Consider the following 67281-nt stretch of genomic DNA (forward strand, 5'->3'; position numbering starts at 1 on the left):
CAAGTTAAGGGGGGGGGGGGGGGGGGGGGGGAGACATGAGACATCGTTCGAAGCTCAGTTCCTTGAAAATATATTTTACACTTATGGCTTCATAGAAATATTCCTAGAATCTCTTTAACAGTATTCTTCTTCTGAGTGTAACCCTTGCAATAAGGACACATTTAAATGTCATGCGAGTCGAATGGCATCCGAATTGCTAATTCAATGGATTCATGGATTCTGATTTGGATTCGTACTCAACTGTTTCGGATGTTGTGGAGTACCACAGTGCTGCACGACGAATTCCGAAATCAGAAACTGATCAATGTCACATTGAGTTGCAGTGGCGCTGCGGTCATCATGTTTTGGATGTGTCCGCTGATACGTTTTTACTGCTTAATTGTTCTATCCGCTGCGTTAATATTATAAGTAACGGCGAAAAAGGACTCGCCGATCTTTCTTTCAGTTCCAGTTCACTTTGAAGATAGCTGCTATTGCACATTTGGACTCCGACACTCGAGAAAAAAATATTAGCCTAGGAGATCCAACAAGACCAGGGTATCAAGGCAATGTGATGCAGCTACATAAGCAAGAAAACTGAAATGTCTATTTCATGTAATATGCATCAATTTCATGACTGGAAGTGTATGTTCAAATTTTGTTATTTTGCATTCCAAATATGGGCCTAGAGATGCGGCGCTCAAGAGCACAAGCGTTCTCGTTCTAGAGTCATTACGCGAATAATATTTTAAGCGCATGTCGTTTAAAAACCTTATGTAGCTCCAAGGGACCGACTGCCGAGTTAAATTACACTCGCTTCGACGGCATTTAAAACAACCGTATCGGATGGACGTAACCTGATTTCAGTTGTCGGTTGTATTTAACTTTCAATTCCTGAGTAAGAGACCAATGGAAATTTATTCTTCTAGGTATTGTTGATGCTGTCTATCTGCTAGGCACTTGTTATATTACTAACAGCTACTAAAGCATGCCGCTCCTTATTCTAATCAAAGCTGCTCGTAAATACAACACACGATTATCGTACCTAGACATTTTATGTCTTGAAGAAAATGACAGTGGTGTAGTCGGTCGAATAGGGCATGCCCAATTTTGTTGACGGTTGACTGTTTTCATAAGATAGTACCTGCCGCGTTCTGGATATTAGGTAGTCTGATTTCCTGAAAGTTTCACCATGCTCACATGCTGGAAGCACACGTAGCGAACCGATCACAGAACGAGCCTGAGATTATGCTCATCTTGAATTCTTGTCAGCTAATGGTATAAGTGATCTTGCCGGGCCCAAACCGCATGAGTGGATTCAAGCGCTAATTTTCATTTATGCCACCTGTCTACAGGCAGTGAAATAAGCACTTATGCCTATTTTTATTTTGCAGTTACCTGAGCAGGTGCGACCAAAATAATACGGAACATGCTTCTGATGTTAAACATTTTCTCACTGGTTCCATAGAGAAGGATTGACAGTTATCTGTGTCCATATGCGAGCACTCCAGTGGCACGTGTTGGCATATGTGTAGCGTACTCCGTAATATTCGTTAGATAACGCGTGACAAAAGGATCCTCGGCATCATGTGCGCAGTGGGCACTGTTTTCGGTATGAGTGGTCGTATTTTGTAAGGTTTATTTAAATCCATTCTTATGTCCATTTCACATCGGCCTCGCCTTTGGTACAGAAATCGAGGATTGATAATAATAGTTGCTGGTTACCAGCCTAATCGCCGCAAATTATGTGACTGTTGAGAAAATGCGACGCATTAAATTAGGAAAACAAACGATAACGAAACCCAAAAGATCATTCGAACATTTCGTTCTTTTCTTCGTTTTTGCTGTTGCTTGCGAGACATTTCCAGTGGGGTTCCGTAAAAGGCGCCACAAGTGGTATGAAGCGCAGGTCTTTTACACAGTAACCAGTAGAAAGAAAATAAGGACACACTCCTGTGCGGACTACGCACACGTACTACGTCACGTTCGGCATGCTACGTTTGTTGCACTACCCGATTCGGCCGCAGCTCACTGACGCACAGCGCACAATCATCGACGTTCACTTTCCAGCTCGTTGTCTTGTAATGAAACTTGGTACTCCAGTCAGTGGTACCAGCAAGCTCGTGAGCAACATTTCTGCGCCACCTCATTAATAGAGATTCACTGAATGCCCTTCCATGGTCTCCACTTCCGTAACGAAGTGTTCATTTAGGGAAGGCGCTTCGTGCTGTTGCGCCTCAGAGCAGTCGGGGAACTCGGCCTTCCACGCTTGTTGGGGACCAGGCCGCACCGATCGAAGTGCGCTGGCGTAAGAGCAAGGCTGCTCCGCATGAACCACAGAGCGTGCTCTCCAACCCAATCTTTCGATTTGCAGCGCAGCTCTGCAGGCGACCGTGAGCCTCATGATGACCGGTTTTGGTGCTGTGAGGTGTTTGTCTGGTCGAAGGTAAAAATAACGGGGATGCAACCGGAAATCCCTGAAGCGATCGGAATTTCAGCGCGCCTACTTCACCGTGCGTACACAAGTGTACTTGAGCGACGGACATGGGCAGCGGCCCGCGCGCTAAATCTCGCCACAAGGTCGTTCGCGCACTGCCGCGGCCGCAAGGCGCACCGCAATCTTAAGAGCCGTTGTGTGTGTCGCAATTGCGGCGCAGTTTCATAACGCGCTTATTTGCGGAAGGCCTTATAGAAAAGGAAGGCAACACAAGGTTGCGCGGTGCATGCCACTTGCTAGTTGGATCGCATGCTTTTCTTGTTACGAAAGCGCAAGATTGTGGTAGGTAAGTAGACCGTCCAGGGGCCCTATTCTCGACACACATGGCCGCCGTTCGGCGCAATTTTTTTTCTCTGGTTCTCAGAACAGTCACGTGCTTCAAATTTGTGGCGCGAAATTTCGGTGTGTTGAAACGGCTTTTTGCGGTGACGTTATAATAACGTGTGCGTGAAAATGGATTTTTAGCAGCGGTATTCATGATGCATGGAGGATATATATAAGTAACTGTGGAGGAAAAACAGAGGTATATATGATAGAAAGGGGAGAATTTACGCTTGTATTACGAGTGGGCTGAAATGAACCGCCCACTGTCAAGAGCCGACTCCTGAAATCTGATTGGCTGACGTTGCGTGGCGGAAAAGACGTCATACATATACATTTAATGATGACGTCAAAATGACGTTTCATTACGCAAAAGATGTTCTGCCTTTGTTCTAAATGACCAAAGTTGGGCGCCGCATTTCGAACCACTTCAAGTGGCCGCGAAGAAAGACAACATAGCGAATTCGACGTGCAGTGCAGGCGGCTGCTAGCTCACGGCAGTTTGGTAGAAAGTTTGGTGGGTGGTGAAGTAAGCTAGCACATCTTGTTGTAATTGCAGAAAGCACTAAAACGACGTCATAAAAGAACTTTTCACTTGCGTCATCTTTTAGAGGATTAATAATGAAGACACAGATTTACAGCCGCACGAGGGTCGTAGCTACCCTCCCGTTTCAAATGCTTTGCTGTCATAGAGAAACCATCGATCCGCGCCGTCATTGCTAAGCGCAGCAATGCAGCCCACTAACTCAAGCGGTTGATCTGCGCTAGACGAGGCATTTGAGGGAGCAACAGAAAGAGAAGCTGGGCGAGTTTCGTGGGCGCTCTTTAACGCAGAGACAAAGAAGAAAAATAAAGGCGCCAATCCCGTGTTTTCTTCTCTTTGTGTGTTAAACAGCGCCTACCAAACCATCATGAATTTCAGAGAGCACCGCGATGCTTTCTAATTATCTGTCTGATCGGTCCGTGAATACAACCTCAGGGGTAATATGATTCGATGGCTGTGCAGAAACTAAGCACGACAGGCAGCGAGGGATCGCCAAACACTTTCCTAAACGTTGGCCCTAAACACTGCCTTTTTTGTCTTGCGCTATGCACTCACTGCAATTTTAATGGATTGAACAGCCTTTCCACGATGGGCAAAGCAAGCAAAAATACTCACAGCTTCTATTTTAATAAAGGTATGTATGTTCCATATACATGGCACATGTTTGCTTGCCACATGTGATGTGTTTCATATATAAAGTTTTAATTTAATATGCATGCAGGCTCACCATTTGCTCATTGTTTAGAAAAAATTATGTACTCCGAAGCACGTTATGACGGTACGCTCTAATCATATGATGTAGTTGAGTGACATTTTGTGTTGATTGCTTTTTTAATACAACCTGGAAATAATCTCCCTTTTTGCATTTTACTGTTTCAACAGTAAGGAATACTCGCGCGACGCCGCCCTAGATTCATACCATGATTTCCTCAAGCGTCTTTCGCTTTCTTTTCATATTGTCCGTTTATCCCCCTCTGCACGTGTACGGTAGCCTGAGAATCGGCTAATTACTTTTCCTTCTATTCTGTTCTTCTGTTTTGTTTCTTTCTCGGACATCTTTTGCATTTCGCAAGAGCTTTTCACACATCAGCGCACGAAACTTTAACCGACTAGGTCTAAGGCGCAGCGTACGCTTTCCACTTCGCGTGTGTGTGTCTGTGTGTGTGTGAATGTGGAAGACTCTCTCTCTCTCTCTCCCTCCAACTCTCTCTCTTTCTGCGCTGCTTTCCGCACTCTACACAACTCAAGCCGGCACAATACGCTAGAAACTTAAGCAGACTTGGTCAACTGACGGTAGCTGGTCATAACGCGGCTTTTCGAAAAAGGTGGATAGCACAGCCGTACCTAACAGTAATTGATACTTCGAGACTGCTATAGCGTTGTTCTCAGAGATGGACATTACCGGCTGCGCCAGCACCTAATCGTCAGTGCTAGAGCTACTTTGGAAATCTGTAGATTCTTCTGCTTACGACCAAGTCCTTAAACGTTTTAGTTCGTGCATTTAAAAGCCACTGAGAAGTGACCGTGAGAGGTCATCGGCGCTTGTGAACAGCAATACTACTTTCCGCTCCCATTTTGCACCACCCCACTGCGAGTATTCCATTGCTGTTCTTGCTCTTCAGCTGAAACTCGCGCAGCCTTTCCGTGTGTAGCAGATGCCGAATGTTCGACCGCAAGTATGTCATTACACACTAATACCACAACGCCACAACATACTTCACTCGCCTCACTGCAACCCGAGGCTTCCGAATCGCGGAATGCACCGCAGAGTATCGGTTCCTGCAGGAGCACCGTCGTGTTTCATACTTGGCGCCAATATATAGTAGCAGACGACATCGCGCTTTTTTCTGTCACTTTATTTCTCTTTTTCTTCAGAATGCGTAACCCGATTGTGTGCTTACGTAACCTGGCACCGTCCTACTGCACACGTCACGCGTACGTCAAAATTTGAAAAAAAAATGGCGAATTGTTGAGAACAGGGCCCCCGCAGACAGATGGTCAGGGTATCTATAATTCGGCGGCAAATAACGATGAACTTCAGCTGTGTCACTCATACTTGGTGGCGCTTTGTGATGCATATTAGCCTCGTGTGCTGGTCTTTCAGGTGTACACCTACGCCTACTGCCGTGAATAGCCACGTACTCTCGCCTTGTTGTCAGCGAGTGTTGTCCTCCATTGGCCACGGCGATGCAGCTTTTCCGCACAAGAGCCTCAACAACACTGCCTAAAACTTCCAAAGGTAGAATCCTACCGATTTCGCGGAAGTTCTAAGGCAGTGAGCAGAGGAACGCTGGATCACAGCCCTGGGGCATCTAAGGTTGTTTATAATAGGGGAGTAATTACTTACTGACATCCACCAAAGTGCAGCCATATACGGCTACAAAGGAAAGCGTTACAGCTTTCTGAGAAATTTCCTAGTTAAATAAGAATTCGTTCCGGTACGGGGATTGAACCCGGGACCACCGCCCTACCGGGGCAGTCGCTCTACCAACAGAGCTAACAAGAAACTCAACAGATGGGTTAGTAGGGTGAGATTTTGAGAAAGCTGTACAGCTTTCCTGTGTAGGTATACTATGGCTGTGCTTGAGTGGATGTCAAAGAGTAATTACTCCCCTATTACCAATCTGCTCCACCTTGGGGGATTCCACTAAATATTTGATCAACACCGTTCCCACATCGAGTTATTGATTAAATCGCTCTCGCTCTACCACCTGGTCGGCTGACCGTCTTGGTTGGCCCAGTTGGTAGAGCGACTTCCCGGAAAGGCGGTGGTGCCGGGCTCGATCCCCTGAACAGGACGACATTTTCTGTAACTACGAAACTTCCGAGACAGCTGTGAAACTTTCCTTTGTATCCTTATGGTTCCGCTTGGGTGGATGTCAATGAGTAATTAATCCCTTATTACAAATCTATTCCACCTTGGGAGACCCCCCTAAATATTCGATCAAGGTTGTCTGTTGAAATTAAATCGTTGTAGCGTAGCCATGGTACCGCATAAAGTTCAGTGATCAGACGGAAATAAAGGGCGAAGATACGAAGTGCATGATGCTTCTATGTTCATTGCGTCTTTTTCACCGTCGGTGATATGCGTATCTTATAGACAAGCTGTTGCGGCGAAACACCTGCCGCCGTCAACCGCTTCCTCGCTTTGCAAACTTTCCGTTTCTTCCCGCGTGTACTTTCTGCTGGTATATAATTTGGCAAAGTGCGCAAGGATACGGTTAAAAAAAAAAAAAAGAAAAGAAAACTAGCAATGGCAAGCCAAGGTAGTTGTTCTTCTTGGCTCCACATTTCTAATATCTGAGAGCCCCGCGGCGGTATCAATTCCTTCTCAAGCGTGGCGTACAAATCAAGGTCGATTGACATAGGTCGCGAAGGCAGGGTTGGATAGTAGTCTTGAACCAAGTACCAGCGACATTAACCAGGCAGCTAGTCTGAAGCGCTGCAATTGTCGGCGAGCAAAATGTAAAGCAGAGAAAATTTATTTGTCATAGTTTTCGGTTTTGTTTATTTAAAACACCACTGTAGTTACGCGTGCTAAAAGTGTCTTATTATATAGCTACGCACATTTTTTTGACAAATACATCGCCCAGCGGCTCTGATGCCACTCACCATGACAAACATTCATTGGTTTTGCAACAAATTACACATCAGATATTACTATGCTATGTTACCGCCATCCTGTACTGGCCGGTGTACGCGATCGTCATCTCGTGATTTCGTTTCATGCAGCTGCTCCCCTTTTATCGGCATCAGCTTCAAGTGCTTGCTTACTTATCGAAAGCGTGCTATGATCATCGCGAATACGTGTGCGTGCTCTTTTTTTTTCACGCTGATGCTTTATTTGCAGCCGTAGATTTTGGATCTACTGATCTTTGAAAACAGTGCTGTTTGTGACGAAGAGCGCGCAATATGAGAACTAATTCTTTATTTTAAAGTGTGAAACAACGAACAGGTGCTAGGGCATCAGACTGGGACGGTAAGCATTATAGTCACTAAATATGTAGTTGTCACTGGCTACCTATGGCAGCCAGAAAGGGAGTCCGTAGCTCCTGTGTGGGAGGTGTCATATGTGATTTTCGGAAGACCACTGTGTTCATAGTAAACCAACGCCATAATTAACATGCATTTTGCGATGCTTTATTGTCTGAAGTGTGTAATGCACAGGAACTGCATGGCGTGCATTAAGGTGAATTAATCTATACATATCGCTATACTTCTATAAATGGTAAGGAACGGTTTAGAAAAATTTATACCCCGACCTCTGGCAAAATGGATGCTTGAAGCTTCAGCTACTTACTTTTTACTGTACGCTGTGAACTACGATTGAACATGTTTCTGTCTGCAGTAAAGTCTGTATAAAGAGATCCTGTTGTGATCCTGCCCTTTTATATTCCCCTATTTTGGCTGATCAGAGGAACGCGAGTTGTAAGCTACGTGTCATGGTCTGCTCTCTTAAGGCGGAAGCCTTTAATGACTCATGACTCGCCAGCCTGTGCGTGCGTGCGTTAGCAGCGAGCGTACGCAAGAAGTGTCCCACGTCTTCACCCCATTTTTTTTTTAAGTGAAAGAGAAAGTTTATTAGATTGAACATATTTACAAACTGCATAAAAATACAGACGAGGGTCCCATAGTCATAAGACTGCACCGGGACCCTCGATAAATCACTACAACAAAATAAATAATAACAGCAAAGTTAGCGAAAGGTTATGGCAAATCGATATTTTTACACAAAAACAAAGGCACTAACACAGGAATTAGACGAATCAATAGTTTTACACAAAAACAAAGGCACTAACACAGGTATCAGTCATAAAAATATAAAACATCAGCAATTAAACAAATATTCCTTCAAGTTATTCTTAAATGTGGGCAAGGACATATAAGTTTTCAGCGTTAAAGGCAATGAATTCCAAATTGAAATGGCTGCAAAAGATGTCGTCGTTTTTCTATAATTAGTACGAACTTTCGGGAGTAGTAAATTGTTATTCGCTGCAAATCTTCTAGAGTTAGAGTTCGAAAGTAGTAACGGATTAACGAACTGGAAATGCAAGCTGCCATTCAATAGCTTAAAGAACGCGATTACAAGGTGATACTGAAAGAGCTGGTGCACTGATAAGATATGATGTTCATATAATAATGGACGAGCGCTAATGGAAAAAGTGCTGCAGGTGATAATGCGGATGGCCTGATTTTGTATATGCTGTGCAGACGATAAATGACAGTTGTAAGTATTTCCCCAAACGACAATCCCGTAAGTGAGGCGACTGTGAATGAAAGCGTAGTACAGAGATAAGAGAATGTAACAAGGAAATTATGGGCGTGCTTTAATGAGAGCTCGGATGCCAAACATAGATTTTTTTTTTTTTTCAGATGAGTGATGGGGTGGGCTGAGAATTTAAGTGCAGAATCAAGAATAACGCCCAGAAAGCTAGTGTTATCGGAAGCTGGGATAGTGTAAGAAGAGAGGGTTAACGTAGAAGTTCAAGGAAGGATTTTCTGGCTACTTTTGAAGATTAAAAACTTTGTTTTAGTGGGGTTAATAACCAGGTGGTTATTAAGACACCATTTTGTTATGTTACTCAAAACGGTATTCAAACCAACAGTAAGATCATCAAAGAACCTGTTAGATAATGACACGGTAGTATCGTCCGCGTATAAACAGAGTGAGTTGGACTAATAGAAGTAGGAAGGTCGTTAATATATAATATGAACAGTAAAGGTCCTTAGATATGCGGATGATACCACTTTAATGGCAGAAAGTGAAGTGGAACTCAAGAGACTTCTGATGCGCGTACAAGACGAGAGTGAGAAGTTTGGGCTTAAACTGAACATTACAAAGACAAATATCATGGCGTCTTGCCCTATCAAGTCCTGGAGCATCAATGGACAAGAAGTGGAAGCTTTGACAGATTTTCTGTTCTTGGGCTCCAAGATTACCTCGGAAGGAGACTGCAGCCATGAAATTAGGATACGCCTGCTTCTGGGAAAGAGAGCAATGGTTAGCCTTGACCGCCTAGTAAAGAGCAGAGACATTAGTCTGCCAACCAAGATCCGTATAACTCGTGCTATGGTCTTTCCAGTTGTGATGTATGGATGCGAGAGTTGGACTGTGAAAAAGGCCGACCGCCGAAGAATTGACGCGTTTGAATTGTGGTGCTGGCGAAGACTCTTGAGAGTTCCTTGGTCTGCCAGAAGATCAAATCAGTCGATATTGTCGACCATAAACCCTGACTGCTCATTGAAGGGTCAAATTCTAAAGTTAAAGCTCAGCTACTTTGGTCATCTGATGAGAAGAAAGGAGTCGCTGGAGAAAGATTTGATGTTGGGAAAAGTTTAGGGTCGCCGGAGAAGGGGTAGGCAGCGAACGCGATGGTTAGATGGCATCCTCGAGGCACTGCAGATGAAGTTATGTGATGTTAGGAAGATAGTGAGAGACCGGAAAGCGTGGCGTGACATGGTCCATAGGGTCACGAAGAGTCGGACACGACTGAACGACTGAACTGAACTGAAAGGTCCTACAATAAATCCCTGAGGAACACCATGGTAATAGTTTTATCTAGAGAGGTAGTTCCATCAATATTAATGATTTGTTTACGATCTTGTAAGTAGATTTTCAGAAGGAGAGATACAGGGCCTACTATGCCAATACATTCTAGTTTCTGTAACAAAATTAAATGATTAATTGTATCAAAAGCTTTTGTGAAATCTAAAAACACAGAACCAACAAATTCGCCATTGTCAATGCCATGCTTAATAAATTCAATCGAAGAGATAAGAGCCAAGTTAGTTGAACTGCCGGACCTAAAACCAAACTGACAGTGGGTAATAATATTAAATTTATTTAGATAATTGTCTAAGCGGCTGACTATTAATTTTTCAATTACCTCACTAAGAGATGATAATATAGATATTGGGTGATAGTCAGATATTTTTTGTCTGTCATCTTTTTTGAAGACCGGAATGACTGTCGCTAGCTTAAGGCAAGCAGGAAAAACACCGTTCTTTAAGGTGAGATTAATAATATAACAAAGCGGTATAGAAACTAGATTAGCAACAAGTTTCAGGTGCCATGAGGATATGTTATCAAGTCCAGGACTAGCGTCCTTGAGGCTATTAATAATCAACTTGATTTCACAAGGGGAGAAAGGAAAAAGAAAGAAAGATTGATTAGTGCGTTTCAAATCTAGCTCCGGCGGAAGTGGAAGTCGGTTATGTGACTCAGAAAAGAAGTCACTGAAAGCACTCGCAATGTGAAATGACTCAGTGTAGACAGCACCATTCACATTAATTTCAGTAGGGGCATTGTTAGCGCACGGCAAATTGAGGAATTCGCTCAGGAGTCTCCATTGCTTTTTAGTGTCGTTAGCGTTTTTATACAGTTCGTGTTTATAGTAAGATCTTTTCGCGTGTTTCAGTAAGTTGTTCAGAACAATGGGGTATTTTTGTTGCGGGCTTTCAAGGAAGCTTTAAAAGGCTGCTTCTTCGTTTTTCTGTACAGATTTTCTTTTCGACGCAAGCTATTTAATAAACTATTTGTAAGCCATGGATTATGGGGAAATTTGTAATTCTTTTTACATTTAAGTATTGTTGTACTCTCAGATATGCAGTTGGAAAAAAGGTGACAAAAACACTCCATTGCTCCCTCCGGATTGCTGGACAACAGGCACGGAGACCAGTCTGTGTTACTGATAGCGTTAAGGAAATCTTCGTTGTTGAATCTGGAAGTGTAGAAAATTGACCGGGATACCCCGGGATTCCACTTGTCAATCATCCTGATGATGTCTTAAAAAAAAATAAAACTGATAAATCCTCCCCAGCAGAGTGCTTTAACAACTGCGCCACGCCCGATATCGTGAAACGCACATAATTATCCTTATCTAGCGTGAGGATGATAGTAGAGCTATTCTGCGAGTGACAGATACTGCGTCTTTCCTTTCCTGTAAACCAATTATAGAACGCCCGTAAGCTTTGATGGGTTCAGCTAAACGCTGGCTGTGTTGAACGAGGGCCGCCCGATGTACAGTGTGCAGCAGCAACGCTCAGGCTTTTGCCTTTCTCCACTGCAGATTATGCAGTGTTTTCTAAAACTTTTGCAGATGCTGGATGCTTAGATGTCATCTCTTTCGCGCGTTGGACAGAGCGCCATTTAATGAGGCCAGCTCTTTCCTTAAAATCCTTGGGTACACTCACTTGGAGCATATACTTGCTTCAATATTCCCTATGACTAGGAGCTCATTATTCGTATTTGCTTTTTCACTCGTACCTTCTCTTCTCTCACTTGCTGATACTGTTTGTACTTCTTTATATTTTTGGCTGGTCTGCGCAGCTATTGATTGTGTTAAAGAAAGTGTATTACAAAAAAAAGCACCCCCTAAATTGACACGGAATATACCGAACTGTTAACAGCACCCTTAAAATGCGCAGCAGGCAACTAAGTTGATCACTAGGTAAGTTTTTCACCTTCAGCGTACGCTAGTTCAGCAAACTCATGTAGGGCCACTATATTGAGCTATACGTCTTGTGCTTTTCAAAGAATAAATTAGGTCATTTCGGAAAAAACTGCAAATTTTGTTTACGTGACAAATACTGAGTAGAAGGAATTTTTTCGAAACCCATTACTCGCAAATCAGAGGGCTTGAACAGAGCAGCCATCCAGGGAGTCAGTTTCGTATAAACTTATGATTCTGCAATCCATGCAAGCGCCTGTTGTTAGTACGCTAAATATGAGATTTTTCGCGGCACAATATAATCAGTAAGAATTCGCAGGAGCTGGGTGGTCGGTGCCCCTAGTCCAGGGCTCCGCTGGCAGCAGCTGACTTGCGGACTAGCTGGATAATCCAGGCTTGCTGATTATCCACTGATTATTATTATTAGGCTTACTGATTATTATGCTCATTAAAAGGTTTCTCTCTCTCTCTCTCGCGGCACAAGAGGCGGGTACAGAGGAAGAAGACAATGCGAGCGCTATCTAAAATCCTTTGTGATAGTCGGAACTTGTCATGTTTTTTTTTTGTTAATCTTATTATGTGTGTCCCGAGGAACCTCAAGGCGCGCGAATATTTATTTTTTCTCAGTAGAAAACATGTGACATGACAATACATTTTTGTTTCGTATTAAGGATGTTATCGCTTAGCTGTCTTACCCTCCAAATATGGCACTGGCTTTACACAATTAGCCACAATGTTTTAACGGTATGGACACTTACACTCTAATCCTGGTAACTCCTAAAGCTACCTATATAAAGGTTACAAGCAATACCGGCGTCTAAAATGAACGTTACAGCAAGAGCATTTTGAATGTTTTGGTCAATCTTGGCCAATGCTTAGGGTAAAACAGCTCAAGAAGAGCGTTTTATAAGTTATTTACGAAAGCGTTGCCTTGTATCCCATATAAAAATACTGAAAACCGGTTTTTGTGGGTCTGTATCTGATAAAACGCTCCTATCCTATTACGGTAGCCTATAATTGGCGCGACGATCCTGTCGAAACAAAAATAAAACTGGTAGTTTGTTTTTCAAGGACACTGGGCTTCTCCCGCCATGCGATGTGATCGATAAGACGGGGAATTGTTTGTGGGGCTGTTTTCTCTGTCAAAATGTTTTTCCATTTACATTTGCATGCGCGGGTGTTCTTTTTGTGCCCACTACGGCAAGGAAAAAAGCGTGTAACCATGTGGAAGGAAATAGATGTTTGCTCTTCAGAATCGCAATCAGAGGTTTATTTCAGTATCGCATACACTAATCTGCGGGTGTAGGCAAAAAGCCTCCTAGAGGCTTGACGAGACCTACACTCTGCAGAAAGGCATTTGGCAGAAGCAGCGCTCGATGATCATAGTAGTACAGTCAAGAATACAAAACAATGATACAATTCGGGTGAATGGAAAAACAGGAAAAAAGGAAGCATCAGTAACTTTAGCAATCTGCTGTCACAATAAAGAGTCATATTCTGAGTTAAGAGTTGTTGGTAAACAGTATTTTACCATTTGTCGTCCGTAGTTTGTTCGGATGCGAGTTACTACCCAGAGGTCAGAGTTACGTGTGTTGTATACTTTTGTTCGTAGTGTTAACGTGTAGTGTATGTGTTGTTTCTCGCTATGCCGGAACGGTAGCGTGCGGTAAGAATAGAATTGTGCAAGGCGGTAACAGGTAGTATTTTTAGTTAGTAAAAGATTTGTTTTGTATGGGCGTCAAGTTCAGCATTAGGGATGACTCGTATTCTTTTTTCTGTAACCTATAAAGAACTTTAATGTCAGTTCGCGTGGTAGTGCCCCAAATTAGAAAACAGTAGCTCAAAGTGGAAAAACAATGAATTATAGAGTAACAGTTTGATATTCTAGGGCAAGAGGAACTGTAGCCGTAGTGTGTTATGGCGCGTTACACGTTTTAGACGATAGTTCCAGCAGAATCAGCTCAGGCCATGATCGTTATCGAGAAAGCATAGAGTAGTTGCATAATTATAGGACTAAATATCATGAAACTTCATTCCCGGTTCATGTAATGCCGCCAACAGTTTTCTCTGAGATCGTCACCCCGTGGTACACTGACGGAGAGCAGAAGATGCATGCATGTTTCTAAACAGGAAAAGAAAGAATCCAAGCTCGTCGTTAATTCTTTGCGTTGCATGTATTAATGCTGAAGAAGTTTGATTTCAGACCTGCAGTATTGCTTTGCAATTTGGGTTTGTGACGCGTTGACAGTTCTCGACGGCATATCCTTGGTATTGATTTGTCTGGTGAGATCAGAGCACGCCTAGAGTCACCCTCACCATGCGGTCATCACCACAATGAGAATCATCGTACGAGCTTCGCAGGTAGTTCCATATAGTATCGAATAAAAGTGTCTGGTAGATATGTATAAAACCTTTCTATATTGTTGCTTGATGACTGAAAAGGAGAGTAATAGGCAGTTGGGTTTACCCCTGTTAATCTTTTGGAAGCACTGGCAATTAACAGTAAAGAAGAGATGGAGTGCCGCGATTACATGCTCTGCTGTTTTAGCGATATTTGGTTATAATTACACAAAACATAAGCACAAAATATTTGAGTAAAGAAATTGATGCCTTTATTTCTGCTCAGGTATTTTGTTTTTATGGACAGTACATAGGTTTTTTATAAAATGTGTCAAAATCGGGTCAGGGAACGTTTTTGTTTACTTTGCAGGTTTTTATCTTAAAAATAAAGGCTCTTGACACAGGACGAGTAATCTTGCTTTGTTTCATGCAAACGTGCCTATCAAACTGCTTCAGCTCATATTTATATGACGTACAAAAAAATAGAAATGATAGCGCTGATTTCAAAAGAACAACGACAGTTGCGTAATTGTAAAAAAAAAAAAATCATTTTCGGCATTTCTTGAACACTGTCCACTTATTCTCCTCTGCATCAGGTTTCACAATCATTAAAACGCATAGCATACTTCTGTTGCACTAGTACGACACGTCGAATTAGACTCTTAATCAAGGATGCGGCAAGGATTGGATCTTAGCTTCTTAAAAAAAGCCTGAAGTAGCGAAAAGATGCCAGGGGCACAGATGACATCAGTTTCGAGACCATGTGGGCTTCAGAGATTCCATGAGCATGGAGCTACTGAGAAGGCGCGCACACCAGGAGCTCGTTTGAAGCAAGGAGGAAGGAAAATCCTTCATCCATGGTTTGAAGGGACGGCGCGGGGGGTTGTCAAATAGCTGCGTGTTCCTACGTCATCTCGCCTCAAGCACCGGATTTTCGCCTCGTACGACGCCGGTAGCGGAGAAGAAGACGCGGTGCCGAAGAAGCGCTGTCTTGTGGTCAGGCATGGACCACAAAGGAGGGATGGGTGCTGTGGTCATGCTACAATCAACTCACGCCTGACCGGTAACCGTTTAGACCCTCTCCGCAGCGCGCCTATAGCCAGCGCAGTTTTCCAACTGTCTCTTATCTAAGAAAGTTGGGAGACGGGGAGGACGAGAGGAAGACAGGTAAATTCGTCAAGATGCGTCAACTCGTTTCACGAGTGAACCATGGCACAGAAATCAAGATAGCTGTAGGCAGCAAGGACGTGTTTGGCGTCGTGCGCGGAGCGGGCGGCCCACTGATAATCCCTGACTGCGCGCAATACATTGTTTTGTCGCCATCGAAAACCAAGTGCAAATACTGCGGACACTGCCCGGTAGCACACGGGAGGATGAACGAGAGCGGTGAGTATATATTTGTGGACTTTTACCTGGTTACTTGTGCAGTTTTATACTATAGCACACTTGTTAGTACGTGAACAAAGGAGTGAAACTGAGCGTTACTATGCACAGCTTGGTCGCAGCGCCTTTCGTCCGGCTTATGACCTCGGATGAATGGATGGATGGAATATAGGAGCGTCCCCTTTGAAACGGGGTGGTAGCAGTAGCTATCATGCTCATTTTTCTACCTATATCTTAATTATTGATTTTGATTGGTTAACTAAACCATCATTCTATTTATTATATTTTTGTTTCTACATTAGATCGAGATCGAGCAGAGCCGCCACCTAGCGGCATAGCGGCGAACCCTATCCAGTGTGAATGCGCGTTCGCGTCGTGTGCCAGCCCGCAATCATTTACGTGCGCGCGTGCGGCGTGTACAAGACTGCATTTTGTTTGTTTCACGGTTTCTGTGCGCTTTTGCTTACCTATCTGCCCCCTGCAAATAAAATATAAACAGGCTATTACCCCAAGTTCCATTAAAAAAAAAATACTTTTCAATATCGAGTATGCCATGCTGGAAAGGACATCATCAGTCGCGGGCTTCGGCGCTTGGGATTCTTTAACAAGCGGTGTCTCAAACGAATCGCTGCTGTCCTTAGGTGTCGTGTCGTAAGCAAAACAGGTTGCTGCCGTCAATACAACTTAATGAAAACGCTCAAAATCGAATATTCCCGTTTCTGTTTGGAATACCGCAATTATTGAAACATGCGACCACAGATTGCTGCACAGCAAAATCCAGTTCAAACAAGCCACTCTGTGCCTTCTGTATCCACGATAGAATTGTATGAGTAACACTTTTTTTTTGTTTTTAAACTTCTGTCGCAGTGTCTCAGTGGGGCGCTCGACTGCTGATTTCGAGAACGGAGGGTTCGATCCCAGCCGTTTCGAAAGGCGCTACTTGGCTATAGAATTTGACTGCACGGTAAACAATCCCACGTGGTCCCGCCCCTACATCATCCGTCATATAGCCGATGTCGCATGGCGCGTCAAACCCATATATGCATTTCATCTCTTTTTTTTTTCTGTAGAAATATTCTGTGCATCCGTAACAGTGGCAATGAGCTTATTTCGCTTTAGAGAAATGCCCGAACGTTTGAGAAACAAATCTTCGCAGCACCTGTTGCACAAAATATTACATAATACACATAGGTCAATGTAGATGGTAGCCCATTAGATTCACCAGAACCCCTTTTCGTCTGTGCTTTCTTTCGAGCAAACTGGTTGTTTCTGACAAGGGGAGAAAATATCTTCATACGGGCTTAACCATCGGTGTTTAGTTCGGGAACAAATACATACTTACAGTCGCTTGATAAGATGAACTCCATATTTGTTTCAGGATGGTTTTATATCCGGCACCTACTTGGAAATAAATGACAAAACTGCCCAGTCACTGCTCAACAATAATTAGAAATCTTCAGTCTTCAAAATTCCTTGCCAATACATGACAGCGACCAAGCGCAGTTTTTACGATGTCTTCGCAGCTACTGATTCGTAGCTTGCACTTTAACGTTACTGAATATTAATCGCTGATAGTCCTAAATTTTCTCAAGTGTGTAAAAGGTCTGTCACATGTGAAATTTATTGTCATTCAAAACAGAAGTAATTGCACTATACTAATTTACCATTTATAAACATCACACACATAAGAAATTCCTTATACTTTCCTCGGTTTCTGGAAATCATTTAGAGTCATTTCAGAGTGCAACACCAGATTATCTGCCGCAGAAAGCATCCGCCTTATTGTGAGCTCGGCAAACTAAATCCACTCACCGCTCCTACCTGTGAGCAGGTGGCTTTCCTGTACAGTGCCGGCATAATTTCATTTTGGGGGAATACTTGTGCCTGGTTGTCTAGCCAGAGTTGATGTCCACTCAGTCTACGGCAACCCGCCGAGCAGTGAGCTGTAAGTGCTACATTAACCTGCTTAATCCTCGAGTCAAGTATCTAAAGTACTGCAGGTCAGAGCACAAACTTTGTATCTCCGTGGGCTTGACACTAAAGTTGCCTGTCTCACTCGTATAAGACACGCGCACTCTGTTTAAAAGGCGATATGAAATGTTTACGCTGAAGTACCAGCCCTGTGAGCGCCGTGCAACGCAAAAAGCGTGCAAAGCGATGCCAGTAAATCTAAAAGGCGGATGGTCGCGTGCCTTGTTTTCCTAAAAACAGCGCATCTTTTTTTTTTTTTTTTTTTTTGCTGCATTGGCACAAACCGCGGATATTTTTTTCTGGAATATCGGAACACTCTAAACAGTAAGTCGCTAATGCATTGCAAAAGGCACGTTTTTATCGCCAACAAACCCGCCGTAAACTCAGAAGCAGGCATACGTCGCATGCGTTTCTGCGAGCGAGCGCCGCCAGCTGCACGTCCCCAATATCAGAGCGACGGTGGCGCCACCTTTAGGTTGATCGCGGCGAATTGCGTGTTTCGCCTGTGTCCGCATTTTCAAAGTCGCTGTAGTGATTTCTATTGGTTCAAGGCGCAAGGGCTCGTTGCATGACGTGCTAAAATTTAGATTGATATGTGAATTTAAAGGTCACTTGCCTTTAATTTACATTTTGTGCTTCCAATATCTCCTTACGAACTCCACATAATGAGAGATCTAGCGGTGAAATGACCGTATGAAAACCTTTCGCGCCTGTATGACACAACCATGCCCATTAGAGCAGTATTAAACTGTCATATGAGAGCCGCTTATTCATTTCTACATCAAGGACCCCTTCATATTCATTTTTTTTTTTTTTGTAGATGACACTGCCGGCAGGTGCAGTGCAAGTGAAAGCTCCTCACAATCTACACTTTCACGGACGGAACGTTTGTTTTTGCTGGCAGCCAGAACGAAGTGATCCGAGTCTCCTGTGGTGATCTACAGCGCGCATTATTTGTCTTCACATCTATTGCATTACGAACCAGGAGTATTGAACGCGATTTTATTCTGTACAATTTATTTGTGCTGCCTCATAGAAGGGTAAACAATCGGAGCTTTAATGTAGGATTCAGTGCACGTGGATGCCTTTTTACATTGCACAGGGAGAGATCATGAGTGCAATTTTTCGGTTTGTTTTGCCCAAGTATTGGGAGATTTAAAGCCTGCACTCTTCGTGTACGTCTAAAAGTGTCATATGTACTTGCATCGTATTGTTTTGGTCATCTATAGTGTTTTTTTGTATTTTAGCGCCCGCCACAGGGAGGAACCACGTTGGCAGTGTCTACGCATCATCTGGTACGATCCCGAATTTAACAGCGCCACTCGTGTTGAAACAGAACGGTACTTCGCACCCCATGCCATCTTATTAAGTTAATCAAGGCTGCGATTGGGGCGAGTTGGTATTGAATTAGCGTGTCTTTTTTCGTTCGTCTCGTTTTCCCGCGCTTTTTTCACTATGAATGTGATCCATCTTATTAAGGCGAGGGCCTTTATCGGCTCATACTCACGGCCATGACTCTGGCCATCCGGCCACCAACTCACATCGCCGGAATTATCAGGTCTGTTCTTTACGGAAAATATGGGAATCTGAGAAGAATGGAAGATCCTCAGTATTATCATGTGAAGTGATAGCGAAGTTTCAGTTAACAGCAAGGCATCCCATGAAGATGAACCTAATATGCTGCCCAACGAATCCCGCTTTGGAACAACACCTTGAATGTTATCGAGCAGGAATGATAGAAGGTGAACTTTAGGCGAACTAAGTTTATAATTAGATATTTTTGCTGGCTATTGACGTTCCTTAAGATTTAGTCAGAAGTTCCTCAGAAATAGTAATTTATTTTTTTCATTTGTGACAAGTTTATCCTGGCGCAACTTAAACGGCAGTTCTCGGGCCTTTCGAAAGTGGAGAGCAAGTTTTATCACGCTTGCCCTAATACCGCCAGGGGGCGCAATGAAGGACATTTTTATATAGCCATGTATTTTTGTCTGCTGCTGATTCATTGTACATATTTGATCTGTATTTGTGTTGCATTTTTTTAAGCAGGCAATCAAGCAAATAAATGAGATGACGCATTGCTTCAACGCAATGGCCAGTCTCCTTACCTCGAGCTGCAAGGGTCCGATACTCAATAGCGCCGAGGTTTACTTTCGAGCGGTTGCAAGAAGGTGGCCTCACAGTCATCTCGACGAAATCCAAGAATGTGGGTAGCAATGCGCCCACACTACGAATTCATGCTTTGTCAATGTACTCTGCCATACTCCCTTAATCGTTGCTGAAGGCCACAACGACGAACGTATAACTTTAGCATCAGGTTAAAGGTCGGATCATTTAGAATGCTTTGAATTAAAGACATGAGAGTGCACGGAATACTGAAAAATTTTAATTTTCTTAAAGCAGCTAAAAAAAATTATTTTCTTGCTCATGCGCGAAGGTTACAAATGGCGTCTGTAATTCATATTCAAGGCAAAATGGGACACAAAGATTCGGATTCCAAATTTTTGTGAAGCGAGTTTATTAAAACTTTAATAAATACATGAGTCTTCGTCGTCACAGGGCTTTGGGTGTTACCTTTCACTGAGTCTCTTATGCAACCGCTCCATAAAAAAGAAACACGAAGAACAAAACAGTCACAAAGTGAAACGTTGAGCTCGTTGGTCTGCACATATGATAAAAAACGCACCTGTGTGAGTTGCCTCTCTTCTGTGCATTGTGTATTCAACTGCGCTTTCATCAACTATGTGTATGCATGTGGCTTTCACCTGTGTATTATCTGTTAAGCTGAGTTTTTCATCATGCGAGCAAAACAGTATGACAAACATTGGGTTCGTGAGTTCTGCTCTCCTCATGCATGCCGGTAACGGTTCGCAATAACGGAAAAGTCATGAGGACAAAAGTTTTCTCTACACCTATAGAAGGTACGGAAGACAATCGTTCATTTTGCAATTTGCAACAGCAAAGACAGGTCCAGGTCTTCGTCAAAATGACGAACGCTTCTAAGTAGAAAAGATTGTCCTGTGGGATGTCATGAATATTGAGAAACATCATGGTCACCGTTCACCTCCACCGCTTTACTGTAACGCTTTTCTCTATCCATCTCTAGGAAGGCCTTCCTCGCACATGCGTGCCGGCATATGCATTTGCCAGCATCCAGGAGCAGGAATGTTGTACCCAAGGCGAACATGTAATAATAGCGGGTCAGAGTATTCTGCAGCATAAAACCTTCCACGACAAATTTGTTTTCGCGCAAATAATGTGTAAAGTGCAAGGAAATAAGAATAGCTTATAGGCGAGACCACGATTTTAAAGTATGCCCCAAGTCGTAGGTGCAAAGACATAATTTGTTGCAACTGAATGAATTTGGCGTGAAAGCTGAGCAGCAACAGCAGGTGAAGACTAGACACAAACCTGAACAAGCGAGCGTGAATAGACATTGCTGACAAAACGATGCGGGCGTATGACCATTGTGTATTCGAATTTGCGGCTCTAGTGTTTGTTTTAGGCGTGTGAGCGTGATGAGAAAAATTAAAAAAAAAAAAAACGTATTGCGGAGACAGTAGCCAGGGTGCTATTCTCTCGGAGTGAGGCGTATCCGCAGGCCATTCCGGGCACGGAGTACGAGCTCGGCCACGATCTGAATTTTATCCCTGGGATGCATAGATTCTAACTTGTAGTTCCTTAGTACCCGGGACACCAGAGTCTTCATCTCCATTGAAGCGAACTTTTGGCCTACATAAACATGGAAAGGGAACGATGAGCAAATGAAAAATAAGTTTGAAACGTTGCGCAGGTAGGCAATATGAGTTTTGTTTTCCTGACCGAATGGCTCTATAACCTTTATCAATACCGCATCATGGAGATCATGCATGTTGTCAGAGAGTTCATAATATTTTGGGGAATAAATGTAAAGAAAATCAAAAGACATCAAATCGGTGCAGCGTACACACACAAAAAAACGAGGAGTGAAATAAATACAAAGTGAGCATGACCGCCAAACTGAATGCACATCCTTAAGGTACATGGCGCATAGTTTGATCTTAATAGTTGTTGTTCCAGTTATTGTTCCTGTTTTCAAATCTGGCGATGCTTGTCGTGTCAATACCTTTCGACCAGTGTCATTGATTTTCTGTTTTGCGAAAGTTTTTGAAATGGTACTGTACGAACTCATGAGATCATACTTCAAAAAAAAAAAAAAAAACAAGATCTCGTCTGCAGCACGACTTTTTAAAAGGGCGATCTGTGGAAACGAATATATGCCACTTTTTTTCTTATAGTGGGCCGCATGTTTAATTGTGGCCAGGTAGATGCAGTCTACTTTGAGATGATGAAAACTTTCGACACTGTTTCCCACGAGGTACTTGTGATGAAGATGGAACAATACAGACTTTGCCCAATGTACTGCAGATGGCTCGAAAGATACCTCGTCAACCGCCGTAACATGGTTCGATTTTCCGGCAGTGTGTCCAACAAATCTGGATCATCTTCGGAAGTACTTCAAGGCTCCAACTTATCACCACTGTAATTTTTAGTGTTTGTAAATGATTTGCCATTACACATCAAGAACTGGAGAATTTGGCTCTTTGCAGATGACTTCAAATTATTATGTAAGATTGTAAATATTGAGGACTGCCACCAATTGCAAGCCGACATCAACAACGTTGAGAAATGGTGTTTAATTAATCAATTAAAACTGAATATTAAGAAGACTTCCGTCATGTGTCTAACTAGGAACGCGATACTGTTATGTTTGTTTATACACTTATAGCTGGTCATATTTCTCCTATTCCATATGTACAAGACCTTTTCATTGTTTTTTATTCAAGGCTCGACTTCAGATTACATGTATCTTCAACTACGCTGCGAGCATTGACACATATTGATCTTATGTCTAGATTAACAAACAAGTTTCGACGGCACGAATGCCAGCGATCTCTATACTGTGCTCTCGTGAGACCACGTCTTGAGTTCGCGTCAGTAGTCTTGAATAAAATATCTGCCACCTATTGCACGAAGATTAAAAATGTCCAGCGTAAATACATGCGCATCCTTTACGACAGATATATTTGTCGCCGACGTTTCTACGACTATGATTCTCTTTTGGCGGGCCTCAGTATGTCTACTCTTAGTGACAGTCGACTCATACGGGACATGAAGTTTCTGCAAAATGTCGTGCGCGGCTCCATTGACTGTGGAACCTTACTGATGTCGCTAAAATTTTGTGTGCTGCATGCAAAGGCCTCAAAATGTTTCGAAACTTTTTACACTGATTTGCACGCTAACTGTCTGATGACTAATTACAAATCTTATACAATGCCAGATTTATTGACATGGACATATTTACCTAATTGCAGTTTTCGTGCCTATTTTTAGATGTTTTTAATATGTCTTTGTGGTGTATGACCTAGTGTGCGCTCGTTTAGTCTATTTGGCTATTGAGGCACACTCAAATAAAGCTATCTATCTATTAAAAAGAATATCCGAGGTTCTAGCCGGGAAAAATGTGAAACGGCGTAGCTTTAAGTCAGGGAGTAAGAAAGGGAAAGACACCACAGCACTGTGATTCATGGGGTGTCATGTCTTTTCTCCGCCGCTGTCTTAATGTTGCACTGTGTCGCACTGCTAGCTGTCATCAATTAGCAACTGTCCCGATCAGTCACGCTTACATTCTACCAGGTACATTAGTACCTCACCATTTTTGAGGACCTATAATAAAATACCATGCTAGCCTTTTAGTACGAATCGAGTCATTTTATCTGCTTGATTAATTTTCAGTAAGCATCTTGGTTTAGTTCGGACACGAAGAAAACGCTAAAACCACCAGAGTTTGGTAATTCACGCCTCGTTGCTTCTAAACCTCTGCATAAGTTGCCATCGCATGATCAAACAGGCACGCGCGCTGCAAATAACCAGTTGCGTTAACTGACCTGGGAGATTGCTGATCCGGCATATGCACATTCACACATGCTTACTTTTTTCAGAACTCTTGGTGTGGTCCACCTAACACTAAATTTAAACGAGGATAGCAAACAGTGCAATTTGTAGCACGTTTGTGGTCCAATAAAGTGGTTAAGAGTTTTGTTTATATATTTTATCGCTGTTAGCAGTCGGTATCCAAAGAGCATCTTACCAATGCAATTTCTGTAGCCGGCTGAGAACGGCACGTAAGCAAATGGGTGCCGGCCGACGCAGTTTTCTGGCAGGAAGCGCTCAGGTATGTACTCTTCGGGCTTTGGGAATTCATTTGTGTCCCGATGCAGCCCGTAGATGAACACAGTGCACACAGTACCCTTGGGTATAACATAGCCATCTGCAACAACATCATATGAGACAAGGGAGCGGGTAGTGTAGGTATGCGGAATAACAGTTAATTTAAACGCCGGGCCTCCAGCGTGCTAGCACTCATTCACCTTTTTCATTTACAATGCTATGTCACGAAGAATGGGAAATAGTATTTTAAGTTATTTATAGTTGGGTCCAATGTTTAGGAAAGTCGCCTCAAGGTTATAGCTGCCTTCAAGCATCGTTAAATATAAGGCGGGAGGGGGGCAGCGTCCAGAGATAAAGATCGAAGTTGGCTTTTTATTGTTTTGGTAACCTTGGTTGAGGAAGCCCAAGTTTTTGCATAAATTTATAGCTACCCAAACAATATCCCACGGGCAGTTGAAATTTTTGGACGACCCATAATGTACATATTACCTCCTATATATGTATATACATGCAAATGGATAGTCAGTACATACACCCTGCAAATGAAACCTATATGTGTCTTGCTGGTACTTTTTGAAGGGCATGAGTCTGATTTTAAAATAAGTTGTTTTATCTCTGGGGATATGTAAATGATTAGAGGAAGCAGTGTTTAACCTCCAAAGAATTTCCTAGAGAAGTAACACATCAGATTCCAAAACTGTTTTTGTTGCCGGTTTTTCCTGTTTCGAGCCTTCTTTTTCGAATTCATTCCCCCAAGGTGCTCGTTTTTTACTATTCATGTAAGCTCTGCAGTGCAGTGAAAACGTATTTTTAAGCATAGCCAACCAAATAAAGACTAAAACGTAATGGCCATCAAAAATATTGCTACCAAATGTATGTTCCCAGAAACTACAAAAAATGATCAAAATATATTAGAAACGTTATAGAAAACGCCATACCATACGTCCAGTCTTCTTGAAGCAGGCGCCCTACTAGCGGTACGGACGGAAATAGTCTCTGTGCCTCCTGAAAAAACAAGTAAAAACATAGAACAAAACATTAGCGCCCTGACTGCTTTCTTAATCAAGGACCGTTTGTGTACTTCATTCGTGTAAGCTTGCTGGAACATTTCCTGGCAGCGTTGCGGCCGAAGTTTGATGAAAAGGTACGGAATGACACATATTCATGCTGATATCACGTAGGGACTAATCATAAAGTTACATAGCATTTTTTTGGTCGAAGTAATCTTGATTAACTTCAGTATACTTTGTCCCTCGTACTGGCTGTAGCTGGACTACGTACGCTTTTAAGGCGAAAGCTTTAATGCCTCATCGTTGTCAGCAGGAGCTGTCGGCAGAGACTGTCAGCAGAGAGTGTCACACTATCTAGGGAGATAGTTAAAAAATAAATAAATAAACCCGGGAATCGCACCTCCACCCCTTGGATCCCCAGCCGAGCGCTCTACCAACTGCGCCACGCTCAAGTTTTTTTTCTTTATTGCGAAATGTTCATAATGACAAAATATACAGTAAAAAAATATTTAAAAAGTTTGCAGGCCGCTTGCCGGCCGCGAACAATGGAGTCGTTTCATTTGTGCAAGATTTCTAAACACCACCTCGATTTGAGCATCACATACTTTATCTTTCAAAACATCATCTTTTTTCACAATACTCTCGACAAAATATTCATACACGGATCTGGCACCAGTGTCACCGTGACGATAATCCATAGCACTGAGCCACATAGAATGCAGGCCCATCAGGAATATGCCATCGTATGACATTGCATCGTCGTGAATTGGCAGAAACCCAATACCTTTCTGTGTAAGCGTACCATTCAAAAGGCGCCACGCCCCGGTTCATGAAACGTTCATCATAATTCCCCTTGTCTACCGTGAGGATGATAGCGGGATTCCGCGAGTGACAGATACTGCGCCTTTAATTTCCTGTAAACGAATTGTAGAACGCCGGTGAACTTTGATGCGTTCAATTGAATGCTGGTTGTGTTCGACAAGGGGCAGGCCATGTACCATCACGACTGGTCATGACGTCACCAGGCAACTCATGCATAGAGGAAGCTGACCCGCCGGGCGCGCGATTCAGGCGTCCGTGCGGCGCCTTTCATTTGCCGCTTCCTCGAAGGCCGCACCACACAGCAAACAGAAGCAGACCCAGATGTCTTGGAGCCGTTAGTACAGTAGGCATCAGTGGCTTTTCATATTGGTTTGCAGGATATAGAAGGCGAAGTATTTGTCACAATTCTTCGCGGAAACATGTACCGTGCCATAAAGGAAGGAAGAAATGGGGGAGTGAAAGAAGAGAGGGAGATAGAGGTGCCGTAGTGGAGGGCTACCATCCACCGCGATATAATGGCTTACGCCTCAGCGCACATTAGTGGTCTAAAGTGCCCTCTAGACTTTTTCCCACTGCTTAAATCTTCTATCTTGCGATTGGAGCAAGGCCGGATTAACAATGACGAGTGCCCGGTTCCAAAAAACACTAAGAGGGCCCCTAAAATTTACCATCACGCTCCCCCGCACCCAGTTGTCATGTTCGAAACTTGATGCATTTTAGAATTTCTGCAGAGAATACACGCCATATATACTCGAAGAACCTGCGGACTGTTTGTGAACATCAGCATATAGTTTCCCGCAGACGGGACTCTAGATTCAGCTGCAGTAGGAAATGGCAGGACACACAATATACTCCCTTAAACGTCAGAACGCGCATTCGTGAAATAAATAATTTTCACGATCGGTTATTTTCTTGTCTAATTATACATAGCGCCGGACAATTGGCGATGCGTTAGAGAGATCGGTCTTGTACATGACCTGCTCGCAAATTGTTACCGTATATAAGCTGCCGATCATCTAACATTTTTGAGAAATAACCAGCAAGATGACTTGAAGTTCGCCTAAAGCAGTGCGTCTACACAAACTGCGATAATATGTCCTATATGCTGACTTGAAGTACAGCAAATAATTTTTATACTCCAAACGCTGTCGTAATGCGTGGAGCCAAATCTTTTCCAAATGGCGCCTGTAGGAAAAGGCATCTTTGCTTAACTGGCACAAAGATAAAGCTTTAACACGCCCAAATATTCTAGATGTGTTTACATTTATATACATTGTTCATATTTACAGAATCAGTGTTTCTGTTTTGTACACAATGACACTTTCAAAACCGAAGAAACCACTTTAGCACGCATCACACAACTTTGTAGTAAAAGTTATACTAGGTGAGTGGAAGCGATTTTCCCAAAAATTACGTATGCATCGTAAAAATGTCAACAAGCTGCTCCGGTCCACAAGTGTTCCGCCGCTGAGCTACAGTGTACTAGAATACTAGGTCGCCCACAGCGAAAGTTTTCGCTGCACATTCGGCTCAGCAGCTTTGAACCCCTGTAAGTCTTTCTGCTTTCAGTCTACAGAATAATTTTACACATTACGAGATGCCGTACGGAGTTTATTCCATCGAGAAGCTTAAGCTCCACCTTTCAGTGTATCATCATGGGACAGCGTTAATGGGTTCCATTTATCGGCTTCCCATTTGCAGAATCCTTCGCGCACATGCATGCCCTTTACTTCGGCGAACACTTCAGCCGTATTATATATCTGCAACGCGCAAAGCGTCCTCCTAAATTTTTACAGAAACATCAGTTTACACATTCAAGAAAATATTTGTTTAAATATTTCACAAGGATTCAACTTTTATATCAATCGTGCTTTCATATAACATGTCTGTTTTGTTTTTTGTTTCTTTCATTTTATATTTAATCAAGTTAAGAAAGGTATTCAGTATACTTCTCATAGAAACGCTTATAGAAATGTAGTACGTTTTCGAGCCTTTCACTGGGAGTTTCTTGATAAGACCTCCAACTTTCACCCGCTTGAGCATCTGCGTCTCTTAGCAAACACAAATTGCTGAGGCGGTTGTCAGCTATGGCAGTCATAATCACTTACTAATTATTTACTGCTTTTCCAACCGCTTTCACTGCATCCGCTATGATTTATTTAATAAAATACACAACTGAACTCAACAGCAATATTGACAGAGGTCAGTTGGTTTGCCACGTGGCACGAACGGACTCCCAACTGAAAGCTAGCTAGAAACCATTTATTTTCTAGACTTTAATTGGGACACGCTGACTCTAGCTGATAGGCATCTGTTGCGCACCATCTGGGACCACCTAAAATTAACTGAAACCACTCAGATACAGCTCAATCCACTTGGATTTTTTCATCTATTTGGGCAAGTACAAAGATTTGTACTTTGACTAGAGAAATATAAGGATGGATTAGGGATTAAACGTACGATGCGACAAACAGCTTTTTAAGCATCAGACATTGCAATACATAAGCTCTAACTTTAATCACAGGAAATCGGGAAGAACATTTCTCGATCCAACCTAGAATCCGCCATTTATTTCAACTCTAGGGGGCCTCTGAGAACGCAGGGTCCGGTTCATTTGAACCCTTTGAACCCTGAATAATCTCGCCCTGGATTGGAGTGATATCACAAAACCCATATGGTACTTTTCAATTCAGTACGAATACTGGAAAATTTCATCACTCTTTTGTGTTAGGCACTCTATTACTGAGTAGCCTTTCTAAGCACATTTCTTCATGTTATCTGAATATTTTTCACAGCATATTCTTCTTTCTTTATCACTTTGCATAAGGAAGGAACCAAAAATATTCGCGGGCTTCAAGAATTTGATTCAGTGCGTCATTACCAGGAAAACGAAAACAAGGCCATACTTTCCCATATTCTTTTTGTATCATCGGTTTTATGCTGCAAGGCTGCATTATACTTGTCCGCGAATGTCCTGGATGAAGTCACTGAAAAATTACCAGCTTATGAGGTATTGATAATTAAAAGTAAGTTATTCTACTCTGAGACAGTTGCATGTGACTATGTGCTCAAGAGTGGCAGAGAAGTTTTAGCACAACTCACGTAAGTTCTCATTTCTCAATTGCTAATCGGTTGCTACGTCGACGTTTCTGTAAAAAGTTGGATTTCAAACAGAAGCTTCTTTGTGCAAAGTATTCCCTGATCAAAGTGTTCTACGTGTAAGCCAGTGAGATTAAAAAGTTTGAATTTTTTATAAAGCCCGTCTGGGGGACACGCTTGATGCAACAAACTAAAGACGAAATCTTCAGCCGAAAAGAATAATCCTCACGTGCAGCAGGCTGCCGTGCTTATGACTTTTCATTTATCGCTGTCCTGAAGAAAACGTAGACTCGTGTACTGTTGCATGAATATATATTTGATGCATATACTATATTCACTGGACCTGGCTTCGTATCTTCTTTCTCTATACCCACCTTGATGGCACATTCCAAATACTTCATTCGCTTGATGTCTTCCATTGTTGCATCGCGGTCTCTGTCATCACCAAAGATTTCTTCCAGCTCGTCGTAGACTTTCTGCTGTATGTCTTGGTGCAAGCCCAACAAGTAAAGAGTCCAGCTGATGCCCACTGCTGTCGTGTCATGGCCCTACAAATGAGAAGAAGGGTGCTGAGGTTTCACCAGAACAGCAATCCTAAAAGCCTTGATTTGTTTTTCAGGCTTTTGAAGCGCAATATAGCTTAACGCTCATTACGAAAGAGGTGGACATTAAACTGGCTATCAAAAACAGCTGGAAAGTTTTTTTTACACAGGGTGATGGTAGTGGTTCACACACCCATTGGCCCTAAAGCAGCTCACAAAGTCTCTTGTTTGGAAAGCCTGACAGGAAACTAATTTTAACAGCAGCTTTTCTGTACCGCTTGAAGCAATGTCATAGGTTGACTGCCAGTAGAAAACATCCTGTAGCTGTGCTGGCAGTATTTTTACTTACAGGCTTTATTATTTCGCCCATGCATGTTGACATTTCTAAATTTACTTTCCAGCCCGCTAGACATATAAGTAATACAGAATTTCGGGAGGTACTGAAGCTCCGCCATTAAATGACGCGACGGTATTATGGCTGCTGTCAGCAGCTCCACTTGCAGATTATCATTCGCTCGCAAGCATTTCTGTGTTATAACGCATTTCTTTGAAGCAATATTTATTAGCACACAGTCGTAACCAGTCGCATTACTGACAAGGCCACCTCATATATATATAAAGCCCAAGCTTTCACAAAGCCGAGCGAACTGTCCCACGTTAATTAAAAGTAGCGTGCCTCCGTCGGGATCATTTGCCGGTTAATGGTGGAAGTCAATGCCGTGGAGAAAACATTCAAAACTTCCGCTTTAATTTCGGCTCTTCATTGCCATGTGGCATGGCACGTAATTGCAACCGGGAAAACTGAAATGTCTTCCAAATTGTCAGGCCTTCGTATGCAGCTTACCAAAAACATGCGTGTACGTCCTCACTGAGCATTAAAAAGTTTTTCCTCCCAATGCTGCTCTGTTCCATTTCACTGACTTCAGTATGCAGTCTCGGCTACTGCGGTTGGATCCCGAAAACAATGCTCTTACCCGGAAGGCTGCAGCTACTTCGGCGTGCTCAGTTTGAGGAGGGCAAAGTAGCACTCATAATTTGTTCAAGATCACACCTAGTGGCCTTTCAACGTAACGTGAGGAAATAGTAGGCAGAAATGAGTAAGAAGCTAAGCAAAACATACACAAGTAAATGTGAAGCGAGCGCAATAGCATTCACCAGACCATTCAGCAGAGCGACAGCCCTTGAACTGTACTTCGTGTAAGTGTGCCATCATAAAATCATGTGGTGTTCACCTCTCGCTCCCACCTTTAACGCGATGGCGTTGAAGGCACCGTTCACCAGAAACTCCGGCGTCGGAGTTGTGAGCGACAAATTACGCGCGTGGCTCTGGCAGGTGCTTGTTGGTAGCTAGCATGGCGGGACAGAGGTTGTTCGTGGGGTGGCAGACCTCACTTGACCAGATCACGTAACTAATTGGGCAGGAGCTGCAAACTCGGGTCTCTCTTCATCCAAATAGGAGGGTCCTTCCAGAGTGCTTGTATTCTAAGTCAGACACGTCACCGTTGAGCAACGTAGTCACATTCGTAGGGCTCGGTAGTGGGGCTTTATACCTATGTCAGCAGGCCTTTGACATATACAACTGAATGATAAAGAGTATTTGTGATATGTATGTATGTATGTATGTATGTATGTATGTATGTATGTATGTATGTATGTATGTATGTATGTATGTATGTATGTATGTATGTATGTATGTATGTATGTATGTATGTATGTATGTATGTATGTATGTATGTATGTATGTATGTATGTATGTATGTATGTATGTATGTATGTATGTATGTATGTGTGTATAACTTCTTAGGGAGCCGGCAAACGACGGGTTAAAGCGTCGTGACGCTGGCCAAGCGTCTACCCGGGGTTAAGCCCTACTCTGCCCTACCTTATTTGGCCCGTTTGTGGTGGGTTGCGAGGCTTGTGCTTTTCGAGCGCACCCCGGGCCTGCTGGACGGCCCATAGTTGCATGTTCTTGTCTGTACTCTGCACAGCACTTTGAAGGTCCGGTGGGTATGTCCTGGATGCAGCTTCGGTCGGAAACCTGGCACACTCCCACATGATGTGCCATTGGTCCGCCGGACCCACTTGACATACACTGCACATATCACTCGTGTAGATGCCTGGGTGGAGGACGTGTAGCACTGCCGGGCTAGGAGTGACCCGGTTTACATTTGCCTTAGAATGACCGCCTCCTCCCGACTAAGTGCCGGGTGAGGCGGCGGCATTGTCCGTCGAGCTAGGCGGTAAAATTTTGTCATTTCCTCGTAACTGGTCATGCGGTCTTTTGTTTCGAACCACCATTCGGGACGGTCCCTCTCGGGAGCGCGGAAGGTAAGCGCTCGCGCCGCCGAATGAGCCGTCTCGTTATGATTCGGTGAGGATGCACAATCTCCCGCGTGCACTGGGAACTACTTGATCCGGATAGTGTTGCCGCGGTCTTGAAGCTGGAGCTTACTGATGATGGCGGCCGCCGGCGCGCACACTCGCCCCTTGGCAAAGTTGCGCACAGCGTTCCTCGAGTCGCTGAGCACGGTGCGACACTCGGCCTCCGAGATCACCAGCAACCTCCTCGGCGTTTGTGGCGTCCGTGCACCGCACGCTCGCTGCCGTTGTTTTGATGCCGGTAGCCGCCTCAACGGCCACTGCCCCGAATCCTACTCGCTTGTATTCCGCAGCGTCCACGAACCGGGCGTGCGGGTCCTGGGCGGTTGTTCGACGAGGGCTTTGGCCCGCGCCTGCCGCCGTTCTTGGTTGTACTCGGGGTGCATGTTTTTCGGGATGGGGTCCACGTGGATGTGGACCCACGCCTCAACGCTGATCTCGCACGACTGCCGACTGGGAGCTCGGGGATTGTAACCCAGGGACTTCAGTATACTGCGGCCTGTCTTGGTGGTAGAGAGGCGCTCCATTTGCGCAGTGAGCTGCGCCTCGGCTATTTCTTCTAAAGTGTTATGGACGCCGAGCTGCAGGAGCTGAGCCGTACTCGTGGTCCTCATTAATCCCAGCGCCGTCTTGTAAACCCGTCTGAACAGCGTGTTTATCTTTGTCCGGTCAGTGGCCTGCCAGTTGAGTTAGGCCGCAACGTAGGCGATGTGACTGATCGCGAACGACTGGATGAGGCGCAGAAAACTGCCTTCACGCATGCCTGCTCGTCGTGTCGAGACTCGGTGTATGAGCCGGATAGCGTCTATTGCCTTGGTGGTAATCTTGTTAATGGTCTCGTCGTTGCGGCCGTTCTTGTTTAGTAGCAGGCCCAAGACCCTGATCTTGGGAACTTCGGGGATGCGCTGCCCCGATATAGCCACGATCTTTATGTGATCGCACTCCCGACGGGGAGCGCGTTTCCGTCCCCGTTGTAATGGTGTGAGGACGAACAGCTCGGATTTGGCGGGCGAGCACACTAGGCCTGTGCCGTTAAGGTGTTGCTCGATGGCAGTAACAGCCTCTTGGAGACGCTGCTCAATGCTGGTGTCGGTGCCGCCTGCCGCCCACAGGGTAATGTCGTCGGCGTAGATCGTATGCCGGACGCCGGTCCCTTCTACTGCCCTCGCTACCCCGATTATGACAAGGTTGAAGAGCAACGGCGAGATGACTGAACTTTGCGGGGTACCCGTGTTTCCGAGCTTGTGTTCGAGGAACCTAAGGTCTTCAGCATGCAGTTCCACCGTGCGGTTGGTCAAGAAGTCTTGGATGTAATTGTAGCTCGCTACCCCCATGTTGAGTCTCGATACTTGTGCTAATATGGCTGAGTGTTTGACTTTGTCGAATGCGCTTTGTCTTGTTGTCGATTATTTCTTGTTTGAGTTGTAGCATGGCGTCTTGTGTGCTGAGTCTGCGCCTGAAGCCGATCATCGTATCCGGATATAAGTCTTCCTTTTCCAGGTACTCCTGCCACCGGTTGGCAAGCACGTGCTCTAGCACCTTGCCCACGCAGGACGTGAGCGAGATGGGACGCAAGTTGTCGACGTCCGATGGCTTGCCCGGTTTCGTGATTAGGATTGTTCTTGCCGTTTTCCACTGTCGGGGGAGCTTGCCCGAACGCCAGCATTCGTTGTAGTAGCGGGTTAAGGCCTTGATCGATGCATAGTCGAGGTTGCGCAGCATCTTGTTGGTAATAAGATCGGGGCCGGCTGCTGAGCGGGTGTTGAGCTCGTGCAGCGCTACCCGTACCTCTGACATGGTAATGTCTCGGTCGAGCCATGCGTTCGGCAGCCACCCGTATGGCGGGTGGGTTTCCGTTGGCGTGTGTGGCAGATACTTGGCTTCCAGGGTCTTGATAACGACGTCTTTTCCTTGTTGTTGTGTGGCGGTGTGTATGAGGCAGGCCAGGCGAGCGCTGATGTGACGGTCCTAGTTTCGTTTAGGGGGTGCCGAAATAGATTCCATGTGCAACCACGATGTAGTTGCCCGTCAGCTCGGTTGCAGACTTCGTTCCACTGTTGACGGCACAGGATCTTGCAGGGATGTTGAATGTTTAAAAGCCCAAATAAGGGATTAATAATTAGGCGAGTGGTAAAGTACGTGTACGCGAACCCGAAAGAGTGACGGCAAACAGAAACCATTGATGCCACCACGTCACACCCTTAAAGGCAGTGCTTAAGTGTCCCCCAACGTGATAGCGTTACGACCCTGCCTTCCAGAAAATCCGGTGTCGGTGTTGTCGGCGTCGGCATTGTGGGGGAAAATAATGTAAATCTGTCTGGCAAGCGGTTTTTGTGTAACTGGCAGCTGGCATAGCTGTGCATTTAATGGCCTACTAGTGGTGTACTTCAAGAGATCACATGCCATGTCCGAACTGGAAGGCTCTGCCAACTCGGGCTTTGTCTTAGAGATGAGAGGATAAGTTCAGATTTCAGGCTTCCAAAACCATTTGTTCCTGAGTTAGATACGCAGACTCTAGTCCAACCAGGCACGTTCGTGTGGCTTTCATACAACGGGGATTCGTAATTAAGTCAAGTGACTTTTCTCATTTTGGAGTACGCAAGACTGTGCGCCAGTGACCATACGATTTATGTTCGGGAGTTTCTGCTGTGCTAATAATTTTGTGCAATTTTCCAATCTTGCTATTCATTTAATAGAAACTTCAAACTGTTCGAGCAGTGAAATGGGAGTATAATAATGAAATTATTTTGTGTTTACAAGCTTTAAATTTTGTATGGTTCGAATTTTGGGTGTTTTCATTTGGGGGCCATGCACTATTAAAAGACAACACGGAAAACGGATGCATCTACATCACGTTCTGCATGAGCGTGCGTGACATCTCTCATTAAAATTGCCACCTTTAATCGGATACTGTCCAGGCCACCTTATTCATTTATTTGCAGTAAAAATGACTTGTAGAATCTATCAAGGTCTTTCTTGCCAACTCACAACTACCTTAACGACCATGATAAGCAAGTTGGTGTGTTTTCTTTCCTATTCCTGCACTGTTTTAATTAAGAAATCAACATTGATCAATTTAATATGCACCAAATTTCCAACACAACTGCCAACTTCTTTCAAGCTATAGGTATATTTTGTAAAGAATACACAGCAACTCCTCATTGTGCGTGCATTACAATTGTCTCTTGAATGAATGATTGGTACGAATTGTGATAATGATATCTCCGGCTTACCAGTCACAGCATTACAATATTCATGCAATATCCTGATTACATTCACGCTTTTACTGATGGCTGCAGTTTTAGTGTCTATCTCCAATGCCATTCATGATTCCATATATTAATAATCGCTAACTATCTCATTTCAAGTACGCAACCGCATCAGCGAATGTTAAGACTGAGACTATGGATTTAGTCCCGCAGTTATTCTCATTTGCACGAGATCTGCATCTGTGGGCAATATTTAGCAATTACCTGGCCTCACTGAAATTCCCCGACAGCACTAGTTCTATACGTCGGAGAGCAAACCTGGTGTACGAAGTATTTAAAGAATTTTCTTAGGATGCCAAATAGGTAGCACACTCCAGCGTTCCCATTGATTTTGGGAGATTGCGTTATTCCTGAAAACACTGAGGCGGACGCAGCGGCTAGGCAAGGAGACACCAATACTTTCTCTTCTGGTCTATCATTCTTGAGCTATGAATCGCGCCGTAAGTCCGTGAGTATTGCAATAATCTTGAATATTTTTGAGCTAAAATATCAAAGTTATATGCTTATCCCTTCATTTTCCTTTCATATGTAACTTTATTTTATATATATTTTAAACTACGCAAAGAAGGAGGAAAACCGGAGCCTTAGGTAGGTCAGGGAATCATCACACGGGAAATTCTGCTCAGCGCACGAACTAGTAACATTTCTTTGATTACCTGCCGCACCGCCAAATATCTCTTACGTAGGGTAAATTAGTGTACATATTTTTGGCGCAATTCAGGCTCCAATGTGCAGAGAAAATTCTATACCGGTTGTTAGCTCGCATATTACAAGGCATGGGCCGTGGAGAAAGCAGGACTATAAATAAGATGGTAGCCGCCGAAGTCTACCCTCTGCAAGATCTCGGTGTCTTCGTCATTCTGGCGACAAACTTGTTATCCCCGACCTTGATGAAGCTTCGGATGAAATTTCGGCTTCTGATGAGAGTGGTGCTCAAGGCGCTTTTCACGCAAATGCAAAAAATATATTGAAAGTTATAATATACTTGTATAATTAAAACAAATACATTCTGTTGTCTTCACCCTGGACTCGACCGTGCGTGGGAAGTATGAATTATTTCATGACCGCTTATCCCCAAGGGTTGACTGTTAATGTATAACGTCCATTCACATGTTCAAGAGTTTGTAGCATTTTTTAGTATGACCTCACTAATTCTCCACCTTATTATATTTCGCAAAATGCAAATTCGCGCGACGATTCTGCCGTTGTTTGTTTTGCGTTTTTGTTCATAATGCGTCGTGTTACTACTGGCTTAGTAGGCGAAATGTATTTCGGTGCAGTTTTTCTTCCTATCAGTTCAACGGCACTTTAAATTGCATTAACGTGTACACGATTCGAGTGCACAGCTAGCATGCTCAAAAATTTTGACAGTGCAGCGGGAAGAATAGCTCAGTGTACTGGCAAAACCCCAGCTATTCTAGGCTTACCTCGAACGTGAATGTGTCCACTTCCTCTCGTATGTCCTCCTCAGTGAAAGACGGGTCTTTGAAGTGCTGCGAGAGCAGGAGATCAAGGAAAGCCCGCCGGCATCCACTGAGGTTCAGGTACTCGTCTGCATCCGCGCCACCACTCTGATCAGAAGCAGCTTGGTGTTCCAAGAGCATCTTCTTTCGGTCCTTGATCACCTGTGCAAGAAAATGTACTTTTGATCCATAACGAAACGAACGAAAAACACCAATATATTTTTATTTTTATTTTATAAAAGCTATCTTCAAATTATTATTTTTTGATTTACCCTATAGAGAACAGAGAATGACTCTGCCAGCCTTATTGCTTTCAGACGGCCCTGAGCCTCGTATTGCGATTTTACTGCTCTGATTGTTGGAAGCTAATTATAAAACTTTTGCTTGCATTTATTGCATTCGCGAATTGTCTAGCGCGGTAATTGACCTTTTCTTAATTTTTATCGTTCTACAATATGCTCAAGGCATGCCATTTTCTTTATCATTCTGTTTGTACAATGCGTCCTAGTTATTTCATAAACGACGTTGTCCAGCTGGAGAGCGTTGTTACCAATGTACGCTAGTTTCACGAACGCCGTTGGGTAGCCGGAGAGAGATTTTACTAATTTCAATTTTGGCACTTTCTGCAAGTATGTCTTTTAGATATGCTGGATATGTTTGCGGCGGCTCATCTATTTTATATTGATATACTAAAATTCGTTCCTTTCTCTAGTCCAGTAAACAGATGTATAGGCGGCTAAACCATGGGCGTGCCTTAATTTAGCTATAGTTTGTTCCTAGGAAAAATGTACTTTAACGTCTCGAAGCTGCATGTGAGTAATAAGGACGCCGTTCTGTGTGACTGCCGTGTGATTTGGAACCTTTAAGGGTTTCATCGAGTTCTAACCCCGCAAAGTGCACGGGTGAGAGCGAGGCCGCAGCCACTGAGCCGCTGAGCCTGGTCACCTACTAGCCAATGTATTGTGTCTAGTGTGTGTCTGTTCCTTATACGGCTACTTTATCGAGTAAAGATGCTCCAAATGAATTAAAATGGAACAAAGAGCACGAACGCAACAAAGCACCCCCATGTACGCCCGCATAACAGCGCAGTAGTGAAACTAAGCGAAGATTCCAGAAGGACGGGTTTATTCCGGTAAATTTTGGTTGACCTGAAGCTAATAAATACGATGGAGTCCTACGTTTGCAAACTGCTTACGTACCTTCCTTGTAAACGTGTGGACAGTATTCACGCCCTTAGTGAACTCGACTGAATCAGCGGTGAACCTGTACGTGAAATTCGGCCAAGTCCATGGCTTTGTTGCGCGAGAAAACCATAGTTCACCAAGCCTGAAAAAGAAAGTCAAAAGGAAAATAACAATCAACTCAAGCGATCTTTACACACCAATTATTCGAATAATGTACCGCATAATTACCGCACTTCTTTTGCATTTCTGCTTCTTTGCAGAGAGTGTTGCGGTTTTTTTACTCAGCGCCTAGCAGTGGAATGTTCAAAGGCGTCTTTTAACACTGCCATGACTATCTCGTGTTAATATCTAGCGTGCATAATGCCTCTTCTGTCCGGTCGCAATCCTGTTCATTACAGCATCGAAAACGCAAACGAAATAAGTTTGCAAGTAGCCCTGAGGCTGAGTCTAACAATAACTTACGAAGAGGGACTGCGAAACTCACCTCTGTAGGCGTTATTACAAATTATGCTTTGCTGCACTTTATTATAAAACTCTGCTATGCATTAGGCGGGCCAGTAAACAAAAACTAAATAGCTCATGCGGCAGCTTTCAGTGCTATTTTGACTGTTCGCTAAAAGCCTCATATACTCAGCAAAGAAACCAACAATTGAAGTTTTTATCTCGCGCTCGAACAAAAAAAAACAACACTTGAAACAGGTCTTTCTCCTTTGAAAAGAATTGGTGCCTTCAAGTCAAAACGTCTTCCAGAGCGTGCATTTCCGTCAAAATAGTAGAGTATTAGTGCCACGCAGAGCCTCGCTTCACTGAGTGCAGTCATTTCGCGTGAACTTCACTGCGGAACACCGATCAAGATCAAAAAGCTGCGGGCAGGCCGCAAGCCGGAGAGAGAAACGAATTATTTTTTGTTTCTTTTTTCACTTCTAGTGCACCTGCAGTTACCACTGAACAGTGATGGACCCTGATATTACAGCAAAGGAAACAAGCTGTTCGCCTTGACGGAACACCGAAAGAGCTAAATATCGCAGTAGTATATAGAGCACTCATTTCGTGTGTTCTAGCTTCCCGGCTAAGGTGAAATTCCATGTTAAGAAGTGTCGAAGTTAGGGTCATTGTTTCCTTTTTTTTTAAATTTTGGCAGTGGTTGTTTTCTCCGACCATATAACAGACATACATGATGCCGAAAGGTCTGTATTTCCAGTTTTTGTTTTATTTTTTGTTTCTGACAAGCGTTTCACGATTTTTGTCGAGTGGCTGTTCGATAATTAAGATTCTTACAGGTTGTTCACGCAGCTTTGTCTTTCAAAATAAAACACTGTTTGCGGCAAGAGCGACTTGCACTGTAAAGTTTTTTGTTCAAAGTGTTCTTTTGTTTACGATGCTTTTCAATTTCGCCACTCCAAAAGATGTACAGACGTTTTCCCTAAATTCTAATATCATGTGAAAGTAGTGCGGGAGAGATTTTGCTCTTCAGTCACCTGGATTTGCGTGCTTTGCTGAAAAGGGAAACACATTCGCGGCCACTCGAATTTCTGCTTTTATTGACTGGCTGCGAGACTGCAGAATTATGCTGCAGAACGAGCCTCGGCAACGCTTTCCTCTTCAGCCGCTACACAAGCAAGACATGATTTCACTCGGGTGGTAGTCGCCGAATCAGTGATTTTCCACTGGGCTAAAAGAAAGCCCTGCTGACGCCCCGGTAAGGATCAAAGGCTGTGATGGGTGCACTTACCTGAGTACCGCACGGACGTACTTCGAGTCGGAGCACCGCTGTGCGTTGACGCATGTCCCCATTGCTGTTTCTACGTAGAGAAAAGTAGGGCGGTTGGCGGATCTCATTTTTTTAACTTCCATGCCATCGTTCTCGTGTACACTATAAAATTCTTGAGCATGCTGTGTGAAGCATATGAACAGGTTTTTACGAAAACACTGTTTTTTTTTTCTTTTTTTTTTTTTTATGCGGCAGCCACTTTGGATGCAATCTCTGGAACCATGCTCATCGTCAAAGTTTGTGCTTTGGTGGTTTGTTACTGGTGGTGGTTCTAAATTTTGGAACACTTCACCAAGGTGAAGTAAGTTTGCAATAAAGGGTATTTCCTGACTAGAGCTGCAGAAAGCATCAACGTCCCGAGTCGTCTGCAAGTCTCTTAGACTCGTCGAGGGAGAATCAAAATGATTTTTCTGGGCAGCAATTATCCTCAGAAGAAAAAAAAAACAATTTTTTTGGCAGGATTAAAGAGCAATTTTTGATTTAACGCACTAAATACGCAGCATAGAGCACAACATATACTAATGCCTAAATTACCGATGACAAGCGCGACGTGGAATAGAAAATACGAGTTGAAACTCATGAGGGAAAGTTCAGTCCAAACTTCTGTCATGCGCTTTCCAAAGCAGAGCGTCAGCCGACCGGTTGCTCCACCGAATAAACGTCTCCCACGGCACCTAATTATATTTTATCTGTTCTAGGAGATACCTTTTATTTCTCTAGGTGACGCTGCTTATTTCCTGCGCGGTGCGGTTTACAGCTTGGATACAAGGAGTGATTACTGCTTGCTATCCACCAGTGGGTCAAGCAGCGGACGCCATTTAAATCCTCACTAACAGCGCTCAAGTCTGATTGTGTAGATCATTCTTCCTTAGGAATGTGAAGAAATGACATTTGGAGAATGGTTTGAACTTCGCCATAAGAGAACTTCGCCTTTCATAGACACGGACTTTCCATTCCACGAATTTTAGGTGTTAGGGAATTGGCATAGTTTGGCAAAGTTAAACTTCTTCAGATAGTTTGGGTTTTCGGGAAAGGAAGGGGCACTATCTATCTCACTTCTGCATGGACACCTACACTTACACACGCCGTTGGTTGGAATCCCTATTACAAACTAGTCTCCAGCTTTACTAGCAGGTGGAGGCTAAATGTAAAGAGAAATGGTTTATGAGATCTCCCTGAACACTTCACAAAAAACAGCTGCGTAATTTTTATACAAAATCACTTGCGTATTTCTTCCAACTCGTTTTTTCATGATTAAGATTTAACTTTAGATTAATTTTGCAACAAAACTCTACTGAAATATCATGTCCCCAGATGATACACATTCTCTCCGGAAATAAAAAGAAGATTTGGCCCCTTTAATCTGCGTGAACTTCGGACAGAGGCCAACTGTCTTCAAGGCGCACCGGATGACCCGATCTATATTTGACCTCCAAATCTAACGTTTTTGTTTTCTTTTTTAGAGTAAGTCAGTGTGGCATTTATTAACAATTATCCTTTCTTTCCAAGGGATTCCAAGGGAAGGAAAGCGCAGCAGGGAGTGGCAGAGAATTAGGTGGGTGGATGAGGTTAAGAAGTCCGCTGGGGTCAAGTGGATGCAGCTAGCACAGGACCGGGTTAATTGGAGGAATACGAGAGAGGCCTTCGCCCTGCAGTGGGTACAGTCCGGCTGATGATGATGATGATGGTGGTGGTGATGATGATGATCATGATGATGATCATTTCTCTCTCCAAGCCATTCTGATGTAGCGCCCTGTCGGCGTTTAGGCAAAATCAAAAACACATTTTTTTTTTTCGACGAAGGATAATAGGTAGCCTCTGAATGAGATGCTTTATTTTTAATTATCTTATTCTAGTGCGTATTCACTTTTTAATTTTTGGTTATCTTTTTTTTAAATTTTTTGGCTTCTGGCCCGCAAAGGAAAATATTTTCGTAATGCGGCCCTCATAGCAATATGAGTTTCAGGCACCTGTTCTAGATTCTTGTATTTGCATTTGGCGCCTTGTCTCAAAGTGTCTTTGTACGTCTTCAATATACCGCAGCCGAAACCGGCACTAATTCTGCTCTTTGACGACCGCACATAATGCTTGTTGCTATCGCCACCTTTGAGTTGTTTAGTTCTTTGCTGAGGGAAGTCAGCCCAACAAAGTTTAATTTGGTGCCATGTTAGTCTGCGCGTTTGTTTTGTGCGGCATTGTTACCGCGTGACCGTAAATAGACGCCCCCCCCCCCCCCTTTTTTTTTTTAGCTTCTCTCTTAAGTGTCAATAATTGAAAGTTGTTACCATCTGGCTTATCAGCAAAACAAATGTTCTGTGTTGTGAAAACCGCAGGGTTTGTTCCGACACTTCAGTAATTCATATGTGAAATAAATTCTTACTTTTAATTAACTGTTAATGTACAAACGCTATGAACACAGACTATTTCACAAAAAGAAATTCCAAATTACCCTTGAAACCGCCGCGGTAATAACGTACTCAGGGAACTTGACGCTGAATCACGCGTCGCTCCGCAGCGTATTCAGTCCTCTAAGGATCCTCCAGGCTGATCACTTTTGAATTTATAAATAGTTTGAACACAGAAATTAGATGTTTACGATCGTTTGTAGCCCCTTAGTGCCATATTTTTATTATACCCCTTGTGATCCTCACTACGCGGCAGTGTGAGGACCACCAGGCAATGCGGTACTATACCCGCCTTTAGTGAAAGATATTAGGGCGCCGATGGGCTCACCACATATGACATCTAGTGTACAGCGAGCGACAGACGGTACAATGTCCACGCCGTCACGCTTTCCCACGTGCTCCTTGAGCAGGTCCTTGAACACCACTGAATGCTCGTTCATGACAGGCAGGAAGTCCTCCAGGATGCGGAAGTGGAACGCTGGAGTCAGCAAGCGCCTGCGCGTCTTCCACTTTAGACCAGTACTGCATCAAGATGAAAATTATTCCTTGTGAAATAGTTGAACTACTAGCGTCGTACGTGAGTAGCGCCGACTTATAAGCCACACACTTTAAGTGATCATTTTGGAACAGTATGAATTGTTTAATGGTCGCTGAGAAGTGAACAAAATGTGTCCTTCCTCAATAAAAACGGTTTGGAATGCTACGAAGCTCGCGGAAACGGCGATGAACTATAGTACTTTTTCTTGAATTGATTTGATTTGTTTCAGTTCATTATATGGAGGATATTAGAAGTATATAAAAAAAGTTTTCCACCTCCATAATGCCAGCATTAGACGGTTCCTAAGGTTATCAAGGTTAGGAAAATAATAAGAGCCAAGATTTACATGCAGATGGGCGAACCTCGGTGTATGTAAGAAATTGTAACCTGGCAGAATATGATCACACGAGTTCGCTTATGATTGCAAAGAATACGAATTGACCCACTGGAAGTATTTCTTTCATGCGTTTTATGAGGGCGTACATAAGCATTCTGTCGCAATCACAGTGCAACGTTAGAGCAAACTTATTGTACGGGAACGGACACAAGTAGCACTGAGAAAGCCTTGGCCAAGCTTCCTTCAGTGCTGTCCAGTCTCAACTATGATGTAGTGCAATGCGAACGAGTCAATGGAACCTTCCGCGACCTACGATTTTCAAAATGTAGTCAGAGCTTATTATTTCATGTCACAGACTGAATAGTTCGTGCGCCTTCATCCTTTCTTAATGAACGAACGATTCTGTAATCGTCATAAATATCGTACCTAAGGTGTTCATGATATAAATACACATTAAGGAATACTCCCCCTTCATGGATCACTGCCTTGTCGTGGCGGAGGGGCTTGCGAAACTCGATGAAGTCGTGAGCTCTGCTGTGTAGGGCCACCCAAGATAGACAGGTCACGGCAGAGAGTTCTGACAAAATGTTATTCACTGGAGAAGGTAATGGCAACCCACTCCAGTATTTCCTGCCAAGAAAACCCTATGGCCAGTCACAATACCATTAATGATATGGCGCAGGAAGATGAGCCCCCCAGGTTGGAAGGCATCCCACATGTTACTGGGGATGAACAAAGGGCGATTCCTAGTATCTCCAGGACGAATGAAGCGGCTTGGCTAAAGCCAAAAGGACGCTTAGTTGTGGATGTGTCGGGAAGCGACCGGAAAGTCCGATGTTGCAAGGAGATGTATCACATAGCAACATGGAATGTAAGATCTATGACGCAAGGTAAACTGGATATCGTCAAGCGAGAAATGGACAGATTGAACATTGATATCTTGGGTATCAGCGAGCTCAAGTGGACCGGAATGGGAGAATTTAACTCCGGCGACCATTATGTCTTTTATTGTGGGCACGAATCCAAGAGAAGGAATGGGGTCGCTCTCATAGTAAACAGAAGAATGGGCAAAGCAGTGCTAGGGTACAACCCCAAAAACGACCGAATGATTTCACTTCGGATCCAAGGTCACCCTTTCAACATAACAGTTATTCAAGTCTATGCACCGACCACTACTGATGAAGAAGCTGACGTTGAGAGATTTTATGCGGACCTACAATGCCTTTTAGACCGCACCCCATCATCAGACGTCGTTTTTCTCATAGGAGACTGGAATGCTAAGGTAGGGAGTGAAGAAATATCCGGAGTTACAGGCAAGTTCGCTCTTGGTGAGCCAAATGAAGCTGGACAGAGGCTAGTAGAGTTTTGTCAAGAAAAGAACCTGACCATAGCGAATACTCATTTTCAACAGCACAAGAGGCGCCTGTACACATGGACTTCACCGGACGGTCTGTACAGGAATCAGATCGATTATATTATTTGCCGGCATAGATGGAGAAGCGCTATACAAGCAGTAAAAACAAGGCCTGGGGCCGATTGTGGCACCGATCATCAGCTTCTTGTTGCCAAGATTAAGCTTCGATTGAGGAAAACGCAGAAAACCAGAAGGCCTTTCAGGTATAATCTGGATCAAATTCCATTAGAATATGCTGTGGAAGTGAGGAATCGATTTCAAGAATTAGATCTAGAAGACAAAGAGCCCGAAGAGATGTGGACTGATGTTCGTGATATAATACAAGAAGTTGCTACTAAGGTAGTTCCAAAACAAAAGAAATGCAAGAAAGCAAACTGGTTATCTGAAGAGGCTTTGCAAATAGCTGAGGAAAGGAGGATGGCAAAAGTTATGGGGGAAAGAGAAAGATACAGGGTTCTCAATGCGGAGTTTCAGAAAATAGCAAGGAGAGATAAGAATGCCTTCCTGAACATACAGTGCCAAGCAGTTGAGGACAACAGCCAATTAAGGAACACAAGAGCTCTGTATAAGACAATCAAAGATATCAAAGGAAGCTTCTGTGCTAAGCTGGGCGTGATAAAGGACAAACAAGGCAAGGACCTCACTGAAGCCGCAGAGATAAAGAAGAGGTGGCAGGAATGCACAGAAGAACTGCACAAGAAGGACCCGAATGTGCAAACCCAACATAAGACGGTTTTGATCACTGATCTCGAGCCGGGCATCCTGAAGAGTGAAGTTGAATGGGCCTTAGCCAGCCTTGCTAAGAACAAAACTAGCGGAATTGATGGCATTCCAGCTGAGTTGCTTCAAAACCTCAGCCAGGACGCTGTTAACATTCTGCTTACGTTATGTCAGAAGATTTGGACAACCCTGCAGTGGCCACAGGATTGGAGGAGGTCAGTTTACATCCCCATTCCAAAGAAAGGTAGTGCCAAAGATTGTTCCAACTACCGCATGATCGCGCTTATTTCGCATGCTAGCAAGGTGATGTTGAAAATCCTCCAAGGTAGGCTGCAGCAGTATGTGGATCGGGAGCTTCCGGACGTGCAAGCTGGGTTTCGCAAGGGCAGAGGAACTGGAGACCAAGTTGCCAACCTTCGCTGGATCATGGAAAAAGCAAGAGAGTTCCAGAAACCCATCTACTTCTGCTTTATTGATTATGCGAAAGCGTTTGACTGCGTAGATCACAGCAGATTGTGGCAAGCTCTCCAAGAGATGGGAGTTCCAATTCACCTCATCTGCCTCCTCAGGAACCTGTATGAAGGGCAAGAGGCCACAGTCAGAACTGGGCATGGTCTTACTGATTGGTTTCCGATTGAGAAAGGAGTGAGGCAAGGCTGCATACTGTCGCCCTGCCTATTTAACCTATATGCAGAGTGCGTAATGAGGAAGGCCGGTCTGGACGAGTCTTCAGCTGGAGTGAAGATTGCTGGAAAACGTATCAACAACCTTAGATATGCGGATGATACCACTTTCATGGCAGAAAGTGAAGCGGAACTCAAGAGACTTCTGATGCGCGTACAAGCAGAGAGTGAGAAGTTTGGGCTTAAACTGAACATTAAAAAGACAAAGATCATGGCGTCTTGCCCTATCAAGTCCTGGAGCATCAAGGGACAAGAAGTGGAAGCTGTGACAGATTTTCTCTTCTTGGGCTCCAAGATTGCCTCGGAAGGAGACTGCAGCCATGAAATTAGGAGACGCCTGCTTCTGGGAAAGAGAGCAATGGTTAGCCTTGACCGCCTAGTAAAGAGCAGAGACATTAGTCTGCCAACCAAGATCCGTATAGCTCGTGCTATGGTCTTTCCAGTTGTGATGTATGGATGCGAGAGTTGGACTGTGAAAAAGGCTGACCGCCGAAGAATTGACGCGTTTGAATTGTGGTGCTGGTGAAGACTCTTGAGAGTTCCTTGGACTGCCAGAAGATCAAATCAGTCAATATTGTCGACTATAAACCCTGACTGCTCATTGGAGGGCCAAATTCTAAAGTTAAAGCTCAGCTACTTTGGTCATCTGATGAGAAGAGAGGAGTCGCTGGAGAAAGATTTGATGTTGGGAAAGGTTGAGGGTCGCCGGAGAAGGGGTAGGCAGCGAACGCGATGGTTAGATCGCATCCTCGAGGCACTGCAGATGAAGTTATGTGATGTTAGGAAGATAGTGAGAGACCGGAAAGCGTGGCGTGACAAGGTCCATAGGGTCACGAAGAGTCGGACACGACTGAACGACTGAACTGAACTCAGGAATACTCAGCGGCATGTAGTACTTTAGACTGAAGCCGCTTTATCGCACAATCCTTACTCGTAAGATTGCTGCACGATTTAAATACTTGGCCCAAGAAAGCGGTGTAGATCGCTGCTGTAGCCAGCATTTGCTCTCCCACAGTGACACAGAGATTGAAAACTTCGTGAAGTAATCGTCGTAAATATATCTTCTTTCAGGGCGCCATTTAAACATCTGGAAACGCTCTTAGATAACAATACCTCATGAATAAGAATCATTTAGTTGAGACTCCCACTACAGTGACAAGTCAGGTCTGGCGAGCACTATCCCAAAAGCAGCCTTGGACCATGGAATCTCGTTCCACTAAGCAAGACTGCGTGTTCAAGAAAGCCACAACACAGCCATGAAAAGATGCGAACAGAACATGCTTCCTCCCTTTTGCCGAATCTTGCATTTACACGAAAAGTGAGTCACACCCATCGGTATGCTGTGTAATAATGTTCAGTAAGCCTTTTAATGCGCTAGCATTACTGGTCGCGATGAGAGATTTCAGAGATCTGCACATGATCCTTATGCGCTAAAGGATAAAAAAAAAATCCAATAAAAAAGCTCCCTTGGGGAGGATTTGAACACCGGAATTTCACGTTGGAAGCTAGGGCGAAGGCGTAGTATGACTTGAAGAATAGAGGTGAGTGTGCTTAAATGCATCTGTATTTAAGTCACGTGACAACCGTGACGTCATCGTGCCTGTATATACTTGGCTGCAATAAACATACAGTGGCCTTTCGCTCAGCGCTTGCACACGGGCCTCGCAGCTTGTAGAGGCGTCTCCGCTCCGTTGGAACGCTGAAGCTGATAGCTGTCGGACGCCGCTTCAGCATGGTGTCAAAAGCTTAACGCTATGTCCTGTGATAGAAGCGAAACATAGAAAAATAAACGGAGCCAAAATTTTCATGGCACTGGGCCTTCGTCGGACAGAAAGACGAAAACTCTCACAGTCGCTACAGATGGACGCCAAGCTGTCTCTAGCATCCGACTTTTCAAAAGCACGCCTTAAAGAGACTGTTCAGCAGCAACAGCAAGACTTCCTTCGCAACTTCACGACAGGCCAAGCCTCGAGAGTACCTCATCCGAGCGAAAATGAGGCAGTTGGCTGCACAGCAACAGTCGACGCCGCAGGACGTCACAAAAAGCCTCAACGTGGGAACGCCACTTCTTCGGTGCGTCATGACGGATACTGCATCTACTGCGGTGGATTCCTGCTTCCCCGAACAGTTTGCCCAGCGAGGACAGTGAAGTGCAGTTATTGCCGCGTAAAGGCACACTTCGCTAAAGCATGCATCAAAAAGACTTAGAAAGGCAACCAACGCAAGGTTCACGTTTCTTCCGTACAAGCAGACACGGGACAAATATTTGTGGGAGAGAGTGGAGCGCCAAGTGCAAAAGCGCGGTATATACAAGTATGAATGAACTCTGTTCCAGTGTTTGCAAAAGTTGATACTGGGGCTGAAGTTAACGTGGTTCCGTCATCTTTTCCCGGTCTCCCTGTGAACTTAACGAGAGCCGACGAGGTTTTGACAGGCGCGAGTGGCCCATGCCTCAATGTTTTGGGCAAATTCGAGGCAGAAATTGCTCCGAAGGGGAAACGTTCTCGCCAAGCATGTTATGTGGTCAGTCCACTATGACATGTTCTCGGTTTGCCTGCTTTGGAGGCACTAGGAGCCGTCAAGTTTGCCGAATCAGTGACGCAGAAGGGGTCTACCGGTAGCGTTCCGGGCTCCGAGGTTTGCAGTAACCTGGGCGCTAATGCCAAGAAAGTATCGGATATGACTTCGCCCAGACGCGGTTCCGTATGCTAAACTGCACCACGCAGAGTTGCAATTGCGGTCAGAGAACGCGTCCGCCTTGAACTCGAAACAATGAAGCAAATGGGCGTTATTCGTAAGGTTAACGTACCTACAGAGTGGTGTGCCGGCATAGTACCAGTGGTAAAGCCGAGTGGGGATGTCAGGATCTGTGTACACCTTACACAACTGAATAAGTGCGTTCTGCGAAAGAAGTTCACCTTCTCCATGTGGATCAAGCTCTGGGGTTTATAGTCGGTACAAAGCTTTCTCTAAAATGGTCACAAATTCTGGTTTCTATCTACCTTCATTTTCTCCATTCGGGTGGTACTGTTTCACCAGGTTACATTTCGGAATTACTTCAGCAGATCAGTATTTCCAGAAAAGAATGTCCGAAATCCTGGCAGACATGCCTGGAGCCGTCAACGTAATGGACGATATTTTTTGGTCTTTGGAAACAACCAGCAACAACATGATTCTAGACTTGCTAACGTCTTGACCAGGTAGGCAGAATCGAATGTAACGTTAAACAAATGCAAGTGTGTCTTCGGTGTTAAAACGCTTACTTTTTTGGGTCATGTTCTAAGTGAGGAAGACGAACAACCCGATCAAGCTAAGGTAAATGCTGTGAAAGAAATAAAGCCACGGAGCAATGTAGCGGAAATATGCAGCGTTCTGGGCATGGAAAACAATTTGGGGCGCTTCTTGCCGCACCTGGCTCACGCTACCGCTCCTTCGCGCGAGCTTTTGTGTAAAAGTAAGGTTTGGATAAGGGGTGCAGCGCTGAACGCTGCGTTCGAAAGTGCGAAATCTCTTATCTCCGCCGCGAAATTCATGGCTTCGTACGACCCTCGCCTTCCCACGATCATTTCGGCAGACGTTTCGTCTTTCGACCTGGGCGCAGTCCTTTCGCTAACGAAACGTAACGGCGAGCGACGCCCGGTAGCATTTGCCTCGCGTTCCCTCACGAAAACTGAGTAGAGCTATGCTCAAATAGAAAAGGAGGCGTTAGCCCTGATTTGGGCTGGTGAAAGATTCGATGAATGCCTCAGAGGTCTGGAAGTACTCTTCGAAACTGACCATAAGCCACTTGTTTGCTTACTAGAAAAACATTACAAGGGTTCAACACTCGTGAACAAAATATTGAGCGAAAGCATTAGCTGCGGGTGACCGAGCGTTCTTCTTCTTCTCTTTTTCTTTTTACTCAGCCCACATATAAAGCCCCGCTTTAAACAAGCCGTATGAACGTGCCTTAGTGGCCTATAGGGGTAACGTGAATGCTAGGGTCCTAGCAGGCTGACTGTGACATAACCGTCCCATGTAAAACGAGAGACCCAAGTTGGCAACTCCTGCCAGCTCATCTCTCGCTTTTGTGTCACGTGAGGTGTGACGTCACGCGCTACGCCGCGGCTGCGACCGCGCTACGCTGACCGCTTGAGTTAGTAGCCCAGCTCTAACCCTAGTGTCACGTGGGGTGTCACGTCACAGCGTCACGTGGGTACGGCCGCCCCACGCTGAAGGCTTAAAACCTAGAGTATTATTGCTTTCGCAATAAAATGCCTGTTGATATGGTACCGCCATAAATTCAGCGGTTCAGATTGCGGTTCATGCGCTATCATTTTGAGGTTGTCTATGTTCTGGGAAAACGGTTAGTCACTGCGGACCCTCTTCTGCGAGCGACTATAACTGGAGGCAAGCGAATAGCCGGAGAATCGTGCATTGAGGGACTTGAAACCGGAGATAATTTTTTTTTAAAAGAGTGAGAAAGGCTCAAGAAACCGATGCAGTTTGCAAAGTCCTCCGTTTGTTTTGTCGACAAAGCTGGCCAGAAAACCGAGGCTTCCTTCCCATCTCGCTCCTTATTGTCAACAGCGTGCCTTATAGTTGAAGGCAACGGGTTGCTTTTAAAAGGAACCAGACTCGTAGCGTCTCAGTCCCTCAGAAAACAAGTGCTAGAAAAGTTGCACGACGGGCATCAAGCCATTTCTAGTAGCCGAGCATTGGTGAAAGAGTTAGTTGGGTGGCCAGGCCGTAGCGAGCAACTTGCGCGCTATGTGCTGCTCAGTATTGAGAGCCGTTGATGCCCACTAGTACTCATAATGTTGCATGGGAAAGAGTTGGTGTTGACTTGTGTGTTATCAACAATCGCCGCTATTTGATGCTGGTCGACTATCTATCTCGCTACCCTGAAATTGCGCTTTTCCCATCAACTACAGCTGTAACCGTAATAGAAAGGATGAATAGCATTTTTCTCGTCATGGCATTCCGGAGACGGTAGTGACAGATAATAGACCGCACTTTTCATGCTCTGAGCTTGAAAGTTTTGCTGTTGAATATAGTTTCAGTCACGTGATTGTAAGCCCAAGGCACCCGCAAGCTAATGGGGAAGTGAGAAGGATCGTGTAAACAATCAAGCGACTTGTACTTAGATGGAAAGAACCCTACCTCGCACTTCTCGCATGCAGGGCGACACCTGGGGTGCTGGGGTACAGTCCTACAAAAATCCTGATGGGTCGACGCCTTAAGCCATGCGTTCCGATGGCACCTCAGTGGCAGGGCCCAGCACAGAGAATAATGACTGATGCTACAGCTAAGGATCATTCGAATCGAAAATCGCAAGCGCGTTACTGCAACAAACGTCATCGTGCTAGGGACCTCGTTCGGTTGGAGGTCGGTGATCCTGTCTGGGTTCAAGACTTGAAAACCAGGGCCACTGTAGTTAGGACTGCAGCTACCCCACAGTCCTTCGTAGTATGCACAGAGCAAGGTGCTCTGCTGCGCCGTAATCGACGAATGTTGAACCGCTTGCTTATTTTTCGGACGAGTTCCCCAACGAACATGGTCAGGAGGGGCCTGGTGTGTCAGTCAGGGACGCGCCTGCCGGTGTAAACAGCTGTCTGGCCGAGGCAAACGCCGAACACCAGGTGCCTTCGGCTCCAGTCACGGTGACCAGGTCAGGAAGATAAGTGCGCCCATCTGTTCGCTGAGAATATGATGAGTGACCTTTTGTGCGGTGTGAGCGCTCGGTCTGAGCCATGCGGATTTTTGCTTTTGTCTTTTTTTTTTCAACAGAATAAAGCTGTCTGTTACCTGGTTGTAAAGTTTGTAAATTTTCCTGTGGAGTAGTTAGTGCCTCAAATGTGTGATAACGAGATTTCGTATGTTGTCCAAAAAGGGGGATGTGCTGACATGCGTCTGTATTCGAGTCACGTGGCAACCGTGACGCTAGTTGTCACGTGACTCGAATACAGACGAGCTATCGTGCCTGTATATATTTGGCTGCAATAAACAGACGGGTGTATTTCGCTCTGGGCTTGCACGCGTACCTCGCTGCTTGTCGATGCGTCTCCGCTCCGTTGGAACGCTCAAGCTGATAGCGGCCGAACGCCGCTACGACAGTGAGCATAGTTTCTCTGTGTTAGGGAGCGATAGAAAGGCGATTTCACATGATATGAAGGTGAATGAAGCCTCAACGGAATAAAAAAAGCAATATTTTTTGCCGACAGTAACATGTCATCAGGTCAGTTCAGTTAGTAACTGCGGTAAGCAGCAGCAGCAGCAGCTGAATTGGCGGTGGAACCTTCCATGATATCAGGGTGTGGCCCAGCACTCATCAGTGTGGTCGGCTGTCTCCTAGCGCATTCAAACATTACTATTGCAGAGCTTGACCTGCATTTTTTATCCACGCGGTCACATGACGTTTCTAAACATTTAACACGTTCATCTAGTTTTATTGGTAAACTTATTGGTCAGTAGGAAGCAATCAGTAACAATGCTTAGCACTGCCAAAAAAAAAACGTATTTGCAAGTCACTTCCTGAGCGCAATAAATTAATTGTTTAGCAGCTTTGTTAAGCAAGGGTGCACTTCCTCCACACTTCAGATATGGTATAAGCATATGTCAGAGTCCGTCACAGACCGAACATCGTTGAATCAAATCTTTCTTACGGCGAAGTTGTCGAAGTATCAACGCAAGCCGTAAAATAAAAGGCCTTATCATAATTATATATTTCAAGTTATCTGAGAATATGTTCTCATTTCCGAACACTTCAGCTGATGTTGTTCAAGAAGGCCATACGAGCCTTTTACAGTTTCATCTCTAGGTGATAAATATTAGTAGCTACAATGTGTTCCCAACTACCAAACTGCAAAAAACGGACTTTTCAAATCATCACTCACATGAAAGGATGCAAAGGCATCAATGGTGTAAGACATAAAAATAATCATAGGGTAATATTTTGCTCGCAAAGGCGTTTTGAGTCTCACGGGAGAGAGGCCTATGTATGAGGTTCCTGCAAGCGCTAAAGAAACGTTCGCTGCTGCGAACAGGACGAAAAAAACTGCCTTTATTCTGCCGCAAGGCTCAGTGCTGAAGTACCAAAATATTATTAGGAGCACATAAATATCTCTAGTTCCTAATAAGAGTTGAATGTTATGGTTTTAGTGTTCAACCTGCATGCTAGATTTCTGTTTTCATTTCATCTTCAGAATTGTATTCCTTGCAGATATTTACGGATAGATTAAATATTAAGAGCGCATCAGCCAGTGGTACGTTTGCTTGATTATTGCGATTTGTTCCAGGGGCTAGATAACAGAAGGAAAGCTGCGCTACTGCAACCCCTTCATAATATCAAGTGTCATATACCATTCTACTGACGTGGTATGTCCTCTATGCCAGGCAAGCGCTACCAGAATGCCAAGTAAAAATCGGTATAGCTAAAATATATGGCATCTGACAAGCCTGTCCTTATGTAGTTTGTGTAGAAACCGAGCTACAAATGTAAACGAGAAGATAACATCATACTAGAAGAGCAGTAACAATGCTTAGTCTTAAAAAGTTGCACCACTTTGCAAGTCTAGCCAAGGAGACACAAAAACTTCTTTCTTTTCACAAAAGCATTCAGCATGATGCGTTGCTTCGTGCAAGCTTGTGATGGATCCCCACATCAAAGATTTGACGGTATACATTTTATGTTCGTTCCAAGCAGAAAATTAGAAATCTGCCTGGCTGAATCCTTCGGTGCTAGCCACGATAAAATCCTCAACAGCAGGCTGCTGCCTAACTGCGCGCTACGTTGGTTTCTATGCATTAAAGCGGTGATTTATTTTCTGGAAACCCGAATTTTAAGATTTCAAGCAGCACCATGATAATCGACAGCAGCAGCAGCAACAACAGCAGCTTCAGCGTCCGCATTATTCCCCACTGCAGGTCAAATGCATCTCCCGTATTCCTCCAATTAACCCGGGCCTGAGCTAGCGGCATACATTTGACCCTTTGACCCTGGAAACGTACTAACCTCTTCCTCCCACCTAATTTTCTGCAGACTAATTTTCAAGCAGTAGAGTTAAGGAGTTTTATGCATATCACAGCAAGTAAAATATCGCGCTATTTAAAGATGAAAACAATGCCGAGAAAAACTTTACCATCTTTCGCTATTCGATTGCCGAGTTCATAACCTACGGTAAGCGTTTTTATTCGTTTCATATTTATTGTGCAATGGTGCATTTTTTCTTCATTTACACGTGCCGTAAGTGGTTACATCAAACTAAATCCTTGTTAATCAATCGGCAAGTAGTACCAATGGGGTTGTTTTGCGGAAGTCTGTTATGGGAATCAGATGCGGGACAGAGAAAAAAAAAAGGCCGTGCTTTTGTTCTATAAGAACTACAGGCCATACTACTGAATATGACAAGAATTATTCACCTTGTGAGAAGGCCAGTTCCCAGCCACGGATGCAGCCATGTGTACTCGATTGACTTCTGTAGCATGGTTGGACTGCCGAATACTGCCTGAATAAATAAATATTCGAGAAACGTGATAACTTTACAACACACTAAAGTGAACAAAAATTGCTGCAATTCTCTAGCCCTGTGCAAGAAATTGTCGAACATTTTATGAGATGTTTTTTTTTTTTCCTTTTATGTTATTCAATATAATTCGAAGACGAGCCAATGTATTTTTCTCGCTGAGTGCTGTCTTTTTTAACTTTGCTCCCCAAGCTAAAATTCAACGTTTAAGTAAAATGTTTTAGCACAAAAAATGACAACTCGCGCTTATACAAGACGAGCTATTTTAGTGTTTGAAAACGGCTGATTGAACTTGGACAGATTAAACGCTACTCATGTTCATATTGCTTATAAACTATATGCAAAAGAAGGGCCTCAAAAGACGATTGTTGTTGTCTATGGCAGTATCACGGGAGACTGTAGCGTGTTTTTCTAACCCCAAAGTGCAAGCGCGACAAGACATTGAAACAGTGGAGCCCGTAGGAGGAGCGCTGCTCGCATTTTTTTTATAGTGACATTTTATCCATCAAAAGGCTCCATTATACAATATCATGTGGAGAAAAAGTATAGCTTGTAATGACTACAGGTTTTCCCTCTGAATTTAATCCTAGCGCCAGCGGAAATAATCTGAGCGCCGAGTGATATAATCTAAGCGCCATGCAATATAATTCGAGTGCCAAGTATTTAATCATAGCGCCAGCATATTTAATCCAGGCGCCAACTCGAATAATGTCCGCGCCAACCAATTTAATCCGAGTGCCAACGCAATTAATACAAGCGCCAGCGAATTTAATCCGGGTGCCAACCAATTTAATCCACATGTGGAAAATGAATGTGGTGGAGGGCTCCAAAGCATAAAACATGAATTCCAGAAATAAATAGAAATTGAGATCACATTCCAGACCATGAGACGAGTAAGCGAAGCGTTAGCTTATGGGATGACTTTCGTCAATATTATGACAAACGTACAATCTCGGCACTAGAATTCTGAAGGGTCCCATAGCTGTGGCTTACTGGCTCTATATTCCAAGAGGACCATTTATTCCACAAATGTGCGCACTGCTGATTACAGAATATATACAAAATTAAAATGTCTTCGATGAAACACAAATATTTTATCACACAATTAAAAAACGATTTAATCAACCGTATCTATTTTAGCTATATGTAATTTCATCAGCCAGACATTACACAGCCAATGCCAAAAAGTTCCAAAGCAGACGGCAAGTTTTCCGCCTTCGTTTGCTCGGTGCCGAATTGTCGTCTGTTTTTGCTCTATGCTAGGAGAATGGACGAAAGCACAGACACGTGAATTCACTATTACAAATAGGTGTACTTTCTTCTGCAAGAAATAGAAATGTTTTCTCACGACCATAAAACAAAAACTGCTAGAAACGCAGAAGACATGAGATTTCAAAGCAGGCGGCAATCTTCGCGCCTCCGTTGTGTGTGCCGCGTTCTCGTCTGCATTTGCACGACGGAGTAGAGCCGGACGGTGGTGGTGCGTACTCGTATATTATAGGCAGGTGAATGTCTGCGTGCTTTCATTAATTTTGCATGAACTTTAACGCGCATTATTTTCTTCCATGGAAGCTGATGATCAGTGCCCTGACATCCTAATCGGGCACCGAAAACGCGGACCGCCGTTCAAGCCTCCAGGTGCTCCAAGAAGAAAGAACAGCAAAGTCTCCGAGCATGACAGGGCCAGAATTCTCGAGGTATCGAGGCGTGGAGGAGATGTGAAAAATTGGCAGACACGCTGGGCATCAATTTAAAGACGGCGAGATCCATTGCAGCGAGCGATAGAGAAGCGTTGAAGAAAGGCGGAACGTCGAAAAAATTCGGAAATGAGGTAGTGACGGCTCTAAAGAATATTGTGGATAGCAACCCTGCTTTCACGCTAAAGCAAATAAAGCAAGCAGTGGAAGAAGAATTGCCGGGAATCGCCATCAGCACAAGTAGCATTGATCGCCTACTGGATTCGCACGGTTACGCTATGAAGGTGATGACTCAGAGGCCGACTGACCGCAACAGAGACGACGTGAAACGCAGCCGCAAAACATACGCGCAATGGTTGCAGTGTGAAGGACCTCACTTGTGCAGGTTTTACATCGATGAGACTAACTATAACTTATGGTGTTCAAGGAGCTTCGGCCGTGCAGTGAAGGTGCGGTGCAGACGACGACTGGCACCAAAGGAGCAAACCTTAACATTCTCGCCTGCATGTCGGCAAATGGTGTCATTCATTGGACGGCCGTAGACAAGGGTCACTGGGTCGTTTTCAATGAATTTGTGAGCGACATATCAGCCCGTGTCGAAAGTGAAGAACCTGGTTCTGAAGCGGTTTTTATTTTGGACAACGCTCCAGCTCACAGCCGTGCGGAACAGGCAAATCTGGCCAGTCAGACGCACTCGATCAAGCGGCTGCCTCCTTACAGTCCATTTTTCAACCCTATAGAGGAAGTCTTTTCGAAGTTCAAGTCGGAAGTCAAAGCCTTCCTCAGCCAGCGGAGAGACCTGGTGCTAATAACGCCTCCCGGAATGACTAAAAAGGACCATCGGCGCAGTTTGTTGTTCGACGCTACCCGACACTCTATGCAGCAAATACAAAGGGTAGAGTGGGCTGGTTTTGACCACCATAACTTTTTTTTTATACGGGCAGCTTTGCATGAAGACTATATGTAAAACGTTCTGAGTTACACTTAGACCTGCCCTAGTGTCTCCTAGAAAATAAAATTGCATTTCAGTCGGCTACTTGTGTGCTTGTACGTGTTTATAGTTTGTTGGCAACCTACGCTGCTAGGATTGCCGCCCAGGCAAATTAGGTACTCTATATAAGGTAACCATAGTGAGAAGCCAGTAGCTATTCCTGGCCTCGGTTGTAAGCTCCGCTGTACATAGTTTAACTCACTCTACCGTGTCGCGGCCAGACTGTCTCTTTCCGTGGTAGCGTTACTCTAAGTCTTCACGCCGAAACCAACTGTGTGTTACACTGATCCTTTTCTGCTAGTGGTGTTAAATCATGAGTAGAAACCCAAATACATTTCTGCACCGGCTGCAATTTCTAAAAACAGCCGGCTGTTGTGTGAAGACCGCATTTGCCATCAGCATGCAGATTCAGTGCATAAGACAACCCATGATAAGCAGTGCTTAACCAAACAATTAGAAGATGACAGGTATATTTATTCACTTGCCATGCGTCTAAGCTAAAAGCTGCAAGAGACGTGTCACAAACCGCATTTTTTTTTTTCAGCTGCACATATGGTTCTTGGTTGTTGCAAGATATAAGAACAAAGCGAAATAGTGCATGCAGATGTGATGCTTACTCGTCGCATGGTCTGGAATGTGATCTCAATTTCTATTTATTTCTGGAATTCATGTTTCATGCTTTGGAGCCCTCCACCACATTCATTTTCCACATGTGAATTAAACTGGTTGGCACCCGGATTAAATTCGCTGGCGCTTGCATTAATTGCGTTGGCACTCGGATGAAATTGGTTGGCGCGGACATTATTCGAGTTGGCGCTTGGATTAAATATGCTTGCGCTATGATTAAATACTTGGCACTCGAATTATATTGCATGGCGCTTAGGTTATATCAGTCGGCGCTCAGATTATTTCCGCTGGCGCTAGGATTAAATTCAGAGGGAAATCTTGTACTTCTCATTTTGCAGGACGAGGCTGGAATAAAACACTGCTTTGCAGTTTACTTTATTACGTTTCATGCTTCCCTTCGGAGCTTGAATGGTCTTTTGTCTAAAAAGTGGTTACGACGATGTAGGCGAATACCCAAGGTGCTATGGAAAATAAATATTGTGTTTGTTCTTATCCATGTTCGATGTTCGAAAAATGAAAATGTTGAACACAATCACTTAGTGAGCTAGTTGGTGCCACTCCATAATTTCTTTTCTTCTCACCCTTTCCCCTCCACAGTCATTGGCCTACTTTCTTCTCATCTATTCTATGCCTTTCCAGCTTTTATTCTTCGGAAGCAAAAGTGTATTTAAACCCCTGCCAGTGACGATCGCTCTGCCCAGACAAAGACATGTCCACATGTCGAAACGTTGGCTCGACCTGCGAACTGAGGCTTTCCCCCCTCTACCCTTGTTCAGTGCTCTGTCATACCGTAATTGGAGAACTTTTATGCTTGGCTGGGACTGCCGAAAGCACAACACAAAACAATGTTCAACACAAGCTGCTAAGGTTGAACTTTATATTTTAAAGGGAGCCACTAATGCAAACATACAAAACAGAAAGGCGCCGAATAAATGCTCAGGTTTAAGACATCCACTTTTTCATTAAAAAGCTGTAGTCAGGAAAACAAGGCTCGTTTAGACATTGACAACCTTTTCTCTATAAAAAAAAGGCTTTATCGCATACTCAAGCTGGGAGCAGAAAAGATTGCCCTTGTCAGACAGTATTCGAATTCCCTCACGCGTTGCGCCACGTAAGGCGATGACTTTTCAGTGAGGAAGCATTAAACAGTCTTTTTCTTCCATGCAAGAGCGAAATTCAACGAACCACACATATTTTAAAGGAAACTTTGTGGCATGGCTACCGTTATACTAGTGGAAGAGACCCTTCACTGTAATAAAACTTGCCTCCAGTTTAATCCCCGATTATTAGAACATACTTCTGGTCCCGCCAAAATTACCCGTATAATAAATAGTTGCCCCTAAATCTAACTTGACATGACTCAACTTTTCAGTACATTTTATTTGTTCAGTTAAAGCAAGTCTCTTGCGGGTTTTCTAGTGAGGGAAAAAATTTATTCGTACGTCAAAGATAGCCAGAATCAATTTTCGCGGGAGTAGTAATATTAATGCGCTTCGACCACATGAGACTGTTAGGCAGGCAGCATACGAGACACCTTTTGTTTTATTTGGCAGCCTGCAAAACTGAGCTACAAATGGAATTACAGTGAAATATTAAGTTAACGGAGCTATAAAAACATCTTACCTTACATTTATTACATTAAAAGACATTCGCTGCATCTTGCATCAATGATCAGTAAGGCGATGAAATTCGGCTTCCGTCATAGTTTGTAACTTTTGCGTAATATACGCAGTGTTTGTCGAAACTGCGATTGCCATGTTTTGATTACTGAGGAAACTTATCAGTAAAAATTAAACATTGAAGTTGGCTAAGAGTTTGGTCACTGTCACCTATTATTCATTGATGCACTAAAACAAATGTACGCCGCAAAGAAGAGGCATTGGAAAATTCTGTGCTTTCCGAATGAGGTTGTTAGGATAAACAAACCGGTAAGCTTTATTTTTCTTTTTTTTTTTTGTCCATGTGCTCGCAGTACAGCAAGAACAAATATCAGAGAACACTTATTTTTGACAATAGAATTGAACCAAAAATTGTTCACGTACTTCAGCCGCCTCGGCCTTGTGGATGAGCATATACGGTACTTCTCCCATGTACGCCCGGAAGTAAGGCAGGTGCTTCATCCTTTGAGAGCCGGCGTTCAAGTACTCGAAGAAGACTGCGAAAGAAAATGCCTCTAACTTTTTATGGAAAGATTAAGTCAACACTTCGCATTCTTAAGACATGTTAAAACAATAAACCACTCTAGTTTTAAAATAAAAGCACCTTCAAGAAGCTGTCCTCTTAGCGGTGCTCAACGCGTCACACGCAGAACAGTATGCATTGCATTGGCGTTTCGGGCACTATAGTAAACCAGTTCACAACTATTGACTCCAGCATTGTTATTGTATTCGTGGCGTGTATTCTTAGAGTCGTGGCGTGCATTTTAGAAAATGAAATTGTGAAGGTAGAGGTAGCAGCCACGTTTTCTGAATTACCAGCGGGTTACAGGCATTACGTGTTGCAGCTTCGGGCCTTTAATTGCATACGTTCCAAAATACTTTGTCGCTTCCAATGTCTGTAATAAATGTCTTTCCAAAAAACTGTATAAAATGATTAAATTTTATTACCCGTTTCGTAGTTTGACTCGCATATCACAACTTAATATCTTGTTTATCCTGTGGGAGTCTTAGAGCTTTTCACAATCTTCACAATAATGTGTTAATTCCACATTTTAGCAGAAAGTATTGCAGGTGAATTCATGACATTGAATAACAATTCGCTCAAGCAAAATGGCAACTCATCACAACGTAAATATTATATACTTCACCTGGAGTCCTGCATAATGCATATATACCTTATTATTCTAACTATATTAGCATGCTGTGCTAGGCGCTGTTTTTATGCCACATTAGAGAAAAGTATAAAAAGAGAGTATTCGAGTCTGGTCGCCTGAGTAGCCCAGCCTGTTCTACAATGCAATATTGTCTTTTCTCTTTGATTATTGCAAAGCTTTCTATATCCAGACACACCCTGCGTCGACAGAGGCAAGAAAGGTCTTGCGGTCGGTCAACACTGAGTGCTGCGTCTATAAACGAATGCCATCCAGCAAGCCTAGCATTTTCTATACTTACGGACATTGTAATCCAAATCATGCTCTTTTTCCCGGCGCTTCATGTGAACGTGGGTGATAATATTCCGAAGGAAGGGCCAGTCGTCTTCGATGCCTGGCAAGTGCTTGAGGTGCACATGCGTGCGCTTCCAGCGGTAGTAGACGACCACGACGAGAACGCCCACGATGCCCAAAAGTGTCGCACTCAAGGTCGTCACTATTTTCAGCACTGTCCATGGCAAGAAGTAAGATAGACTAGCTGCAGACAAATCCATCTTCCTTTGCTTCCGCTTGGTCACTAGCCTTCTGGGGGCTTTTTTTGGCCTCAGCGTTATATACGGCGCCATTTAAAGACATGTACAATGGCGTCACCGTTATCCGATCACGTGATCGCACCTCTCTATCAAGAAATTTGACGAGCAGCCAAAAAAGGCTGCCATGGTGTGGCTGTTGTCCCTGCCAGCACGTCTGGCTGACCTAATTCTACGTGCTATGCCGTGAGGCGACAAGCTCCGGCGACTGCCATTTTTGTATTTTGCTGCTTTAATCGTAACACGTTACGTGATATATTTTTTTATTACCCCAAAGATGCAGATATGGTATATCCTTGCGCTGAAGTCCTCGATGAACTGATAAGTTACCTTCTCCGCAGCGCCCTTCGCGAATAGCCTCCGTTGAATACAACTTTAGACGAGGCCCCCTTTCGTGACGGCAAGGTCAGACACCTTCCTCATCCGTACGGGCGATGGTATCATTCTTCCGTATAGGCAACCTTTGCAGATGAGATATTACGGACTAACAACCTCGTATTGCATCAGGTCTCAAGGGAAATTGCTACTTTTGGTTAATATCACACTGCACTGCGAGCAGTGCAGGAGGCATCATTTATTTTATTTTATTTTTCTTCCTTGATGGTGAAAGTCACAAACAGGAACGACTTTTGGAAAACCTTGTGTAGAGACCGCCTGTTTCAAGCGCGAGTACGGGGAATTTTAAAAGCAAAATTGAGTGCATGACAGTATAATATAGCCTCCTATCATAGCATAATGCATTACATCCCCTTTCTTCTTTCGAATATATGCCGTTTTGTGTTTTGCATAAGTGGTAAATGAAAGACTCAAAATGCCCCTGAAAACGAAAACTGATACATATCCCAAAGACGATGCAGAGCGTGATGTGTTGACGACGTAGCAAACGTCGCCGGGAAAACTGTTGCACGCGAATTAAACAGATAATGTGAGGAATACAAGGCGATAAGTTCCTTCCTTAAAATTCTGAAATATCCGAGTAAAATTATCTCACTAATGCGGAGCGGAGGCGCCTCCAAATGTAAACATTGTGCCATAAAGTTCCTCGTTAGTGAGTGCGTATTAAAGTTCATTTTGCAGGCATCCTTTACATGATTCCTGACAAGGGCTCTTGTGTTTCACAAATGCGCTTCAGAGGGCAGTGTCTGTTTTTATTAAAGAGTATAAAATCTAAAACGTTCGGATAGTCTTCAGATCCATTCCACGTCTTTGTTAAAGTGTAGGTTACGCTCAAATTACAAAAAGGTTCAATTTGAAAAGGACTAAATACAAAGGGGAGAAAACATTACAGGTAGTGAGTATATATCGCGCGAGTGCCGCTTTAATGGGCGAGTAGAATGGTCTTTACCTTCGTATGGACGCACCGCCGTACGTGACGGTATTCTTATCTGCTCGGGGAATCTAGGTCAGATTCAAAAGCATGAAAAAGCTTTAAGTGGCAATCATCTGCATTAGAAGTTACGGCGATTGGTATTTTGCACCTCTCCTGATTGCACCTCAAAACAACATATCCCCTGCCCCACACCATCTCCCGAATAACCTAACCACAAATCACTTATTCTGGAAGACATCGTTCCTACTTTCCTCGAAGAACATGAAGACCCACGAAGGTAATATTCTCATTCGCCAACACGTAAATGCGCGCTTTGGGCTCTGCTCAAATCCGCGTGCCGACATCTGTCGTTTTATTAAAAGTTAACGCATGAAGCGAGCCTTGCTGGAAGCGCCGGTGACAGCATGAAAAGGTAAGAGCAATCGGTGCGTTGGAACTGCCTCAATTCAAGAATGCGGAAGTGTACAAGTAAGCTTCTAGGCCATATTTAAAGTCTGCCAGATGGCGCCCATACGACGCAAATGCGGCTAAGCTCGCGCTCGTTTTCTCTAAGCCCTAGCTGTGTTCACTGTGACGTCTTTCGGTGACTGTCCTACACACATTAGGAAGGCTTTTAAACGTTGCTGAAGGGGCGAAAAACAGCCACCAGCACATTGTCTATTGAGAACCTGCCCGCTTATGGCTAGAAAATAGATCTTGGGGTTCGTAGCGTAGTCATGCTTCTCCAAGCTTTATATTAATTGCGTTTTCTTTTTCTTTTCCTTATTTCTATAACAAACACGCGCTGCAAGGAATTGAACTCATCTGTACCGTTCAAAGGCAATTCAGTGAAGTGTGCCAGGTTGTAGACGATAAAATCCCACCACCAGTGGCGTGAGCACAAACAGATGTTACTACGACGTTTTCATACGTCTCGTGTTCTATGTTGTTAGTTTAGACCCTGTGTTAAAAAAAAAAAAAAACACTGAGCCAAAAGACGCATTTACGCGGTACGACAAATAAAAGCACGACAGGTGTTTCAATCACGATTATATAATTTAAACGGTTGGCAGGCCTAGCACGACTATTCCGCAAAGCTGTCTTGCCTGCTCTGCTGAGGTATTTGCGCCCAGTACCACGATCCTAGTCCGCTGAAGGATCAGCCCGACCAACGATTGTGGAGCGAGGAGTTACAAGACGGTGTGTATGAAGCAGGGAAAGAGCGGAAGTAAGGGCCTATCGCTGCTAGGGAAGACGAAGTCGCCTGAATAGCACAGGCCGTGGAGTTTCGTAACCACTGTTTGCAAAGAGTCCAGATCAAGGCCAATTGGCGTCGTTGTGTCTGGGTCGTGGAGGGCAGGTCGTCTATTTGCCGTCGTGTGGTGGTCTGTCCTGGGTGAGGGATAGGGGTGAGTTCGGGCTAGGGGTGAGCCCGATGGCGCGGAGCTGCACTGGTGTCACCACGAATGCTTATTTTTTGCGCTGTACGGCACTCATTCACTTCTTATTGATGTGCTTGAAGATGATTTATTGATCTAAATTGACTGTACCTCTACCTGAGCTTACTTTCGTTTTATGAATGGTACTTTAGGTTTAACAAATAGATAAGGGCGCTAACCTGTGTTGTACAAATTTTAGTAGCCAGAAGAGTGTATAAAAGAGGGACGATCGCATGCAAGTCTCTGTGGTCCCATACTTACATTTACGAGGCAGATTCATTGGCGCTTCAAGTTAAGCATAGCTTTTATTCGGGCTTGATGCTTAACTGATAAAAGCGTTTACAGGAGCTGCACAGAGCCGACTGGGCCGAGGTTAAGAATATAATACAGAAAACTTCATCTGTTAGATGAATTTGCTCCTAGGCGGTCGCGAATCCATAAGAAAAAGTAACAGAGATTAACACTGTAAAGGGGAGCAATTACCAAAAAAAAAAAAACCTTGACAAAACAGCAGTCGGTCAGTCAATTCGCCCGTATGATATCGATGTGGTGCGGCCCGCATCCTACCCAGACGGCATTTCCGACAGCCTCCGATGTGGAGGTCGTCGACTCTCTCTCTTTTTCTCTCTCTCTCTCTTACTGTCGCCTTCGGCTGGGTTTCTAGTGGCCGAGGCTGTCTAGTTGCCGTTATTTTTCGTGCTGCTTGCACACAACTCAATGACATCAAACTTAGCTAAACCAGCTCTACCTTATCTCATCGCTGGCTATGGTCAGAAGTGCGATTTTTTCAAGGCTTACAGAAAGCGCCTAGAATCTTTCTCCGGTTGCATGCGCTATCGACATTGCAATACCCGTTTGTGTACGAGCAAAATCTAAGAGAGAGCAAGTATTTTCACCGTTTGCCAAGGAGGCGTTACTTTTTCAAGCGATGACTGTTGCAAATGGAGAAACGTGGCGTGGATTATATACATTCAAATGTGTTTGCGTTGGCGTATCAACAGGTGTATTATCATGATCGAAAGCTCTCGCGTTTACCAACTGACCGTTGAGAATACTATCCATGCAGAAATTGACGGTCAGCTTTTATCGGGGAACTTACCTGTCAAGTCTGTTATCGTCGTTGCATAATGTTCTCCAGGCGAGGTGCGAAACCTCTTTCGGATGGACAACAGCAGCTCTCTGATGGCATTTTTGCAGGATGAATTGCGCCCCATTGAGAGTCAGCATTGTCTGTTCAATGCAGTGAATGCTCGAACCAACGACAGAAAACGCCACAGATGCCCAGGTTGCTGCAGTCGACAAATGAGTCACAGTGAGTGTGAGCAACAGCTTAGGTACTCGTATACTGGACATGCGGAAAAAGCTATTGGCCGAGTTTACATTAGGGCTTCTAGTGGAGGTCAGAATGGTGCATCTATGTAAGAAGATTAGTAGGAAAGCCTTCCCTCCGTCAACCAGCAATTCTTGATTAAAGCACAGTTATCAGTTAAATTTTGCCGGGTTTGGCTCTCTCTTGTTCTTTATCTTTTAAACTGAATCCGACACTAAGACTGTACAAACTGTCCCTGATTTAAACTGCTCTGTGGATTGATAAACGTTTATGTTTTTAACATTTTATGTGGACATTTTTATGTTTCGTTGCCCCTCTCACATATTACAGAGGGCGGCCCTGTAGTCCCCGCTACAGGTCCTCCTATGTGCATCTTGCACAACATAAACCGCTAGCGTCTCGGTATTATGCGCTTATCAAACCAAATGTGTATTTTTAGAATTCTCAATGGGACAATTTGCATGATGGCGTATGATATATTATCGCGCGCATCTGCGGCGCACTTAGCAACTATGGAATTAATGAAACAAAATAAAAGCGGTAACAAAATCAGCGTCCGGACGCCATGTTAATAGTTCCTGAGCAGCGTACAAACCAAAATACAAGCAGCACATTTTATGTGCAGATTTGTCTCAAATGAAGTTAAATAGGTGGTATTCGTGGCTAATAACGGGTTGTCGGATGTCTGGGCCACTGTCGTGGCCACAGTCTGCTGAAAGAAAGGTAATGAAACGTCAGTGAGTGACCTTTGTGATCCTTATTAAATGGAGCTGGAACGAAGGCATATTCACTGGAGAGGAGAATGAAGGACAGGTACAATCGAACTTGGACGTCAATACCTGCCTCACAGTTAATGAAGTCTATAAAATGGTGTGAGCTCTTACTCATTCTTGCCAGATCGCGACCACTTTATTTGGATTTTCTCATATTATGCACTTCGGAGAGCCTTATATACAATGACGTCACCTCTCATGAAAGCAAATGTTTCATAGCCTTCAGAAGACAAACAGGCCACCCACCACTCTTACTTTACTTACCTGAAGTGCTCTTTACACCATTTTTGACCACGGCCTACGATCTGACTGTCGCAGAGCTAACGGAAATCAGTACTAGCTCTTTTATTGAGAACTCTCAAAACTGCATTTTGGTTGCCTCATTATAGAATATATTTTGAGCCAATGCTTACGGAAAGATCCGGACAACGATTAGTAAATACTTGGTAAGAACACGACACATAGAAAGCTTCGTTTTGTGTCGTGCCCTCTTCTGTAGTTGTCTTTTTTGCGTTGTCTTGCCAAGTATGAATAGTCAACTGGCCCAGCACCATGGTTTATTGAAGTTTAGTAAATAGACTATCGGTGTCATGTTTGCAGTTTAGGATTATAGTCGACGACAGTACTGAAGCCGTAAGCACGTAAATCACTCTGAACAGTAAAGGATCTCGGGAGTTCAGTTTTTTTTTTTTTCGGTCTGGGCCGTGCAGCTCTGATGAGCGACTTGTGCAAATGTGTTTCAAAATTTTTTTTCAAATTCCCCTTTGCCCTTTAAATTACCCTCTTTCAAATTTCTGCCAAATTTGGAAAATAAATACGTCTCCTAGCATTTATCAATTTCAAAATCATCTGAAACGCGCAGAAAGCCAAGGTTAGAAGTTCTAACAAGCAGGGAGGAAGCAAAATTAACTACCGGAACAAAATATTTGGAGAGATAACTGTCTTTTCAACTTTTCAGCACTTATTCTGTGCCACGTCCACCCTCCTGGGAATTCGCCCTTGATTTTCAGGCGACTGCGAATGTTGTCAAATCCTGTCATGAACACGTTAATGGCAACGGTCTATCTTTCTGATGCGTAGAAGCGCCATGCTTATACAGCTTTCAGCGATTGTAAATAATAGTTAGGACATGCACAAAAGCGGTGCTTTTTTGACAATAATTATGAAGCAATTGTGAATAATGTAAGATAATTTTGTGTGCACGTTGACCAGAATGGTGTAATCTTTCTATGTTTAGGAAAATCTTTTTAAGGTTGCTCTTGCTTGACCACCGAGAACTTAGTTCAGTTCAGTTCAGTTCAGTCGCTTAGTCGTGTCCGACTCTTCGTGACCCTATGGACCGCATTACGCCACGCTTTCCGGTCTCTTAAGACTGCAATAAAAAACCAATGTGAGGCGTTTCTGACAAAAGATACGGGAAAGCTTCAAGCGTTCCGAGGGAGCATCTGCGAATGTGTTGTTATGATGTAATCGTAACATTTGCGAAAATTATATTTATAAACAACTTTCCTCTGAGTAACTGTGTTTGTGCAGAATTTCTGGACGAATTTAAATAAAAAGAGCATGAAAACGCCGAGCAGGATAACACCAAGCAGTTGCAGGCGTTAATTCTGGTAACCGGGCACACTACAATAAACGCCTGAGAGGGCGCGGGATTTTTAAAACAACTTATCTTTAAGGAATGTCATAGATTTTAGTCGCGCTGTTGATAGTAGAGTGACAGCTTTTAACTTAAGCTTTCCATAATAAAAATTGCATTTGTGCTGTCCTCCAAATTTAACTCACGACTTTTTGTTGGAATGTCTCATACGTCCATGACCAGAAAACCTGTTCATTGGTTCTCGCCATTTAATTATTCTATTATGACATTGCGTGTATTCCCAC

The 67281-nt window shown here is 43.9% G+C and overlaps 1 protein-coding gene and 1 pseudogene across 1 annotated transcript; both read right to left on the reverse strand.

Annotated features, from left to right (window-relative positions):
* Nucleotides 1-21053: 21053 nt before the first annotated feature.
* Nucleotides 21054-60510, reverse strand: LOC146203486 (cytochrome P450 4c3-like). Its single transcript, XM_084585708.1, has 11 exons — nucleotides 60258-60510; nucleotides 59190-59302; nucleotides 53729-53814; nucleotides 41965-42158; nucleotides 39193-39262; nucleotides 37476-37602; nucleotides 36241-36438; nucleotides 28998-29171; nucleotides 24631-24697; nucleotides 23613-23792; nucleotides 21054-21214 (listed from the first exon to the last, which is right to left on the reverse strand). The coding sequence occupies exons 1-11, from the start codon at nucleotides 60508-60510 to the stop codon at nucleotides 21054-21056; spliced, it is 1623 nt and encodes a 540-aa protein (XP_084441834.1).
* On the reverse strand, nucleotides 31044-33950 carry LOC146203487 (uncharacterized; annotated as a pseudogene).
* Nucleotides 60511-67281: the final 6771 nt, after the last annotated feature.

The sequence above is a fragment of the Amblyomma maculatum genome, chromosome 1 (assembly GCF_055883805.1).
Source record: "Amblyomma maculatum isolate TAMU_Amacu chromosome 1, ASM5588380v1, whole genome shotgun sequence".
Classification (NCBI taxonomy): Eukaryota; Metazoa; Arthropoda; class Arachnida; order Ixodida; family Ixodidae; genus Amblyomma; species Amblyomma maculatum.

Excerpts from the sequence above, each read along its gene's own strand:
- LOC146203486 (XM_084585708.1), bottom strand. The coding sequence starts at position 60,510 with ATGGATTTGTCTGCAGCTAGTCTATCTTACTTCTTGCCATGGACAGTG. Across the intron at positions 29,172-36,240 it reads TGGACACATTCACGTTCGAG|GGCCATGACACGACAGCAGT; the intron begins GTAAGCCTAGAA and ends TCTCATTTGTAG. Across the intron at positions 21,215-23,612 it reads CGGCTACAGAAATTGCATTG|GCCAAAAGTTCGCTTCAATG; the intron begins GTAAGATGCTCT and ends ATGTTTATGTAG.